The sequence below is a fragment of the Sus scrofa genome, chromosome 17 (assembly GCF_000003025.6).
Source record: "Sus scrofa isolate TJ Tabasco breed Duroc chromosome 17, Sscrofa11.1, whole genome shotgun sequence".
Classification (NCBI taxonomy): domain Eukaryota; kingdom Metazoa; phylum Chordata; class Mammalia; order Artiodactyla; family Suidae; genus Sus; species Sus scrofa.
The window spans coordinates 34,801,989-34,872,127 of record NC_010459.5 but is presented as its reverse complement, the minus strand read 5'-3'; the positions used below and the strand labels follow the sequence as shown (position 1 = coordinate 34,872,127).

General features: G+C 50.1%; 3 protein-coding genes and 1 long non-coding RNA gene across 5 annotated transcripts; all 4 read left to right on the top strand.

The window, feature by feature from the left end:
• SOX12 (SRY-box 12) lies at nucleotides 13,694-16,979 on the top strand. Its single transcript, XM_021077779.1, has one exon. It carries the CDS (start codon nucleotides 14,168-14,170, stop codon nucleotides 15,104-15,106), a length of 939 nt encoding a protein of 312 aa, XP_020933438.1. The 5' UTR covers nucleotides 13,694-14,167; the 3' UTR covers nucleotides 15,107-16,979.
• On the top strand, nucleotides 27,623-34,052 carry NRSN2 (neurensin 2). Of its 2 annotated transcripts, none has more exons than XM_001928104.4 (3): nucleotides 27,623-27,700; nucleotides 30,560-30,773; nucleotides 32,363-34,052. In XM_001928104.4, the coding sequence occupies exons 2-3, from the start codon at nucleotides 30,588-30,590 to the stop codon at nucleotides 32,786-32,788; spliced, it is 612 nt and encodes a 203-aa protein (XP_001928139.1). In that variant the 5' UTR covers nucleotides 27,623-27,700; nucleotides 30,560-30,587; the 3' UTR covers nucleotides 32,789-34,052. The 2 variants fall into 2 exon arrangements, with proteins under 2 accessions (XP_001928139.1, XP_001928131.1); XM_001928096.4 differs by having other exon boundaries at nucleotides 27,638-27,700; nucleotides 30,579-30,773.
• LOC106505983 lies at nucleotides 44,042-47,054 on the top strand. The gene is made up of 3 exons (XR_001300933.2): nucleotides 44,042-44,214; nucleotides 44,980-45,076; nucleotides 46,558-47,054. It is a non-coding gene; the product is annotated as an uncharacterized LOC106505983 (long non-coding RNA).
• TRIB3 (tribbles pseudokinase 3) lies at nucleotides 52,536-63,855 on the top strand. Its single transcript, XM_013983169.2, has 4 exons — nucleotides 52,536-52,830; nucleotides 56,141-56,431; nucleotides 59,028-59,320; nucleotides 61,559-63,855. The coding sequence occupies exons 2-4, from the start codon at nucleotides 56,141-56,143 to the stop codon at nucleotides 62,052-62,054; spliced, it is 1,080 nt and encodes a 359-aa protein (XP_013838623.2). The 5' UTR covers nucleotides 52,536-52,830; the 3' UTR covers nucleotides 62,055-63,855.

Below are 70,139 nucleotides of genomic sequence, written 5' to 3'. Positions count from 1 at the left end.
TCGAACCTGGCCTTTCCAGATTGTTGGAAAAATAGATCCATCAAGGAGGAGAACAGAATTAGAATGTATTTCATGGAGTTCCCGTCGTGGCGCAGTGGTTAACGAATCCGACTAGGAACCATGATGTTGCGGGTTCGGTCCCTGCCCCTGCTCAGTGGGTTAACGATCCGGCGTTGCCGTGAGCTGCGATGTAGGTTGCAGACGCGGCTCGGATCCCGCGTTGCTGTGGCTCTGGCATAGGCTGGTGGCTACAGCTCCGATTCAACCCCTAGCCTGGGAACCTCCATATGCCGTGGGAGCGGCCCAAGAAATAGCAACAACAACAAAAGACAAAAGACAAAAAAAAAAAGAATGTATTTCATTTAACATGGTAGATTGATATGTCCCTATTTTTTTTTGGTTTTTAGGGCCACACTCGAGGCATATGGAGGCTCCCAGGCTAGGTGTGGAATAGGAGCTATAGACGCTGGCCTACGCCACAGCAACGCCAGATCCAAGCCGGTCTTCGACCTACAGGTCATGGCAATGCCAGATCCTTAACCTGCTGAGCAAGGCCAGGGATCAAGCCTTCGTCCTCATGGATGCTAGTCAGATTCCTTTCCACTGAGCCAGGACAGGGAACTCCTGTATCACTTCTAACTATAGAAACACATGCTATATGGACCTCCAATTTCATTCTTGTCCTGGGTACTACAAAAGTCCCCCACTGTTTGTGTCATTTCTTAGCTCAGACAAGCCACGTCATCTTTCTGTCATCTTAACCAGAAAAATTGGTTTAGTGGTAACTGCCTTATCAGGGCTGATGAGAAAATGAAATAAAAATTCATGTAACGGGCTTGGCCAAGTGCCAGGACGTCAGGAAACACTAGTTTATCATTGTTATTTTTTCCTTTTTGCCCTCTGGCTAGCATCTCTTGATTTTCTGTATGACATCCAAACTGGTCTCTTTTGTAAGATTTCCACACTGCTCCTGCCTCCTTACCCACACACCCATAACCCCCTATTCTCTCCACCTAGTCAACAACCGCTTCTTCAGTTATGGTAATAGCCGCTGGTGACTGCAGTTTACTGTTTCAGGCATTGTATTAAGAGCTTGACAAGCATTATCTCAACTCAGTTCTGACATCAACTCAACCAAGTGGGTACTATTTATCACTCCCCAAACACAAAGACCCTGGGATCTGGAGAGTTGAAGCACTGGCATCTGGTGAGTGGCAGAGCCAGCGAGAATGCGAAGCTGGAGGTCTTACGCAGAAACAAGTCTCCCAAATGCCTATTCAGGATCCTTTTGCCGCCCACCTCATCTTTCCAGTGCGCCTGGCGAGCCCTCTCTCCGTCTAACTCCCAGACTCAAGGCTGTCATACCCCATCGGGTCTGTCTGTGGACTTTCAGCCCCAAAGGGCGGGCACTCTTTCTCACGCCACGTTGCCTACAGCGGGGATCCTCCCTCTCTCTCTCTTCTTCTCTTCTTTCCTCCCTTTCTCCCTCCCACTCAATACCGCTTTCCTACTCAGTGCCAGGCTTTATGTTTGTTCACATGCAAAAGTTACCCATGGAGAAATCAAGGGAGGATGGATTATATGTCATTTTTTCTCCTTCGTCTTTATGGCCTTCTGTTTGGCTGATTTTTTTTTTTTTTTCTTTTTTTTCCCCCCCAGTGAGTACGCAGGCCGGGTTCCTCGAACCCAGTTCAAACTTTGCTTTGCTAGGTTGGTGTGGTCGAGGAAAGCCCTGTCCCCTTAATTCCCAGCCCCCATGTCTCCTTCATCAGCCTTCAAATCCAGGCCGCCCAGCCCCCGCCGGAAGGGGGGAGTTGGGAACGATCGCCGAAATCTGAGTGGCTCTTTCAAGCCTCGGTTGCCGTAGAAACTAGCTGCACAGGCTTTGGCGGTCCTTTACACCAGCCTCCAACGACGCAGCCAATGGGGGGCGACCTCCATCCCGGGCGTCCCCGCCCCATTGCTGCCGGCAGCCCACCAATGGGCAGGTCCCTTGGCTTAGAATCCTGCCCCCGCCCAGGCACACCGCCAATGAGCTTCGACCTTGCTCTCCCTCCAGCTTCAATGTAGCAACGACTCGATTTAAAAAAAAAAAAAAAAAAAAAAAGGAATTCTCCAAATTAGAAGGAACTAGCAGTAACGCCTCTGTCCGTTGTTGCAGCCTGAATAATCTTTGGCTGGTATTTTATTTAAGGAGAACAAAACTGTTCCAATTACACAATATATGTCGTTCTCTACTAAAATAATTTTAGGCAATGGGGTTGATAGCTGCTCTCTGTGGATTATTTCATTATAGGCAATTTTCTTTTAATTTAAAATGATCAAGAAGCTAGTCATCTTTCCTTGCTTGTTTTTCAAATACATACAAATTAAAGACGCTGAGGTTTTGATGCTGAATTCATGAGATTGATCTAGTAATTGGTAGCTGACTTTTACTGGACAATTTAACTCCCAGAGTCAAAGCATATTAACAATATAGGACAAATGAATATTTTTCTTAATCCCTTGAGGAAGAAATTCCTTTTTTTTTGCTTTTTACGGCTGCTCAATTGGCATATGGAGCTTCCCAGGTCGAATTGGAGCTGCAGCTGCAGTCCTAAGCCAGAGCCACAGCAACAGTGGATCACATCTGTGGCCTACACCACAAGGCCAGGTCCTTAACTCACTCAGCAAAGCCAGGGATCAAGCCCGCATCCTCATGGGTACTCTTGGGGTTCCTTAACACTGAGCCACAACAGGAACTCCCAAGAAATTCCATTTTTAAGGCAGACTATGTAATTGCTTTAACACTCTAAAACCTAAATAAACTAAACGTGTTTTTAAAGCCTTGTGCCATCTTTTTTAAAATAAAGTTTATTTTTTAGAGCAGTTTTAGATTTATGGAAAAATTGCAAAGATGATACAAATTCCTATATTCATCCACCATCCCTTTCCTCTGGTATCAACAGTTTACATTAATATGGTGCATTTGTTACAATTAATAAACCAATATTGATACATTATTATTAACTAAAGTTCATAGTTTATTCTGATTTCCTTAGTTTTTACTTAATGTCCTTTTTCTATCTCAGGATCCCATCCAGGATGCCACATTGCATTTATCTCATGTCTCCTTAGATTCCTCTTGGCTGTGGCAGTTTCTCAGACATCAACAGAACTTACCACCATCGGTGTTGACCTCCATCACCTGAGAGTGTCTGTCATATTTCTCCACTGTAAAGTTCCTGCTCTCCTGTTTGGAGGGACATGACTTGGCTATGCTGAGCCTACACTTGAGGAGTGGGGAGTAGTGTTCTACCCCTTGAGGGTGGAGTATCTGCTTAAAGTATTTGGAATTTTTCTAAACTGAAGATGTGTTTCTTTTCCTCCGTTTGTTTATTCAGTCATTTATTTACAGCAGTGGAGTCATAGATATTTATTTCATACCTTAGGTTATGATCAGTACTACTTAATTTTGATGCTGAAATTGGTCCAGGTTTGGCCTTTGGGAGCTCTTTTAGTTGGCTCCGGTGTCCCTGTGACATATTCCCATCTTTATGTGTCTTTTTGTTGTTCTTGACACTTTCTTACTTTCTGACACTATACGATGCCCCAGACTTTTCTTTTATATTCCCTGTCCCAGTTCTGGAATCAGCTGTTTTTCAAAAGCCCACATCCCTCCTACTGGAGAAGAACATTAGCAACCACGATCTGGCTCCTAGGTGTGCTCATTGCTACTGGGATGCTGTTTCGTTTAAGTTTTCTCAACTAAGAGAACAAAGAAATATGTGTGTATGAGGTACCCTGTGTAGAAACACATATCTATGAATATTTCCGTATGTAACCATGTATATCTATATTAAGCTAAACATGAGATCCTATTTATATTTCCAACTCTAATCCACGTGATCATTCTAGCCTCCTCCCCTTGTGTATCTGCAAATTCCCACTCCAAGAGTGAGGAACCTGGCTTCCACCTTTCACCATCCGTTCCAGTACACATGTATAGCGGCATCAGCACTAAGCCATACCCCTGTGGGAAACTTTATCGCCTAGAGTTCAGTATTTCTGTACCCTTTCTTTTGCTTTTAGTTTTACAGACTCCACTTATTTCTAAAGTTACTTAAGTCAGGATCCTTTCCCCCATTCCCTTCAGCGGGGTTGTTTCTTACTTTTGTAATACAGTTTGATTGTTTTGTTCTATTCGGAATTCTACTTTGGAATTCTCTCTATGTCCTAGATGATTTTTTTTCATGCATTAAAGTTCGCTCTTTCTGTTGTAGAGGTCTATGGGTTTTGACAAATGCATAAAGTCTTGTATCCATCAATATAGTATCTTACAGAAGAGTTTCACTGCCCTAAAAATCCCCTGTGCTTCACCTAATCAACCCTCTTCCCACCAAACACTGACAACTATTAGATCTTTTTTGCTGCCGCCATAGTTTTGCCTTTTTGTACATTTTTTAAAGAGAAGATACACACTAGAGTACTTTTTTTTTGTTGCTCTTGTTAAAACTCATTGAATCTTTACCATGTTCCATGTCCTGAACTATTATGGCTGTCCCATTTTGCAGATTAGAAAACTGGGGCAAATGAGTTGAAGTAAATCCCTAAAGACTCATAACATTGTACAAAGTTTGACTTCAAATCCTGGATGCTTTGATTGTTAAAAGCCCCAGTATTTCCATGCTTGACTTCTGAGTCATCTATGGGAGTCTGCTATATTTAGCCAATGGATAAGAATTACTTACTTCCCAGTTTGCCCAGGCAGTCTAAGTTTATTTCTGTTGTTCTAGCATAATTATTACTAGTGCTTCCTTTTGTGATAAAGAATGTAGTCAAGGAGCTACCGTCATGGTGCAGCGGAAATGAATCTGACCAGGAACCATGCATGAGGTTGCGGGTTCAATCCCTGGCCTTGCTCAGTGGGTTAAGGATCTGGAGTTGTGGTGAGCTGTGATGTAGGTGGCAGACGTGGCTTGAATCTGGCGTTGCTGTGGCTGTGGTGTAGGCTGGCGGCTATAGCTCTGATTCAACCCCTAGCCTGGGAACCTCCACATGTCCCAGGTGTGGCCCTAAAAAGAAAAAAAAAAAAAAAAGAAAAAAAGAATGCAGTCAACCCCCTTCCAAAAAAAGTGTAATGACTTTCTGAGTTCGGCTGTGGGAGTAAGAATTAGTCTAGGAAATATGGGGAGGTACCAATGTGGTGTGATTTGAGTCACCAGATGGGACCCACTATCCAGATAAAGTTAGCTTCTCTATCTAGTCATCTTCTTTTTTCTCCCAATAATCATTGCTGAGTTCCATCAGTCCTGCTGGTGCTGCTAAAATGCCTCTGATGCTGTCCTCTTCTCCCTGTGATACATGTCCCCAGTTCTGGTCTCTCCTACTTTGTGCTTCTCTGAGTCTCGAACTGCATCTTATGGACTGGCAACCCAGAATTCCATCAGGATCTTTGAGACTGGGATTTCACAGGGAGGTTAAAAAAAAAAAATCCCCCTCCCCTAAAAAAAAAAAAACCAACACATTTTAAAATTTGGAGACAGACAAAAGATTGCCAACGTTTTATTTTGCCAAGTAAAGATAAGAAAAACCTCCCTCTCTGTATTAGCACTGTTTATGAGAAATATAATGCAAGCCATAAGTGTTTTTTGTTTTTTGTCTTTTTGCCTTTTCTAGGGCCGCTCCTGTGGCACATGGAGATTCCCATGCTACGGGTCTAATCGGAGCTGTAGCCACCAGCCTAAGCCAGAGACACAGCAATGCGGGATCCGAGCCTCACCTCGACCTCATGGTTCCTAGTCGGATTCGTTAACCACTGCGCCACGATGGGAACTCCCCTAAGTGTTATTTAAAATTTTCCAGGAGTTCCTGTTATGGCTCAGTGGGTTAAGAACCCCACAGAGTATTAAGAACCCCACATAGGACCCAAGAGGATGCCGGTTCAAACCCTAGCCTTACTCATTGGGTTAAGGAGCTGAGTGGGTTATGTTCCGGGCATTGCTGGGAACTTCCATAGCTGCAGGTGTGGCCATAACAATAGAAATAAAAGGAATTTCCATTGTGGCTCAGTGGTTAACGAGCCCAACTAGTATCCATGAGGTTGCAGGTTCAATCCCTGGCCTTGCTCAGTGAGTTAAGGACCTGGCATTGCCGTGAGCTATGGTGTAAGTCACAGATGCAGCTCGGATCCCGCGTTGCTGTGGCAAAGGGCCAGCACCTACAACTCTGATTCCACCCCTAGCCTGGGAACCTCCAGGTGCCGCACCCTAAAGAGACAAAAAAAAAAAAGGAAATAAAATAAAGCATGCCAAAAGCCACACTTTATTTTTTTTTTTATTTTTTAGCTATTTCTTGGGCCGCTCCTGCAGCATATGGAGGTTCCCAGGCTAGGGGTCTAATCAGAGCTGTAGCCACCAGCCTGCGCCAGGGCCACAGCAACTCGGAATCCGAGCCACGTCTGCAACCTACACCACAGCTCACGGCAATGCCGGATCGTCAACCCACTGAGCAAGGGCAGGGACCGAACCCGCAACCTCATGGTTCCTAGTCGGATTTGTTAACCACTGCGCCACGATGGGAACTCCCAAAAGCCGCACTTTAAAAGGTAGATAAGGGAGTTGCTGTCGTGGCGCAGTGTTTAACGAATCCAACTAGGAACCTTGAGGTTGCAGGTTCAATCCCGGCCCTTGCTCAGTGGGTTGACGATCTGGCGTTGCTGTGGCTGTGGTGTAGGCTAGAGCTCGGATTCGGCCCCTAACCTGGGAACCTCCATATGCCGAGGGAGTGGCCTGAAGAAATAGCAAAAAAAAAAAAAAAGACAAAACAAAAACAAAAAAGGTAAATAAAAGATACAGGTGAAATTAATTTTGACGTGTTTTATTTAACCCAATATATCCAAAATGTTATAATCCCAACATATAATCAACAGAAAAATATTAATGCAATATTTTATATTTTTTAAGCTAAGTATTTGAAAACCAGTGAGAATTTTGCATTATAGCACATTTCAATTTGCACTAGCAAAATCTAAGTGCTCATGAGTCACATGTGCCGTTGTATGCCATTATTCAGAAAGAGAGCCCTGTAATGTACACACACAATGTACACGCTCACATTCACATATGATCATCTCTGAATTTTTTAAAGACATTTAGATGAATCAAAAAAATGAAATTGCTTGTTTTTATTATTCTCTATTATGAATGTCTCTGAGGACCGTGCCAGCTCAAAGACTGATGTCTCAGAGCGAGACACAGTTGGGGTGGATGAAGCTGCACGGTGGTGTCTGGGACAGCCCCACCGCACCCGAGTTGGCTCCTTCCTCCCCTGACTGAATGGATACGGAGTCTCTGTTGTGCCCCGATCTGCTGGGTGCTGTGGAGAGTGGAAAGCAGGTGGGTCCTCTGACCTGATGGAGCTCCTGCTCGGCTCGGCAGGGCTTTGCAGGCCATGAGAGGGTGTACTGTCTGCAGAGAATGTGAAAACAGTAAGATGGATTGAATATCAGTCTGTATTTTATTACCATGTGCCCACAATTCTAACCAGGTCAGTGATAAGACACTCCTCCCTGAAAATCAAGTTACTGGTCTAACTCGAGGCCTAATGATATATTTGTATGCTTCGAATCAGTGTATTTGAATCACTTGTACCCTAGAAGACAATATCGCCCACAAGGAAGTGAATTCAGAGCACTCCCAGTTATACATTCAGCCCCTAACACACACCAAGTCAGACACAGCTACACGTGTCAGTTTTGAGAATTAGTTCACAACAGTCTGGAATTGTTCAAGCTTGCTTCCTGAGTACTTGTGTCTCCAGCCCCTTTGGTACAACATATGGCTGTGTTTAAACAATAGATTCAAAATAAACAATGATAGCACAGTGATTAGGAAACTGAAGAACCAGAACTTGAGTTGCTTCAATTCTGTTATTCTGTGTGACCACTTGAAGCTTTTGTATTTAAAATTCAAAACAGTGAAACAAAGAGTGAACTGCAGACTGTGGCAACTACAAATTTTATTATTTAGTTAAATAGTATTATATATATAATATTATTATTTGGTAAAATTATCTTTTACTGAATTTGAGACATATATTTAATATTAAATTTGATATTTTAATTTCTATTTCTCTCTCTTTTTTTTTTTTTTTGCTTTTTAGGGCCACACCTGCGGCATATGCCAGTTCCCAGGCTAGGGGTCTAATCAGAGCTGTAGCTGCCGGCCTACACCACAGCCACAGCAACTCCAGATCCAAGCTGCATCTGCAACCTACACCATAGCTCACAGCAACGCCAGATCCTTAACCCACTGAGTGAGGCCAAGGATCGAACTGGCAACCTCATGGTTCCTAGTCGGATTCATTTCCACTGTGCCATGGATTCTTTATTTCTAAAGTGTTCTTATTTGATTTTAAACCATAACATAATTAATGTAACCTAATTATTACTGCAAGAGACCCCTGTGTTTTTACCCTTTTTTTCAAAGAAATGTATTTATGTAGTTGAAAAATATTGACCCAATATCCTTTCCCTTTTTTTGTACTTTAGTATTTATTTTGACTGACTTTATTACATATACAAAGTTCAATAAAAGAATATTTTCATCATCTATGTTTCTTTTCTGCCCATAGTCATTAGTACTATTCATTGTATTTCATGCCTGTTATTAAAAATGTCATTTAAAGAAGGCGAGTGTTTAAAAATCTGTTCCAAGTGTCAAATGAGCTGGGCAGGTCACTGATGCCCTGAAGAAAAGGAACATGGAGTTGGTAGAGCTCTAGGGCCGATAGAGGGCTGGAAAAGGTGAGGGGGCGGACTTCACAACACCCTGTGTGGCCAGGCAGCTTGGCTTGTTCCACTAACTGAAAAGAGACATTGTGTGACTAGAAAGTGGCTCATGGAGTTCCCATCGTGGTGCAGTGGTTAATGAATCCAACTAGGAACCATGAAGTTGCAAGTTCGATCCCTGGCCTTGCTCAGTGGGTTAAGGATCCGGTGTTGCCATGAGCTGTGGTGTAGGTCTCGGATTTGGCTCGGATCCCACGTTGCTGTGTCTCTGGCGTAGGCCGGCGTCTGCAGCTCCGATCAGACCCCTAGCCTGGGTACCTCCATATGCCTCGGGAGTGGCCCTTAAAAAGGCAAAAAGACAAAAAAAAAAAAAAAAAAAAAAGAAAGTGGCTCAAGACTGAGAAATCAGGAGAGGAGGTCAGTTTAGGTGAGCAGGGGTCTAACCAAGCTTGGCCTGGTGAGTCAGGTGAAAATCCGATGTTTATCTTGAGAGTAAAGGGATAACTACCGAAGGGTTTTATTTATTTATTTTCTCATTTATTTATTCTTTTTACAGCCGCACTGCAGCATATGGAGGTTCCCAGGCTAGGGGATGAATCGGAGCCGCAGTTGCTGCCTACACCACAGCCACGGCAATGTGGGATCCCAACAGCATCTGCAACCTATGCTGCAGCTCGTGACAACACCGGATCCTTCATCCACTGAAGGAGGCCAGGGATCCAACCTGCTTCCTCGTGGGTACTATATCGGGTTCTCAACCCACTGAGCCACAAGGGGAACTCCGGAAAACCACCAAGGAGTTTTACGAAGGAAAGACCCACAATCAGATTTGTGACTGAAAAACACCATCACATTGGCTTCAGTGAGGAGAATGGAATGGAAGGAGACCTCCTGGGTACAGGGACCAGAAAGGAGGCGGGGCAGGTATCCAGATTAGATTCTTTTTACAGCCGCACTCTGGGGCACCCATTTGAAAGGACACAGGGTCGTCTGTGGGCCACTGATAAATGCCAAATCTCAGTAGCAAACCAGAGTTTTGGATCTTGTATTCCAAAGTTCAACTCCCTTTCTCTGGGCTCCCATAGGAATTGGAGCACAGTCGTGACAGAGCACCGACTTTGCATTTAGTATATATTGACCGAGCACATTGAGCGCTAGGCACTCTCCTAGGAACAGAGCAGTAGACAGACAAAAATCTCTGCTGGCATCCCGTGGAGGAGAGGCAGGCAAAAAACAAGTGAATAAATAAAATACTTCCAGAATGCGGTAAGTGCTATGAAACAAACAAACAAAAAAAAAGGCGATGACTTAAAACAATGCAAGCAAAAATTAGGATGTCTAACAATACCAAACTTTGGAAAGGATGTGGATGAAGAGGCTCCCTTCTATGTTGCTGCTGGAAAAGTAAATTGATACAACTTGGAAGTTTGGTATCACTTGCAAGAGCATTCGTGAAGTAGCACTGTGGCTCAATTGGTTAAGAACCTGACATAGTGTCTCTGAGGACATAGGTTGGATCCCTGGCTTTGCTCAGTGGATAAGGATCTGGCGTTGCTAGCTGCAGTATAGGTTGCAGATGTGGCCTGGATCCAGCATAGCTGTGGCTGGGGTGTAGGCCAGCAGCTGCAGCTCCAACTCAACTCCAGCCTGGAAATTTCCATATGCCTCAGGTAAGGCCCTAAAAAGAAAGAAAGAAAGAAAGAAAGAAAAAAAGGAGTTAGTGTTCGCATATCCTCAGATGCAGCCACCACACTGTCCATAAAATACCTGGAAGACCTTCCTGCATTTGAGCACCAGGAACACATCAGGATTGTAAATAAGAACACTGTCCAGAGCAAAAACACAACATAGCCCAAATGCCAATGGACAGGACACTAGATAGAAAAATCGTGTACATTCCTGCAGAGAAAAATGAACAAATCCCATACAGGTGCAAAAATATAGACGAATCTTAGCACTATAATGTTGAGAAATACCAGAGTATTACATGCAGCATGATACCCTTTTGATAAAGCTAAAGGCAAGAGAATGTATTTTTGAAGAAAATAAAATTTTAAAAATAAGACAAAGGAGAAACTGGAACCCTCATACACTGCTGATAGGGATATAAACAGTGCAGCAAATCCACTGAGATGGAAAGTAAATTTATGGTTGTCTAGAGCTGGGGGTTAAGAGCAGAGGTAGAGGATGTGAAGGTAGAGGGGATGGAGGAATTAAGTATAGAGTATATATACTTATACATCTCTGTATATATACATCCTCCCTTTGCGGGATGATGAAAATATTCTAAAATTGACTGTGGTGACGGCTGCACAAGTTATATATCATTGAATCATATAGTTTAAACGGGCGAATAGTATGGCACATGGATTATATCTTAATAAAGTTGCTAGCCTTTCTTTAGGTGTAAAGGAAGACTCAGGTTAGCTATTAATTACATCGGGTGAGGAAAAGCAAGGAATGGGGATGGGCAAGACGTTCACAAGGGAAGCGAGGTCATTGTCACTGTTCCAGTTCTTGGGCTGGGTTGCTGATTTCGCTGGTGTTTACCATATTACATATAATCAAATACATACAAACATAAAGTGAGCCAATCATGGACAATGATGTCAGCAAACTGACCAGCAATTCTGTGTACCTGGGATGTAGGGGGATGGGTGGGCAACAGCAAAGTGGTCAGGGCAGGTGTCTCTGGAGAGTTCATGTGAACTGAGGTTAGAACGAAATGGACCAGCAATGTGGGGAGACAGCATGTACAAAGGCCCCGGGGTGGGTTCAAGACTTGTGGTTGAGGGCTATCCAGGAGGTCAGCACTAACACTCTAATGATGGTTATTAGCAGCAGCTACAGCGCCAGAGTTAAGATCTTTGAAAGGCTGTAAACACTGAAAAGATGGCAGTGCCCATCCTATGTCATTGAGAATAAAACAAGTATTAAATGGGAAAAGTGTAAATTCAAAAAAGCTTTTATTTTACCCAGGCTTGCTACTTTGATACCTTTTTTGAAATGTTAAATCCATCCCACCCTGCCTAATTTTTTTTTTTTTATCATATTGGTGTCTCTAGGTTGGTGGTACCCTGAGTCCCTGATAACTATTTTGTTTTGGTTTGGTTGTTTGTCTTTTTAGGGCCACACTCACAGCAAATGGAGGTTCCCCAACTAGGGGTCGAACTGGAGCTGTGGCGGCAGGCCTATACCACAGCCACGCGGGATCTGAGCCCTGTGCGGATCCTTAATCCACTGAACAAGGCCAGGGGTTGAACCTGTGTCCTCATGGATACTAGTTAGATTCGTTTCTGCTGAGCCTTGATGGGAACTCCCCTGATAACTAATATTTATCCAGCATTTACTAGATGTCAGGGATGTGTCTACATTCATTACCTCCATTTAATGTGCAAGATAACCATATGTGGAAGAAAGTGCTTTTTTCCCTATTTTCAGGCCAAGCAAAAAAGACACCTGCATATGATTACAGGAACTCGGACTTCAGGGAGCACTGAACCATCCAGGCTACCGTCATGAAGCTTCAAACTCGGGGATCTCCAGATCTCAGCATTCAGTAAGTCGCCAGAGGTACCATTTAGTCGCCCGCAGGGCCTTCTCCTCTGGGTGCCCTGTGCCTTTAAGAGTCGCCCCCTCCCACCCGCGAAGCTACATTTCCCTCCCGGGCACCCAGAGCACCACCCCGCCCCCATCGTCTGTGGAGCCGCACCTCGTCCTTCCTCCCCGCCCCACACCCGCAAGCTCTCAGACCCCGCCCGCCCAGAGGTGGGTGAGGTCTACCGCGTGAGACACGCATCCTCCGACCCGGACATTGCCCCGCTGTGCCCCAGCAAATTGCTACCTTAGATACCCTCAACCCAACCTCTCCCAGTTTCTTATTCCGCGGAGCGATGCTTCAGCACCTCTCCCACCGCCTAGGCCCACGGCACGATGAAGGTGACCTACCCCAGGGGTAGCGCACGCCCCGCAGTGCCCGAGCGAGCACACACACGTGGTGAACAGGGAGCGCGCAGCCCCTCCCCGCCACGCGCCCAGAGCGTGCGTCCCGGGCACGCCCCCTGGCCTGACTCCGCCCCTGTGCCCGCGCACGCTTCTTCAGACCCGGGAGGGGCATCGCGCCCCAGTCTGGCACCCGGCTGGTCGCGGTGTGGGGTGGGGCCTAGGAATGGGGCACCCATACATTTTCGAACCTCGCCTGAGAACAGAAAAAGCGAGAAGTCCTCCCTATTCGGGTGCTTGGCTGGTTGGCGAGGTGCCTCGGCCCCTTCGTGCGCTGCGGAGAAAGCTGGGACTGCGAACCTAGGATTCGAGCTCTCATCTGCAAATCTTTGGTGTTTCTGCCTGGAAAGTGGGAGTCATGTGGCCTTCTTTCCCAGGACTCTTACGGCGTTTCAATCGAGAAAAAAAAAAATTTGAAAGGGACTCGGTTATTTGGGCCCCAAAGCATTTGTTGACTCGTGCTTGGCTAGACCTTGTGTGTAGTAGGCAGGGGCTACATCACTGACACGATGAGTCCCTTAAGGAGATTTCCTGAGCCTAGGTTCCCCCACCTTTGTTCTGGGACGATTCAAAAAGACGCCACCGAAAGAGGAGAGAGCAGAGGTCCTACCTGGCGGCAGGTGTCATTGAGCAAGCTAAACTTCAAAGGCAACGTGGGGGCGGGGACAGGCTTTCGGAAGCCTGAAGAGAAGCACGCTCGGCGTCCCGCCACCCTCCCACTAGTCCCAAGCCTAAGAAAAGAAACCTACTTCATCCGACACCCCCGATCCCAGTCGGGAGACCGCCCAGCCCCGCAGCCCCGCAGCCCCGCCCCGCTTTGGCAGACAGCGATTGGGAGATGCAAATACCAGGTTCTCTGCCCAGCAACGGGTGACGCGCCGCCCGAGCGCGAGGCGTGGCCCGGCCGCAGCCCAAGCGGGCACCTCGGTGTTTACACGGGGCGGCCCCGCGCGCGCCGCAGCGGCCCGCAGACGGCGAGGGGGAGGGGTGGCGCGCGCGCCGGCGGGGCCGCGCGGGGAGAAAGACACTGGAAGGCAGCCGGGCGGGGAGCAGCGCGCGCGGGCCGCGGCTTAGCAGGCGGCTGCGAGGAGAGCCCGCGGGGGCCTGGGGGTGCAATTCCTCCACCCCCGCAAAACAATGTGTGGCGTGCTGCAGGGCGCAACTTGCCGGAGGCGGCGGGGGCGCGCCGAGCCCGCCTGAGACCGCGCCGCTGACCTTCTCCCCCCGCCGTCCGTTGGGCCGGTGCGCCCAGCTCCTAGCTCCCCAGCTCGCGGGGGCCGGGCCGAGCTGCGGGGCGGGGCCGCCCCTCCATCGCTGCTGCCTCCTCCCCCACCCCCAGCCGCGGAGGATGCGGACGGCCCCCGGCGGCGTCTAGCGGCCCCGGGCCCAGGCGCGATGGTGCAGCAGCGGGGCGCGAGGGCCAAGCGGGACGGCGGGCCGCCGCCCCCGGGGCCCGGGCCGGCCGAGGAGGGGGCGCGTGAGCCCGGCTGGTGCAAGACCCCGAGCGGCCACATTAAGAGACCAATGAACGCGTTCATGGTGTGGTCGCAGCACGAACGGCGGAAGATCATGGACCAGTGGCCCGACATGCACAACGCCGAGATCTCCAAGCGCCTTGGCCGCCGCTGGCAGCTGCTGCAGGACTCGGAGAAGATCCCGTTCGTGCGGGAGGCGGAGCGGCTGCGCCTCAAGCACATGGCGGATTACCCGGACTACAAGTACCGGCCGCGCAAAAAGAGCAAGGGGGCGCCCGCCAAGGCGCGGCCCCGCCCCCCCGGCGGCGGTGGCGGCAGCCGGCTCAAGCCCGGGCCGCAGCTGCCTGGCCGCGGGGGCCGCCGAGCGGCAGGAGGGCCGTTGGGGGGCGGCGCGGCGGCGCCCGAGGACGACGAGGACGACGACGAGGAGCTGCTGGAAGTGCGCCTGGTCGAGACCCCCGGGCGGGAGCTGTGGAGGATGGTCCCGGCAGGGCGGGCCGCCCGGGGACCCGCGGAGCGTGCCCAAGGGCCGTCGGGCGAGGGGGCGGCTGTCACAGCCGCCTCCCCGACTCCGTCGGAGGACGAGGAGCCGGAGGAAGAGGAGGAGGAGGCGGCGGCAGCGGAGGAAGGCGAAGAGGAGACGGTGGCGTCGGGGGAGGAGCCGCTGGGCTTTCTATCCAGACTGCCCCCCGGCCCCGCCGGCCTGGACTGCAGCGCCCTGGACCGCGACCCGGACCTGCCGCCCCCCTCGGGCACGTCGCACTTCGAGTTCCCGGACTACTGCACCCCCGAGGTTACCGAGATGATCGCAGGGGACTGGCGCCCGTCTAGCATCGCCGACTTGGTTTTCACCTACTGAGCCCACCGTCAGCGGGGCGCGCACGCCCCCAAACCAGCTGTTTACATACAGGAATCAGGTATTGGGGCCCCTCGGAGGCCGAGGCTGGCACCCCATTTCCCGCACAGCCTCCCCCCTCCTAGACGTGCCCATCCCCCCTCAAATCCAGACATGCCCCTCCCCCCGCAGACACACCCCAAGGCAGCCCAACCCCCACCCTTTCCCCGACATCCAAGCCCCTCCCCATCTTGCCCTCTCCCTCGCAACCACCAGCAGCCGCCCCCCCATACACCTCGTATCCTCCCCTAGAGACCTGTACCCCTCCCCCACGTTGCATACGCCCCTCCTCAAGGCCGGAGGACACGCCCCTGCCCTTGCTCCGGACTCCCTCCGCGGTCGCCTAGCCCGCCTCCTGTCTTGTTGGGGGGGGGCGCTGCAGCTCGGCCGCCCTGCGCCCTCCTCCCTTACCCCCCCCGCCCCGTCCCAGGGAGGGGGAGGGGCACACGCCTTTCCCCTCCGGGAGCGCTGGGGCCCGCCCCCTTCTCGCGCATGCCTAATGCTTCTTGGGAGGAGGGGGCTGGTCCCTGTCGAACTGCACGGCTCTGTCAGCGGCTCCGGGAGGAAGGGGGGGCGGATATAGAGCGATCCTGATGAGAAACCTTTAGATCCAGGAGCCACGGCTTCCGTTCAACCCGACGGGGCGTCACTGCCTTAAATGGGAGGAGCACTCGGAAGGGGGAGAAAGACCAGCCGGCCCTGAAGGGTTGGTTTGGGGCTTGGAACTCTCCCAAGTGGCACGGCCCCTTTTCCCTTACGGGGTCGCCGAGACCCACGTGCACCCCCCACTACACACACGGACTGCCTGACTGCCTCTACAGCCTAAACTGGTTCTCAGAAACCTCCCTTTCCCCCACCGGGAGCTGGGGGCAGGGTCTGTCTTTGAAAATCCTTCAGGAGAGAAAACTAAGAACAAAGACACGTAGCAGTTGTTTGGGGACCGGGCCTTTCTACTCCCAGCCCTCCCCAGTTGTCCTATCACCTCAGGGCACCCTCCCATCCTGGGCTCCTTCCTAAGCCCACCGCTCCTTCCTATCATCAAGGTCCCTCTGCCTCCAGTGACAGTATTCAGTGGAAGAAACTGAGACACGTTGGTACTAGGGGGGGTGAGACTGAGGCGTGGTGGCAGACGAAGTGGCCAGAAGAGCCCCACTTGTCAGCAGCTGAGAGAGACCATCAGCTGAGCTAGTGAGACTGAGGGGAGGGTCAGCGTAGCGGTGGGCCTTTTGCGCCCAGCGCTGCTGCAGGAGGAAGCTGTGTCCAGTTCGGTGTGCCCTCGGGAACCGTGCCCATGACGCCGTTACCCCCTCTTACCCCCACTCCCGGCTCAAGCCCCGCCCCTCCGGCCTCCCCACGCCCCCTTTGCCCTCACTACCTGTATCTCACCGGCGTGTGTTCACCCTCTCCGGGTGTGCACACACTCTCATTCACACACACACACAGATCTCAGGAACAAACGGTCCCAGAGTCCTCCGGGACCCCTGCCCAGGGTCTCTGCAGGTCTCTGCCCCACGCGTTCCCGTCGCTGACAAAGCCACCAGCTGCCTCCTTTAAGCTTGGTGCTCCGGCTCTGGGCCTTTTCGCGCGCGCGCTCTTTTTTTCTCTCTCTTTCTCTCTCTCTCTCTCTCTTTTTTTTTTTTTTTTTTTAAGAAAAACAACAACAAAAAAAAAAGACAATGAAAAACCCCAGAAAACGTCATGTGAGTGAAGAGATGTCACTGTCTGTGGTCTTGGAGAACTAGTCTCGTAGCTGAGGGGAGGGCTCCCTCTGGTCTGGGGCACTGGCACCCACAGCAGGACTTCTGCCAGGACTGAATAAAGTGTATTTGCCCCATCTCGCCCTGTGGTTCTACATGTCTTTGCCTCACCTCAACCCTCCCCGAACAGTTTGGCAGATTCAGGTCCACAAGACTTATTAGCATCATGGAGGAAGAGCTGGGGGTTCCAGGGCAAGGAAGGACCTGGCCCCTCAAAGCCTCTCTGCTCCCTCTGTCTCAGGACTCCTGGTCTTCATTAAGGATGATAGACTCATCCCTGCAGAGCCCAGGCAGGTAACATGAATGAATGAGAGAGTCTGGGTGGATACTGGCTTCATGACCCACTTCAAGGGAAGCAACTGCTCACCTGCTAGTTGCGACCCTGTGGGAATGCAGCCCACTCTGAGCAGGGGACTAGATTTTTCAAGAGGAGGTGGAAATTGGATGTTTCTATGAACATCTCAGTTTCAGAATGAAAGCTGACTCAGATATTTTTAAATCCTTGTGGACCTGGTGAAACAAGTGTGCAGGCACACTTGGTCCGAGGGGGCCAGTTTGACCCTGTTCTTAATGACAGGCAGGGTTGGGCCACAAAGAACTCAAAGCTTGGCACCGCCACTGAGCACTCGCATGACCTTGAGCAGCTTAACTTTACCCTGACTCTTTTTCTGTATGTGTAATATGGAGATGATGATAATACCTGCTTCACGGAGTAGAGTGAAGTTTGATGCGAGAAGCATTTAACATGGTGCTCCATAAACTGTATGATTCTGTTGTTCAGAGCGGTACAGAAGCAATTTGTAAAGGGCCTGCAAGCAGCCAAGTTCCGAGACAGGGCCCCAGATTTTGGTTTCTGTCTCCTGGGGAAGTGTTGCTTCAGGGTGCTGCTTCTCCCTCCCTGTTTGAATCTGCAGATGGTGTTAGGCTGGTGGGGCTCAGGGTCTGGAGTAGTCGCCTTTGTCCCTGTACTTGGTACAGAGCTGGCCCCTCAGTTTAGATGTATTGACTGACTGGAGAGGAACAGCAGAAGCCACAATGATTCCTGTCCTTGAGATTCTCCTTACCAGTGTGTTTTGGGAATTGAGACCAAGGCTTATGAAGACTTTTGGCCCCCTGACACCCTGTGCCCCCAATTCTTCCTCTCCCAGATCCAATGAATTCCTAAGGTTGGACAAGGCCAAGATTCCCCAATAAGAACCCAGGCCAAGAGCGCAGACCTCATTCAGAGAGGGTATTTGGGACTGGGATACACGTAGATGCTTTAAAAGAGGACTGAAGCAGGTTTGGGAGGGCTGGGCACCTACAGAGGGGGTGTGGGGGTGCAGGAATTGCAGTGAGTGCTTCATCTTAGCCTCTTGGATTAGACGCAAGAGGGCCACAAACAAAACCTAAGAAAAAGAAGGTGTGGAAGAGAGCCACTTCACCCAGGGCAGACTGCATCTGGTGCCTGGGTGACAGCAAGTATAAACACCTGCCACTTCAATTCAAGGTGGGACAGACACAAGGCAGTGCTGGCACTGCCCTGTACCCTCAGGTACTAACCCCAGGGCCCCACCAGGGTGGCTGAGGCTTTGCCAGGCCAGCAGTGCAGTTTGACTTCCTGTACCCAATCCTACCTCCCTCTTTTTTTTCACAGGTGTTTATCCCTAATAAATATCTTGCACCCCAAACTCAGTCTGTGTCTGTTTCTGGAGAATCCAGTCTGCAAGGGAGGGTGGTAGGGGCTGAGCAAAGGGAGTGGGTCAGTGGCCAAGCACCTGCAGCTGGGCCGCTCTGATACACCAGCGGCCCCCAACCTCGAGGGTGTCCGTTTTCCACCCTTTCCGGTCGGCACCAATTAGAAACTCCAGCCTCAGCCCGCAAGTCGCTCCAGAACCCTCTGCGGAAGTCATTCTCCTTCGCAGCCCCTCTCCCTGCCTAAGCTGGAGAGACAGAGGCTAAAGGTCTGCGTTTGACTTTCACAGGGCCCTGCGAGGGGGTAGGGTCGGGGGAGTGTAAAACGCCGTGCCAGAGACGTGCCAGAGACGTGCCAGAGCACCGTAGGCCTCGGGCGAGGTCCTCCGCTGCGCAGGCCTTGGTTTCCCCCAGGTGAAGTGGGGAGGGGGAGACAGAACGGGAAGAGGCACCATTTATTGTTACTTTGGTTCCTTCCAATGCTGGAGGAAATGGATTCTGACCTGTGAAAGGTGGGGGCGAGACCGGCTTATGTGGACTCTGGGGACACCTAGTGGCTGAAAGGAGTATGAAGCCCCGGGGGCTGCGGGAGAAAGGCCGCAGAGGGCCCGAGCTGGGCGTGTCCCACTCCAATCCCCTTCCATTCATGCTCCCTGAATCGCGTCGGATCAGGTTCCTGGCCTCGGCTGTTGGAGTCATCTTGGTTCCAGGGCTTTAAAAACGCCTATCTGCTGATATATTGGTTACCTCTTCCTCTGTAACAAAAATGCCACAAACCCAACGGCTTAATACAACGTGCATTTATTATTTCATGGTCTCTGTGGGCCCGGAGTCCAGGCATACCTTGCTGGGTTCTCTGCTCAGGATCTCTCAAGACTGCAGTCCTCTCTGGAAACTGTGTTCCAGGGCAGAACTCAGTTCTTTGTGGTTAAAGGACCGAGGCCCGTTTTCTTCCTGGCTGTCACCTGGTGCCACTCTAGACTCCTAAAAGCCCTCACACTGCCTTTCCTCACAGGTCCTCTCTCAGCATGGCAGCTTATTTTGTCAAGGCCAGAAGGAGACTTTGCGCAGCGTCAAGTGACTTGGCTCAAGGAAGGCTCTCTTTTAAAGGACACAAGGGGAGTTCCCGTCGTGGCTCAGCGGAAAGGAATCTGATTAGCATCCATGAGGACGCAGGTTCGATCCGTGGGGCTCCGTGAGGCTCCGTGGGTTAAGGATCGGCATTGCTTTGAACTGTGGTGTAGGTCACAGACTCGGCTCAAAACTCACGTTGCTGTGGCTGTGGTGTAGGCCAGCAGATTCGACCCCTAGCCTGGGAAATTCCATATGCCATGGGTGCAGCCCTAAAAAAACAAAAGACAAAAAAAATAAATAAAGGACTGAAGGAAATCTCCCTTTTCTTCTTTCCTTCCATCCTTCCTTTCACCCTCCCTTCTTTCCTGCCTTCCTCCCTTTTTTAATTTTACAACTACACCTGCAGCATATGGAAGTTCCCAGGCTAGGGGTGGAATCAGCACTGCATCTGCTGGCCTGCACCACAGCCACAGCCATACCAGATCCCAGTTGAGTCTGTGACCTGCTCCACAGCTTGCAGCAAAGCCTGATCCTTAACCCACCAAGAGCTGAACCCGCATCCTCATGGATACCAGTTGGATTCTTAACCCACTGAGCCATAATGGGAACTCCTGGCCTTGCCTTTTGAGGCCCCAGTTTTCCCATCTATACAGTTAGATGGCTGGACTAGAAGTCTAAGAGCATATCTGGCCTGGCATTCCCGGAGCCTATGAAACCTGCCTGGCTGGCTTCTTCCAGGTTGCCTAGCAATGGATGTCAACCCTCGCCCCCTTCCTCAGGGGTTTCTTAGCAACCTAATTCCTCACCCTCCTGTTGCTTTCAGGGTTTCCTGTTAACTAAATGAATGTCAAGTTCTGCTTTTTCTCCTCAAAAAAAAAAAAAAAAAAAAAAAAACCCTAAGCCCAAGGATCTCTTTGGAGACCTGGATACAAACCCAAAATGGAAAGAAGCCTGGGTTTGAGTCAATGAAGGGTTTGCTGTGAGACTTAAAAGAAGCTACCTGACCTCTCTGGCTTTCATTTCAGATTATGAATACTTGGCAGGTGCTCATTAGGTCTTTCCTTATTCTCTTGTGTGTGTTTGGTTTGGCTGCTAAAAATTTTCACTCTTTCAAATGGTTACTGAGTGCTTTCTTTGTGCCAGGCTCAGTCCTAAGAACCGTGAATTTTTTTTTTCCACGGTCACACTTGCAGCATATGGAGGTTCCCAGGCTAGGGGTCGAAACGGGGCTGCAGCTGCCAGCCTGTGCCACAGCCGCAGCAACACAGGATCCTAGCCGCATCGGCCACCTACGCCACAGCTCGTGGCAATGCCAGATCCTTAACCCACTGAGCAAGGCCAGGGATCGAACCTGCATCTTCATGGATACTAGTCGGATTCTTAAACCCACTGAACCACAACAGGAATTCCAGAACTGGGAACACTTCAACGAGCAAAATAGGCATAATTCTTTCCTTCATAGAGCTTACACTCCAGGGGATGGAACACACAATCAATAAACTGAGAAGTATATACGATGATGTCATGTAATGAAGGCGGTAAACTGTGAGGAGAAGCTACTATTTCAGATGAGGTGATTTTATCAGTCAAGAGGCGAGGGAAGGCGTTCTTGTTGTGACTCAGTGGGTTAAGAATCCAACTAGTATCCATGAAGATGTGGGTTTGCTCCCTGGCCTCGCTCCGTGGGTTAAGGATCTGGCATTGCCGCAAGCTGCAGCATAGGTGGCCCATGCGGCTAGGATCCAGTGTTGCTGTGGCTGTGGTGTAGGCCGGCAGCTGCAGCTCCAATTTGACCCCTGGGGAACTTCCATATGCCGCAGCTGTGGCCCTAAAATGAAAAAAAGAGAGAGAGAGGCGAGGGAAGCCAGAAGAGGAAGGGGAGAAAAACAGTGGCTTCTCCCTTTCTCCCACCCACCTCTGAGGCCTCCCGTTGGCTGAGGCCTGCTAACAAGGGAGGCTACAGCCTCAGGGTAGCTCTCCAGAGCAGGGAAAGCAAGGAATGGATCAGGAGGCAACAAGGTCCAGAGCTGCCTCATGACCTTTGGGAGGTCTTCAGCTTTTTCAGTTCACTTCCTGCCTATAAACTGTTGGGACCCTAGGATCCCTTTTTTTCTTCTTTCTTTTCTTCTTTTCTTTTGTTTGGCTGTGCCCACACCGTGCAAATGTTCCTGGTCCAGGAATAGAAGCTGTGCCACAGCAGCGACTTGAATTGCTGCAGTGATAATGCCAGATCCTTAACCCACTAAGCCACCGGGGAACTCCTTTAACATTTTGATACTTAAAAAAATTATATATGATACACATAACATAAAATGTGCCATACGAATCATTTTCAGGTGTACAGCTCTGTGGCATTAAGTAGCCATATTGTTGGGTAACCACCACCACCATTAAATTAAAACCCTTTACCCATGAATCCAATAACTCCCCATTTCCCTCACTCTCCAGACCCTGGCAACCACTATTCGCCTTCCCAAATCTATGAATTTGACTACTCTAGGTGCCTTGTATAAGTAGACTCATACAGTATATATCTTTTTGTGACTGGTTTACTTCACTTAACAAAATTTCCTCAAGGTTCATCCATGTTGCAGCGTGTCAGAACTTTCTTCCTTTTCAACACTGAAATATTCCATTGTATGTATGGACCACATTTTGTTTATCCATTCATCTGTGGACAGGCCCTTGGATTGCTTCCTGCTTTTGGCTATTGTGAGCAAGACTGCTATGAATGGGTGTGTAAATACCCATTTAAGACAGCTGCTCTCAGTTCTTTTAAGCATATACCCAGAAGCATATACTGGATCATGTGGTAATTCTATTGTTTGTTTGCTTTTGGCGGTGCCCCCAGCATGCGGAAATTCCCTGGGCCAGGAATCAAACCCAAGCCATAGGAGCAACCCCAGTCACAGCAGTGACAACCCCGGATCTTTAACCCACTGAGCCACCAGGGAACTCCTGGTAATTCTATTTTTAATTTTCAAGTTATTGCCCTACTGTTTCCATAGCAGCTAAGCCATTTTACATTTGCACCAACACAAGGATTCCAATTTCTCCACATCTTCACCAACTCTTGTTATTTTCCGATTTTGCTTTTGTTTTTGTTTTTTTGATAGGAGCCATGCTAACGAATGTAGGTTCCCAGGATTATTTCGAGATTCAAACAATCATAGGCTTTTTAAACTCAGGCTTGTGATTTTTTTTTTTTTTTTTTTTTTTTTTTTTTGGCAGACAGTTCTCACAAAAACTTAGGCTTCTTGGAGTTCCCATCATGGTTCAGTGGTTAACGAACCCAACTAGTATCCACGAGGATGCGGGTTCGATCCCTGGCCCTGCTCTGTGGGTTAAGGATCTGGCTTTGCTGTGAGCTGTGGTGTAGATTGCAGACATGGCTCAGATCCCGTATTGCTGTGCCTGTGGTGTAGGCCGGCAGCTACAGCTCTGATTGGACCCCTAGCCTGGGAACCTCCATATGCCTCAGGTGTGGCCCTAAAAAGACAAAAGACAAAAAAAAAAAAAAAAAAAAACAAAAAAAGCCTACTTAGGCTTCTTATCCATTTGACTATAGCCAGTTTCATGTACAAAACCATATCCACGATATGTTTCAATATATAGTCCTTAGATTTGCTTTGTTTATTTGCTTTCTTGTCCCAGAGAGCTCTCTTGATTTAATGGCAGCTATCAGGAATAATTAGGTGGTAAACCCACACCCCTTATATGATCTTGGCCCTCAATCATTTTATCCATCTGAGAAGTTTTACGGAGTATTTTTCATCCAAAGCCTTTTTTTTTTATCCACACCACATCTTAACATTTCTTTATCTTTCCTTTTCTTTCTTTTTTTTCTCTTTTCTTTTTCTTTCTTTCTTTTTTTTTTTTTTTTTTGGCTGCCCCAAGGCATACAGAGTTCCCAGGCCAAGAATCAGATCCAAGCCACAGTTGCGACCTATGCCACAGTTGCAGCTACACCAGATCCTTAACCTGCTATGCTGGGCTGAGGATTGAACCTGTGTCCCAGCCCTGCAAAGATGCTGCCGATCCATTGCCTACAACGGGAACTCCGTCATCCAAATTCCTTTGAAATCTGATCTCTTACTTTAATTGACTTTAGCCCAAGATATTTTAATCAATAGAAAAGTTCTTTAAATGGGTGTGAAGGCCCTTAACCTAATCTATGCCTTGGAACATTTTAATGAATTAATAGCTTCTACTGTGCTCAGCACCTCTTTCAGCTCATTTATTTCTCTTTGGGGTCAGGAAACATTACAATTTTCCACTTCAGCAGAGACCTATATATTTTTTTCTTTTGTTGTCTTTCTACTATTCCTGCACTTCATTTTATCCTCTAACAACTCTTTCTCTCTCTCTCTCTTTTTTTTTCTTTAAGGCTGCATCCTTGGCATATGGAGGTGCCCAGGCTAGGGGTCCAATCAGAGCTGTAGCTGCCGGCCTACACCACAGTCAAGGCAAAGCCAGATCCAAGCCGCATCTGTGACCCACACCACAACTCAGGACAACGCTGGATCCTTAACGCACCGAATGAGGCCAGGGATCGAACCCATATCCTCACGGATACTAGTTGTGTTCATGTTCATAACCTGCTGAGCCACAATGGGAATTCCTGATGTCTCCTCCTCTTGAATCTGGTCTCCGTGACCAACAGAAGAGGGTAAAAGTGACACTGAGTCACTTTCTAGACTCTGGCCTTGAGAAATTCGCAAGTTTCACTTCTTCTTTCCTGGGATATTCATTCTTGCGATCCAGCCGCTAGGTTGTGAGGAAGCTTGAGCACCCATGGAGAGTCCCACATGGAGAAGAACTGAGGCCCCTGGTCCTCAGCTCCAGCTCCCGCCTGAAAGCCATTACCATCTTCCAGCTGTGGGAGCAAGCCATCTTGGATCTTTCCAGCCCCCGGTGAAGCCACCCCAGCTGTTGCTACAGTAGAGCAGATTCCAGCCTTCCTGCTGAGGCTTGCCCAAGTTGCAGATTAGTTGCTTCGAGTCACTAAGTTTTGGGTTGGTTTGTTGTCTAGCAATAGCAACCAGAACAAATGCATTGACCCAGAAGTGACATGCATCACTCTGCTCATACCTCACTGGCCAGAAAGAATCACATGGCTTTGTTGAACTTCAAGGGCGAAGCTCATGGAAATTTGGTGAGCAGTGTATACTCTATCACCATGATGAAATAAAACTTCTTTGATAAGGTGACAGATGAGCAGAGATCTGAATAAAGCCGGAAACTAGCTACTCAGGTATCTGCAGAAAAACAAGAAAGGCAGAGAAGCAAACGCATGCAAAGGCTCTGAAGATTTGTGGTAGGAGTTTGTCGATTGTGCTGGGTCCAGTCAAAGAAGAGCGAGGAGGCCACTGTGGCTGGAGTCCAGTGAATGAAGGAATGGAAGAGATGAGATTAAGGAGGCAGGCAAGGATGTGGTGGAGGGCAGTTAGAGGCCAGACTAAAGACTGGTTTGAGGTATCTCATGCTGCATAGCAAACCATCTCACAACTTAGAGCTTAGCACAACACCATTTTATTATCTTTCACGATTCTGTGGGTTTGGAGTTCCCGTCGTGGCATAGCGGAAACAAATCCAACTCAGAACCATGAGGTTTCGGGTTTCATCCCTGGCCTCGCTAAGTGGGTCAAGGATCCAGCATTGCCATGAGCTGTGGTGTAGGTCACAGACGCGGCTCAGATCCCACGTTGCTGTGGCTGTGGCGTAGGCCGGTGGCTGCAGCTCCGATCAGACCCCTAGCCTGGGAACCTCCATATGCCACGGGTGCGGCTCTAAAAAGCAAAAAATAAATAAATAAATAAATAATAATTAAAAAAAGACTCTGTGGGTTTATTTATTTATTTATTTATTTTGTCTTTTTGCCTTTTCTAAGGTCGATCCCTCAGCATATGGAGATTCCCAGGCTAGGGGTCTAATCAGAGCCGTAGCCACCGGCCCATGCCAGTGCCACAGCAAGGTGGGATCTGAGCCGCATCTGCAACCTACATCACAGCTCCATGGCAAAACCGGACCCTTAACCCAATGAGCAAGGCCAGGGATCAAACTCGAAACCTCATGGTTCCTAGTCCAATTCTTTAACCACTGTGCCACGACGGGAACTCGAGATTCTGTGGGTTTATGAGATCCAGTGGGATGGTTTTTCTGCTCATGTGATGTCATCTGGCAGCTCAAGTAGGCTGGCACATCCAAGATGACGCCCTCACATGATGCTGTCCAGTACCATATTTGGTGCCAGCCGTGGGCTGGAGGTTTGGCTGGGGCCGTTTACATGTTGCTTGGGTATTTTCAGCATGTGGACTGTGGTCCAAGAAGGGGAATTCCACAGTGAGTGTTCCACGAGGAGGGAAAAGGAAGCTGGTCCCCTTGAAAGCTAAGACCAGAGCTGGCACAGCATTACTTTCACCACATTCTATCGTTTAAAGTTTCTATGACTCTTTCTGCTGTCAAATGCTCTACCCAGAGCTATAACCCCTCCAGACCTTCCTCTTAATAAATGCCTTTTGGTTTTCTCAAGAGCATTTACTTTAACAGGTTTCCTTCATTGGACTTCTTACTGTCCTCACCCATAAACTAATATAACAATAATGGTAATAACAATGATAATAATTTATTGAGTTCTTCTTCTGTTCCAGGAGATTTGCTAAGTGTCTTGTATGCACATCTCATTTCATTGTTTTGTTTTTGGCCACACCCAAGGCATGCAGAAGTTCCCTGGCTAGGGATCGTACCAATACCACATCAACAACCTGAGCCCAAGCAGTGACAATGCCAGATCCTTAATCTGCTAGGCCATCAGGGAACTCCTCATTTCACTCTTTTTTTTTTTTTTTTTTTTTGTCTTTTTAGGGCTGCACCTGCAGTATATGGAGGTTCCCAGGCTAGGGGTCCAATCAGAGCTGCAACTGCTGGCGCACGCCACAGCCACAGCAATGCAGGATCTGAGCGGTGTCTGAGACCTACACCACAGCTCACGGCAACACCTGATCCTTAACCCAATCAATGAGGCCAGAGATCAAACCTTCGTTCTCATGGATGTGTTCGTTTCCACTGAGCCATGAAGGGAACTCCTCATTTCACTATTATAACCCCTTTGAGAGGCAGTCGATAATATTATCTTGATTTTACTGAGGCTCAGAGCATTTAAAACACGTAAGCCGAAAGTGGCAGGACCAGGGATACACACACTGATCTGTCTGACTCCAGACTTCAACTCACAAGCACCATGTTGGTTTTTTGTTTTTTGATTTTGGTTTTGACTTTTTGCCTTTTCTAGGGCTGCACCCGTGGCATATGGAGATTCCCAGGCTAGGGGTCGAATCAGAGCTGTAGCCACTGGCCTATGCCAGAGCCACAGCAACGAGGGATCCGAACCGAGTCTTCGACCTACACCGCAGCTCACAGCAATGCCGGATCCTTAACCCACTGAGCAAGGCCAGGGATCGAACCCACAACTTCATGGTTCCTAGTTGGATTCGTTAACCACTGAGCCACGACGGGATCTCCAGGAAGGCACTTCTGATGGGGACCCATTGGGAGAGAGATGGGTCTCAACCATGGGTGGGGGCCCAGATTGAGAGATGGGAGTCTGTTAAGAGGACGAGGGCTCAGGCAGGAGCTGAGCCCTTGTGTACTTGGGTGAGGGCTCCATGCAGAGGCCCAGAGAGGGGACTGAAGATACAGTGGAGACATAAAGCTCAGCGAAGCCAAGGATCTTCAGTCGGCGGGTTGGGAGATGGAGGGAGAGATAGGACAGTCAGGTGAGATGTTTGAGGGGCTGCATAAGGGGGTGGGGTCCCGGCGAGAGGCCTGGGGTCTCAGAGAAAGAAGGGAATTCCCAGAAAAGGACAGGGCTCGGGGTCCTTCAAGGGTCCGAAATCTGCAGGGCCAGCCCTTGGGGCCGATTGCCCGCCCCCCACCCCCACCTCACCCCCACCTCACCACCCCCGCCCCCCGACTGCGGCGCACGCGCCGACCCAAACCGCTTCTGCTGCGCAGGAGCCCCGGCTCCCGCTCGGCGGAGACCGCAGACCGAGAGGTGAGCTCAGCCCTGCTCCACTCGCGGCGCGACCCCCACCCTGCCTCCTCCCGGGATTCGAAGAATCCCCCACTCCCGCTGCGTCCCCAGCCCCTGCCTTGTCCCGCCTCAGGCCGGACGGCGGCCCCAGCCCTGATGTGCCTCGAGCTTTGGGAGGCGGGGGTCCCAGGGACGTAGCAGGAGGCAGACATCTCTTCAGCCCCAACGCCCCGAGGCACCTCAGGGTTGATAGGCTGGGTGAGGCTTCAAAGGACAAGACCCCCTCTCCCTCCCTGCTGAAAACCCATTGGCACCCCTCTATGCCTCAGTTTCCCTCCTGGGGAAAGGATGCACTTGAAGTCTCGAACCGGCGACCGGGTCAGAAACCGTATGCGGTGGTGGTGGTGGTGAGGGGACCTGGCCTCGCTCCCCAGGACGGCGCCCCTCTTCCTGCTTGAGCGATGCCGAACGCTAAGGGGGCGGGTCTGGGGGGGTCTGAGAAGGAGAACTGAGCGTGGCCCCATTAAGGCGACAGATTACAGCCATCTTCTGTCCTCGCGCCTGTCACCTTCCGGTGCGCCTCCCTCCGCTCGCCTCCGCGCGGCAGCCTCCACCCCACGGATCCCGGAGCCCCCTCCTCTTCCCGCTCCCTGCTTTCTGAGCTCCTTCTGCATCCAGCCTAAGGAGAGCGCCCCAGCGGTTCCTATGGCAACCCTGGTCCCGGGTTCTCAGCATCCTCCCGCTCCCTTACCCCCGACCGCCAGTCAGCCTCCTGGCAACCTGAAAAGGAGAGGGAGGGGCCAGGCCGAGGCGGGGGGTGGGGAGGTTGGCAGTGTCAAGGTCACCTTCCTTCTCCTACGCCAGCGAGATCGGGTGACAGTGTGTATTTGGAGGAGAGGAACTGGGAGTTACAGGGGAGGAGCTAAGCCGGGCCTACCATCCCCGAGCTCCCTCCCCGCCCCCTCCCCTAGGAGTGTCGTGGCACTGACGCCCGCCGCCCCACCAGCTGCGTTGTAGTCTCCTGATCCCGGCCTCCCCGAAGCAAAGGTTCCCAATGTGGCCACACCCTCTGCAGAGCCCAGCTCCCCCCAGCCCCCACTCCCGGGGAGCGCTCCGCCCGGACCGATTGCCCTGTTCTTTCCCTGTCTTTCGCTTTGGTCTTTTCCCATTGTCTGTCAATTTGAGGGGGCGGGTGTGGGGGGGTGTCTTTTACCCCTTTTCCCTTTTTTATCCCTGAGTTTTGGGTGAGAACTGTGGCGAACTGCAATTTATAGACAGGCTTTAATGACAGCACTTCTGTGCGCTCATGCAGGTCCATAAAATCACCTTCATCACGCTGTGGCTGTGTGTGTGTGTGTGTGTGTGCGCGTGTGCGTGTGTGCGTGTGCGTGTGTGTGTGTGTCTTTGTGTGATGTGTCCGAATGTCTTTTTCTTTGTGCTGTGTGTCTAGCTGTATGTGTCTCTAGGTGGTGTATGTATGCCAGTCTTTGTGTCTCTCTGTGGTGTTTGTGTGTCTGTGTTGGTGTGTGTGTGTGGGTGCGTCTATCTGTGAATGTGTCTGTTTGGTTTGTATGTGTGTCTGTGTGGTTCCCTGTGCTGTGTTGGAAGTGAGAGGGGGCTAGACATTTGTCTTATCCTTCAGTATAAGCACATTGCTTCATTTTGTTGGAAGCTGCTCAGAGGCACTGGGGGCCGTCATGGGGTGGGGGGAGCCCAGTCCTTCTCCGGCATCCCCAGCTGGGGTGTTGGGCCCAAGGATGTGGGGATACCCAGGTGCCTTCCATTACCTAGGCCTCGGTGTCTCCATTTGGGAAAAGAAATGTCCTTAGAAAGGTTTCTCTAGAAATCCTACAGAACTTGAACCTAAAAGCCCTAGGCCTGAGGGCCCCTGACTTTCACCTTCTGTGGAGTCAGGATTCCTTGGGATGTGGAGATTGTTTCCTTCTGAGGGGCAGCCCTGGGGAGGGATCTTTTAGGACTGTGCATCTAAGGTTCCCTTGGGGAACAAATGGTGGCCTTGACAGTTACCCCAAAAAGTACCTTGAAAGGGGGGAGGTTAAGGGGAAGAGATTTGAAGAGAAGGTGGAGAGGAGAAATTCTCACTCTAGACATCTAGACGCAGGGCTCAAAGATTTCAGGTTAAAAATAATAATGAAAAAGAGTTCCCATTGTGACTTAACAGGTTAAGGACCTGACTTGTCTCTGTGAGGATGCAGGTTCCCTGACCTCGCTTAGTGGATTAAGGACCTGGGGTTGCCGCAGCGTGCAGTGTAGGTTGCAGATGCATCTCAGATCTGATGTTGCCGTGGCTGTGGTATAGGCCAGCAGCTGCAGCTCCAATTTGACCTCTTGGCTTGGAAACTTCCATATGCCGCAGGTGCAGCCGTTAAAAGAAGAAGAAAAATGAAGAAATTACCACAATAATAATCACAGAAGCTACCATGTCTCGGCACCAGACCCAATAACTGTCTGAAGTAGATGTGATTATCAGTTTTGTTTTACAGATAAGGAGTCTGCAGCTTAGAGAGACAAAAGTATTTTCTTAATAGCCACCACTTCCATAGCCAGGGAGTAGTGGAGCCTGGATTGCAATTCAGGCAGTCAGGCTTCAGAACTCACAGTTCCAGCCACTGTGTGGCCTCCAGAGTCATCAGATACACTTATTGCCACCAACAAATTGCCAGGCTCTGGGCAAAGCACTCAGTGCATTGGCTCACGCACAGTGTACTTAGGAAAAGCAGGCCAGGATTCCAGAAGGCCGGGCTCTGCTGTGAGTGTGAGATGACTAAAATGGGTGGAGAAGTGAATGCAGCACAAGGATTCAGGGGCATGGGAGAGTCACCATGGGCAACCCTCACTGACCCTTCCCTCGGTCCACAGCACCTTGCCTGCCCCACAGGGACCCAGGATGCTGAGCTGCGACCATCACTGCGGCTGTAGCCGAGGCCCCAACGTGGAAGATGGCAAGTGGTATGGGGTCCGTTCCTATCTGCACCTCTTCTATGAGGACTGTGCAGGTACTGCCCTCAGCGATGACCCTGAGGGCCATCCTGTCTTGTGCCCTCGCCATACTTGGCCCTCACTGTGCTGGAAGGTAAGGTGGGAAGAAGAACAACCCCTGTGATTTTTTGTGGTTTCAGGAAGGGGATGGGTCAGTGGATAGAAGGAAAAAGTTCTGTGTAGCAGATAAGAGTTTTGCATGTTCAAACAACAGGAGACTCCACTCAAATGAGTTTCAACAGTAAAGGGAAAATATTGCTCATTTCATAGAAGAAACCAGAGGTTTGATACCTTCAGGCAAAGTTCGATCCAGCAGTTCACACCAGCACACTGAAGACTCAAGGTCTCCTTCGGACTCACCATGGTACCCTCACCCATGCAGCCCATTAGCTTCAGGCTCTCCCCACATATTCTCCAGATTGACTGCTCCCCTGCCAAACTTGTCTCTTACTTCACACCATCCAAAGGAAATCAGAATTTCCCCTGATATTTCCTTCAGAAAAGAAACAATGCTTTTCACTTCCAGAAGTCCTGGCAAGTATTGCATCGCCTCTGATTGGGTCACTTGCCCAGCTTTGAACTAATTACAGTGGCCAGAGGGATGGCATATGCTGATTGGCCAGAAGAAGGGTTCATCCCATTTAAATCTTCCTCCAGCTTCCCAGTGGTATATTGGGGCACTGTTGCCAGGGCAGTGGAAGACATGAGACCACCTTTTTGTTGCCAGGCAGTGTGCTAGGCTCTTGGGGACACTGAATTAAAGAGGATGTGGTCCTTGAGGAGCTCCTAGCTGTGGTTTGTTTAGTCCTTCTGCAAACATTCACTCAGCTACTGCTCTGTACCAACAACATGCTAGGCATGGGAGACACCTCGTGAGCCCAAACAGACATAGTCTCTGTTCATGGCTTTCCCAGCTCTTAGTCCAGTGTAGCAGACAGGCATCATCTACATAGTAACCAAAGTACATGTCCAAGTGTAAGCCAAGGTGAGTCCACTGAAGAACAAGTGAGGATGCATTTGCATGAGTGCAGAGCAGGACACTTGACCTGTTATGGGACATCCTGGAAGGCTTCCCAGAGGAGGTGAGGTTTGAGATTCCATCTGGGGAATGCGTAGCAGTTAACTTGACAGAGGAATAGAGGTAGAAGGCCAATCAGACTGGAGATAAGATGGGACCCAAATAATGACAGAGAGGCAATCAGTGTTGGCAGAAGAAACCCACTGCTGGGGGGAGCTGAAGGGGAAATTAAGCCAGAGGCCTCAAGATTCCAAATTGAGGCGTTCCTATTGTGGCTCATGAGTTAAGAACCCGATTAGTATTCCTGAGGATGCGGGTTTGGTCTCTGGCCTCACTCAGGGGGTTAAGGGTCTGGCATCGCTGCAAGCTGTAGCACAGGTCGCAGATGCAGCTTGAATCTGGTGTTGCTGTGGCTGCGGCATAGGCCTAGCCTGGGAACTTCCGTATGCCGTGGGTGTGGCCCTAAAACAAACAAAAAGATTCCAAATAGAACAGGAGAGTTTGTGCCCCTTATCAGTTAGGTCCTAGCAGGTGTGTCTGTGATCTCATCTCTTTAAGGTTGGGCCAAGGGGTTACCTTTAGGTCCAATTGGGAGCCGAGGTGATCCCTTGGCCTGGGGACCAAGCTGACCCTGACTTCCTCCCAATCTGTCTGCCTCTCTCCAGATCAGCTTATCCTCTGGGACCCTGCTTCTGGTGCTGGGTGTGGCAGCCCTGACCACTGGCTATGCGGTACCCCCCAAGCTGGAGGGCATCGGAGAGGGCGAGTTCCTGGTTTTGGATCAGCGGGCAGCTGACTACAACCGGGCTCTGAGCATCTGCCGCCTGGCAGGCACGGCGCTCTGCATGGCGGCTGGGATCCTGCTGGCCGTCTGCCTGTTCTGGGCCATGACTGGCTGGCTGGGCCAGGACACCAAGGCAGAACCTTTGGACACTGAAGGCGACAGCCATGTGGAGGTCTTTGGGGATGAGCTGGAACAGCAGCTGTCCCCCATCTTCCGAGATGCCAGTGGCACGTCTTGGTTCTCACCACCTGCCAGCCACTTTGGGCAGTCCTCTGTGCAGACCATCCAGCCCAAGCGGGACTTTTGAGATGCCCAGAGGAGGAGCCAGACTGGCGTCTGGACCCTTCTTCCTCCCCCACCACCCCATGCCCCCCCCCGGTCCCCTTAACTTCTCCCTTTCAGTGGGGCCCTTCTGTCTAAGGCCCCAGAAGTCCCAACTCTAGGTTAGAAAAGTCTGGAGCTCTCATTTCCGTGTCCCTTTCCAGGGAGAGGGCCCTACCTCATCCAAAATGCCAACCTTCCCCAAGTCCTCCTAAAACGTCCCACCCACCCCTCCTTTCCAGGGCCATTCAGGGGCAGAAAGCTTCCCCCTCAGCCCCACTCTTTCCTCTCTATGACCTTAGGCGAGGCTTACCCTTGCAGACCATCAGTTCCTGCCTCTGTATAATGCAAGGTTTGGTCCAGAGTCTAGAGTTCCAAGATGCTCTTTTTCTCCCCGGAATATAAGTATTACCCTCCATAGGCAAATATAGGGGGAGGGGTAGCAGGGTCATTCTCAGCCACTGACCCCCTCCCTCTGTCAGCTGCACCAGGATGCCTCAGGATGGGCCAGAGATGTCATCTGGACAAGGATGGTGTGAAACCATTTGCTCCCTACAGTATGTTTTCTACATGCATTTGGGCATCAGATCCCCTCTGTCCACCCCACCGTGAGCTATTATTAGCCCCAGTTAACAGATGAGCTGGTTGAGGGAGACGGGGCAGTCTGCAGGAACTCGGAACCACATCTTTAGACTCCCGGGACAGATCTTGTTCTACAGCTGGAACAGGACCCCACACCTTCCTGGCTTCTAGGGGACACCCTCCCCCAAGGGTGGCACAGGTCCAGCCCAGAGAGACTTGCTGGTGACTCAGGAGATACTTTGGACATGCATTTAAATGGCTTCTGAGAGGCAGGGGCAAGAGAACTGGGATGTTTTTGCCCATTAGAGCCCAGAAATTATCACCCACGGCTCCTGACCTCATCCTGTAACCAATGTGCTCTCCGGGAGGCCTCAGCCCCTTCATCCTGCAGGCTCCCCAGCCATATGCATCATGTCTGTTCTCTACCACTAGGGGGAGCTCCAAGCCAGCGGGAGAGGGGTGCGCAGGGCCCCAGCCTCTACCATCCCCCGCCTTCAGTCTGGGGAGGAGGGAAGAGGGGAGGGGGCGGGGAGGCGGGCGTGTTCCTGGAAGGGTCCTCCGTCTTCTCCACCAGGCGGCCCTTGCTGTCCTTGTGCCAGAGCCCACTCCCCATCGTGCACCCTTCCACCCCACCTTCCCTTTCAATAAACAGCTAGGATGGATACTGACTTTGCTTCTCTTTTCCCTGATCACTGGGGCCTGAGGAGGGAGGAAAGAGACTGTTAGGAGCACCTACTGTATGCTAGGCACACAAATCCATTATTTCTCATTTGCTTCTCATGATAATCCTTTAAGAAAGAAGATGATTACTTTCATCTTACAGATGAGATGAGAAGTTCCTCAGCCGCCTTGACAATTCCTGTCTCCATCCTTGAGAAGGATGTGAGGAGGGGGCTTCTGGAGCTGGAGCCAAAGGTGGCATTTTTTCCAGGAAGATAAGAACAGCTAAACGCCACTGGCACAGGGGGTCAGGCCCTGTTCTCCGGGCTTTGCAGACATGAGTTCATTTCACCTTCACCGCAACCTAGGAGGTGGGGGCTGGTATCCCCAAATCTCACTCTCAGACTCCAGGTGAGGATTTCCACCCTAATTCACCTAAGCTTGAATTCCCCCCCCCCCAAACTGTTCTCTTCCCACGCCTCCCCCTCCAGACCTGCCCCTCCTAGGATGCCCACACCCGACAGAGTGGCAGCTCCAGCCGAAGCCTTGGAAGCATCCTGACTCCTCCCTTTCCTCACAGCCTGAATCCTGTCCACCAGCAAGTCCCGTCAGCTCAACCTGGGAGATGCATCCTGCCCCTACGTGCTTCTTGCCATCCTTGAGGCTAGCTCATGGGCACCTCTCATCTGGATTATCCCTCCAGCCTCTCCCTGGGCTCCCGGCTTCCCACATCTACACAAATACTACCAGTCTAATCTTTACAGAGCAGCCAGACAGATCCTGGATGACATGGGTTAGCCTATGCCACAACCACAGCAACACAGGATCCGAGCCACATCTGTGACCTACACTGAAGCTTGCAGCAAAGCCAGATCCTTAACCCACAGAGCAAGGCCAGGAATCAAACCTGCATCCTCAGAGAGACAATGTCTGGTTCTTAAACTTCTGAGCCACAACAGGAACTCCAAGTAGCCTATTTTAAAATGTTGGAATGCCTGATTTCCCATTGTGGCACAGTGGAAATGAATCCGACTAGGAACCATGAGGTTGCAGTTCAATCCCTGGCTTCACTCACTCAGTTGAGGATCCGGCGTTGCGGTGAGCTGTGGTGTAGGTTGCAGATGAAGCTCAGATCTGGCATTGCTGTGGCTGTGGCGCAGGCTGGCAGCTGTAGCTCCTATTAGACCCATAGCCTGGGAACCTCCATGTGCCGCTGTTGCAGCCCTAAAAGGACAAAAGACAAAAAATAAAAAAATAAAATGTGATGATGCTTCCATTCCCTGTGCACTCTGGATTTGGGTTTTTGCTTTCCTAAGGCATTTGTCACTTTTCAAATACCACCCAATTTACCTACATGTTCCACCATCATTTGTTACCTGTCTCCCCTTAGCACATAAATGAGGAAGATGGGGCAAATCTTCCTTGCAGAAGAATTTTTTAAATGATTTTTATTTTTTCCTTCGTAGCTGGTTTACAGTGTTCTGTCAATTTTCTACTGTACAGCAGGGTGACCCAGTCACACATACATACAACATCCTTTTTCTCACATTGTCATGCTCCATCATAAGTCACTAGGTATGGTTCCCAGTGCTATACAGCAGAATAATTTTTAATGCATAAATACAGAAGGAGTGAGAGAAACAGGACAACTGCTCCGAGCACACTACAGTAATCCCTGCCGCAGGCAAAACCCACTGTGACAGCTCAAGCGAGTGGGTGAGGATGTAGATATATGTGAATCGCTTTGCTGTACAGCGGAGATTAACTTAACACTGTAAATCAACAGTATTTCAATTAAAAATAATAAATGAAAAGTTTTGGAGTTCCCTTGGTGGTGCAGTGGTTAACAAATCCGACTAGGAACCATGAAGTTGCGGGTTCAATCCCTGGCCTCGCTCAGTGGGTTAAGGATCAGGTGTTGCCATGAGCTGTGGTATAGGTCGCAGATGCGGCTTGGATCCTGAGTTGCTGTTGCTGGGGCTGTGGCCTAGGACGGCGGCTACAGCTCTGAATAGACCCCTAGCCTGGGAACCTCCATATGCTGCGGGAGTGGCCCCAGAAAAAAACAATAAATAAATAAATAAATAAATAAATAATTTTTTAAATGAGTGGGTGAAACTTTAAGGTGAAACAGTAGATTGACATGGTGTCAACGTATCTCCCTTCCAAATATTTACTAACTTCTGTGGGGGGTGTTAACATGGGTCCCCAAGTACTTTGAGGTCTCTCCCTCCAGGTGGTGAAACGTAGTTCCCATGTTCTTGAGTGTGAGCTGGACTTGGCAACCTGCTTTCTGAATGTGGAAAGGGGAAAACAGTGACTTCATGGTAGAGAAACCAGTCAGGCACGACCTTAAGCAAATGATCAAGGGTCGACTGGCCAGTAACAACTTTTGTGGATTTTCCGATCCCCCCACCCCCGAAATGATGTGCTGAGAGGCACCCTTCACCAGTGTGGTATTCTTTCTCCCAGCGCCGTGACTTCAGCCCAATCCCAAAAAATCCAAGCTGAAGAACGTTCTGCAAAACATCTGACAAGCACTCTTCATAAGTATCAAGGTCACGGAGTTCCCGTCGTGGCGCAGTGGTTAACGAATCCGACTAGGAACCATGAGGTTGCGGGTTCGGTCCCTGCCCTCGCTCAGTGGGTTAAGGATCCGGCGTTGCCGTGAGCTGTGGTGTAGGTTGCAGACGCGGCTCGGATCCCGCGTTGCTGTGGCTCTGGTGTAGGCCGGCGGCTACAGCTCCGATTGGACCCCTAGCCTGGGAACCTCCATATGCCGCGCGGGAGTGGCGCTAGAAATAGCAAAAAGACAAAAAAAAAAAAAAAGTATCAAGGTCACAAAAGCAAAGGCCAAGGAACTGTCACCGACTGCAGAAGAGGAATGAGACATGGCCGAGGGGTGTACAGAAAACTTTCCTTACTGTCTTTGCAACTCTTCTATAAATCTAAAATGATTTCCAGAAAAAAAAAGTTAAAAAAATAATACAATTGTCTGCTCAAGACAGAGTGACAGGAGTCAGGTTCACCCTTCCGCCTGGAAGGTATAGACCAGCAAACAAATATAGACAAGGTATAGACCAGGGAACAAATGCATGAGAGGAGCCCTGCGGTGGCTCCAGGTGACCTCCCTGAGAGAGTCCCCAGGCCAAGGCATAGATTTCCGTACTCTGCTCCAATAAGCGATGAAACAAGGAGACAGAAAATCTGGAAGGGTGTGGAAGACTTGAAAACACCGTCAGCCAACTTGACCTCACTGACATTTGTAGGGGGTGCCATCCAACAGCCCCAGAATACACAAGGCTTTCGACCCAAGGGGCACATGGGGGCACTAAATAGGTCCAGAGCTCATAGTTGCCTCATGGGTGCCCTCTGGTGTTCCTCTAAGGTAGTAGCAGCTCTGCAGCCTGCCAGCTTTCCTCCACCGGAGGGAAGCGGTTTCCACCAGCCTGCATTCCCCTTCCTCTCCGAAGTGGGGAGACCTGGGAGGGGGAGGGAGGCCGCTGGGCAGGGCTCACCGTCTTTTATCCCAGAGCCTGAGCACCCAACGTATCACCACGCAGAGGCTGCCCCTCCTTCCTGCTGGTTTGCATCCCATGCCCCATCCCTGCTGGGGTGGGAAGTTGGGGGCGGGGGGAAGAGACGCGAGAAGGGGGAGGGGGGAGAGGAGAGGGAAGGGAGGGGGATCGAAGTCGTTTCTCAAGCCCAGGCTCAAGCGAGCTTCTCCACCTCACCCGCAACTGGATCAAAGAAGGGGTGACGTGGGGACACAGCCTACCTGGGGCGCTGTGCCAGGGCAGGGAGCTGAGATGCCCCAAGGTGAGAGAGAGAAACAAAGAGATATTCATATGGGCTGGGCGGGAAGGTGTTGGGGGGAGCTTGCCTTGGGGAGTCCAGGAGGCTGGCATTTGGCAACATTCATGCCCCAAACTCTTCATCCCAAAAGGAGAGCGGCCTGAGTGTGAGGCCAGTGTGAGGCCAGTTTGAGGCCATCCCCTAGGGTTCAGGTCTCTGTGTGAGGCTGGGTATTATTTTTTTTAACTCAATGTGTTTTATTATATTTATAGTTGTATAACCATCATCACAACCTAATGTTATAACATTTCCATCCCAAACCCCCAGCCCATCCCGCGTCCCCCAACCTGTCTCCTTTGGTAAACATAAGCTTTTCAAACTCTGTGAGTCAGCTTCTGTTCTGCAAATAAGTTCATTATATCCTTTTTTTAGATTCCACATATAAGTAATGGCATATGACATTTGTGTCTCACTGTCTGACTTGTGGGTATTACTTTTTTTAAAAATTTTTATTGAAATGTAGTTGATGTACAATGTTGTGTTCATTTCTGCTGAACAGCTAAATGATTCAATTGTGCATATATGTTCTTTTTCATACTCTTTTCCATTATGGTTTATCACAGGATATTGAATATAATTCCATGTACGACCTTGGTTATACATCCTGTATATACTGGTTTGTCTCTGCTAATCCCCAGACCCCCAAATCCCCAATCCTTCCCTCCCCCATCCCTCCTCCCCCCATAAACCACAAGTGTCTTCTCTATGTCTGTGAGTCTGATTCTGTTTCATAGATATGTTCATTTGTGTTGTATTTTAGATCCCACACATAAGTGATATTATATATTTGTCTTTCTCTCTCTGACTTACTTCGCTTAGTAAGACCATCTCCAGATCCATCCACGTTGCTACAGATGAGTCTGGGCATTTCTTAACCTCTCAGTTTCTCTGTCTCTAAAATAGGAACAGGGAGTTCCCATTGTGGTGCCTTGGTAACAAAGCTTAGTGGTATCCATGAGGACATGGGTTTGGTCCCTGTCCTCCCTCAGTAGGTCAAGGATCTGGTGTTGCTGTGAGCTGTGGTGTAAGTCACAGATGTGGCTCAGATCCCACGTTGCTGTGACTGTGGGTCAGACTGGCAGCTGCAGCTCTGATTCAACCCCTACCCTGGGAACTTCCATATGCCCAAAGTGCAGCCCTACAAAGCAAAAGAAAGAAAGAAAGAAAGCAAGGAAGGAAGGAAGGAGAAGGGAGGGAAGGGAAGGGAAGGAAAGAGAAAAGAAAAGAAAAAAAAAAATAGCTGGGATTCAAACCCTTGTCCTGTAACACTAGGAAGCAAAGTTTCTCTCCGCTCCTGTGCAGATGTGTTTGTGAGTGAACAGACGTGCGTGGTGAGATTTCCACACTGATGTTCCCTTTGACCTTGGAGACATCACATTCTGTTCCAGGCCACAACCTCACATGTCTGTTCACAGATATGCTTCATGGGACTGTGTGGTGATGGGACCAGTCCCGCTCCAAGTCTCAGCCTGGCTTGGCATCAACCCAACTGAGGGCTGTGAACTTCCTGTCTCAGCCTCACTGAGTCCCAGAGCACATGACTCACAGCCAAGTCCTAGGCATCAGGCCACCAGGAGCCTGGTGATGGAAAAACTCAAAGAGTTTCATAAGCATCTGGCCCAGGACACGTGGTCAGGGCAGGGAGGAGGAGGGAGGAAAACGAAGTCCACAGGGTGGGCAGCTGGACGGGGTCCAGGACCAGGTTTGGTAGGAGAAGAGCTGCCAGGACTTGGCATCTAAGAGGGCATCACAGATGCAGGCTGTGTGTGGTGGGGGTTGGGGGGCAGCCCTGCAGCACTGCCCCATCCTGGAGGTCTGAGTGAATGAGTGAAGGGGTAATAAATTAATGATGGAAAGAGAAAGGGAGTAAATTTATCATCTCCACAAGTCTGCTCCCTCTGGGCTGGCCCTGGGCTGGTCCTGGGCATGCTTGGTGAACAGGGTGGGTACAGTCCTGCCTTGCCCAGCTGAGAGCACGAATGGGGATTGGAGGACCCTTGACCCGCAGAGTGGCTCAGCCAGTGTGAGCAGTCAGCGTGCTGGGGGAACAAGAGTGTGCCAGGGTACGTGGCTGGAGTGGAAGGAGTGAGATGGGGGGAGGAGATGACTGAGAGGGGGTTGGGGGGCGTGTCTGCTCCTGAGAACCCGCCCTCACAGAGAGCGAGTGATTGGCTGATTAGAGGCTGAGCGGGGATGATTCCAGCCCAGGTCTGTCTGGGCTGCCACGGAGACCCCTCCGTGCGATACGCACCAACTCTGCACCCTGACCCACAACGAGGGGTATAGGCTTGACTGAAGTAGCCTAAACGTTTTCCCTGGTTTCCTTCCTTCCTCTCTCTCTCTCTATCCCTCCCTTCCTTTTTTCCTCTTTCTTTCTTCTTTTTGGCCATGCCCATGGCACGTGGAAGTTCCCAAGCCAGGGATAGAACCCATGCCACAGCAGTCACCAGAGCCACAGCAGTGACAAAGCCAGGCCCTTAACCACGGAGCCACTAGGGAACTCCTCCCTGGTTTCTTGAGGGGCCAGGTAGCAGGGTTGGCCTTCCAGAAGCTCTGGGCTTGGGGAAGGTTAAACAGCAGGAAGAGGAAAAAGGTTTCCTGAGGAAGGGGGTGGGAGCTCTGGGGTGGCCCATGGGGGGGCTGAGATGGGGGAGATAATGGAGACAACCCACGGGTTCATCAGGGAGGAGGTGGGGAGCTGAGAACAGGGGAGGCAGAGGGAGTTGAATCTGTTCTTAGAGGCGCAGCCCCTGCCAGGCCAACCACCTGGCCTCCTTTCACCTTCTCCGGGTCACCTCCCCAAATGGGGGGCTCACGGTCCACCAAGGCAGCCTGGGCAGCGCCAACCGTGAGAAGTTCCTCTTCCACATCTCAGTAGCCGTAAAATGTGAAAAGATGCATCTGTCAGGACAAGAGAAACATACAAAAGCTTCAAGAAGGCACTTTTCATTTTGGCCAAGTCAGATGGGTAAAGATCAAAAATCTCGATAATACACTGTGCTGTCAAAGTTGTGGGGAAACAGGCTCTCCCATGCTCAGCAGCAGGAGGTTGACTGGCACAATCTTGATGCAGCATCATTCAGAAATCACCACTAAAAGTGAAAATGTACAGACTCTTTTTTTTTTTTTTTTTTTTTTTTGTCTTTTGTAGGGCTGCACCCGTGACATGTGGAGGTTCCCAGGCTAAGGGGTCTAATCGGAGCTGTAGCCACCGGCCTACGCCAGAGCCACAGCAACGCGGGATCTGAGCTGAGTCTGTGACTTACACCACAGCTCACGGCAACACCGGATCCTGAACCCACCGAGCAAGGCCAGGGATCGAACCCGAAACCTCATGGTTCCTAGTCGGATTCATTAACCACTGAGCCACGACGGGAACTCCAAAAAACTTTTTTAAAATATATTTTAAAATCTCTCCTCTTGAGGACTTCCTGTTCTGGCACAGTGGAAACGAATCCTACTAGGAACCGTGAGGGCCTCCCTCAGCGGTTTAAGGATCTGGCGTTGCCATGAGCTGTGGTGTAGGTCGCAGATGTGGCTCGTATCCAGTGTTGCTATGTCTGTGGTGTAGGCCGGCAGCTGCAGCTCTGATTCAACCCCTAGCCTGGGAACCTCCGTATGCCATGGGTGTGGCCCTAAAAGCAAATAAATAAATAAATAAAATCTCTCCTTTTGAAAGTGCCATGTTCCCACACATTTTCTGCTCCCAGTTAAATTCCGTTCCTCTAGACAGAACATCCTGGAAGAGGAAAAAAACAAACAAATCCTGTTTGCTAAGACAGGAGGCCCAGGTGTAAATCCTGGCTCCATTGCTAACTTATCCTGTGACCTCAGGCAAGACCCTTGCCCTCTCTGCTTTGCACTAGATGACACCCAGACACCAAGGCAATGTCCCCAGCCCTTGCATTCTGTGTCCTCCTGCTTAGACCAGGCACCTGGAGGTCAGGCACCCTGTCTTCTTGCTCTTTAATTCATTAAATTCACTAAAACTCAGTACCTACCATGGGCCGGATTCTGGGTTCTCCATTACTTTCCCTCCAGCCCTCCCACCCCAGGACCTGGCATGGGAATTGGTACCCTGCAGGGGTTCAGGACAGACTTCTTAGCTTACGGGTGAGGAATGGATGTTAGGCAGATGCGTGGTGAATGGTGGATGGCCAGGGAGATGGGAGATGCTGGTTGAATGGATTGGTGTATGGATGATGGATGGATGGATCTTTAAGACAAGAGCCTTCCCTTGATCCAGCAGCCTCCCCACAACTACCATATCATCCTTTTTTTTCTTCTAACTCCCCTTTGTAGCAAAGGTCTTAGAAAAAAAATCATCTATATTCACTGTCTCTGACTTCTCTTCTCTCTTAAATCTATTCCAATCATACTTCTACTGCCCCCCTCCCTCCCCATTGAAACTGCTCTTATCAAGGTCATCAAGTTGCTAAATCCAATGCTCAGTTCTCAGTCTTCATCTTCTTCTTCTTCTTTTTTCTTTTTAGGGCTGCACCTGCAGCATATGGAAGTTCCAAGGTTAGGGGTCAAAATGGACCTGCAGCTGCAAGCCTACACCACAGCCACAGCAACATGGGATCCGGGCCACATCTGCCACAGCTCACACCAATGCTGGATCCTTAACCCACCAAGCGAGGCCAGGGATCGAACCGGCATCATCATGGACACTAGTCAGATTCATTACCGCTGAGCTACAACAGGAATTCCTCCCCAGTCTCTTCAAAAGCCTCCAGATCTCCAGATAGTCTGAATCCCCATTTACCTCTCTAATCTCCCACCTCTTCCCCTCACTTGCTCCACTCCAGCCACGCCAGTCAGGCTTCCCCTTGGAGCCTTTGCATGAGCCATCTCCCCCCCGCCTGAACCGTGCACCCTCCAGACAGTCTCATGGTATCCACTGGACCACCCTACTCATGGCCTGCCTCCCCCGCCGCCCCACCCTCCTGATCCTCTCTCCCCATTCTTTCACTTTTGTTTCTTCTTTTTCCCCCTAGCACCTATCACCTTCTAATGTGTCCCACAATAAGTATTTCCAATGTTGATTATTTCTTGTGTATTTTCTTTCTACTGGGAAGTGAGCACCATTTTTGTTATTTCATCATCTGTTACATCAGATATACGCATGTTATTGTCACTGCAGTGTCCCCAGCCTTCAGAACAGTGCCTGGCAAGTCCGAGGTACTCAGTAAATATTTGTAGAATAGATGAAGGCATATAGAAATGGTTTGATTGATGCTGGAAAGATGTAGAGTTGGTCGGTGGTTGGATGGATGATGGTTGAATGGAAGGTAGATGGAAGAACGGAGAGATGGTAAGAGGAAGTTGAATGGATAGATGGCAGGGAATGGGTTACAGGTGAATGGTAAATGGATGGATAAGGGGTGAATAAATACGTGGAGGGATTGAATTCGTTCAGCTTCTACTTCCTGAGTACCTACTGTGTGCCAGGTACTATATCGGGTGCTGGAGACATACTGGTGGGTTAAACCCTAAGGATCTGGTGCTTGCCCTAAGGGAGCGTACAGCTTAGTGGGGGAGGCAGAGAGATATACTTAAGTGCATACGTAATTCCAAAGCAGAACACATTCTATGAAGGGAAAGAATAGGATGTTCTGAGAGAGAATAATATGGATGAACGATAGAAAAATGGGCAATAAATGGGAAGACGGAGGTAGATAGGACTGGGACTTAGCTACTTTATTTTTTAAATTTATTTTCTTGCCTTTTTTTTTTTTTTTTTTTTTTGCCCTGCACTGTGGCATATGGAGGTTCCCAGGCTAGGGGTAAAATCAGAGCTGTGGCCACTGACCTATGCCACAGCCACAGCAACGGGGGATCCTTAACCCACTGAGAGAGACCAGGGACCGAACCTGCGCCCTCATATATACTAGTCAGATTCATTTCTGCTGAGCCAGGATGCGAACTCCTAAGCTGCTTTATTTTACTGGTCCCAACCCACGTACACCATCTGTTTCCAGACCCAGGGCGTGCCCCACCCCCACCCCACCCGTATCTCTAACCTCAAAGACACTGTCCTCCCTCTCCCCACACTGACTCAGCACCTGCCCCAGCCCATCCCCAGTGGCCCTGTCTGACTCCACATCCAGCCCCCACCCTGCTGAGTCACCATCTTGGACTAGTCAGAGGACAGCTCCTCAGGGGGCCCCCAGTTCAATCCAATCCCATGGCCAACCCCAACCTGGAAGGGGGTAGGACCACCAGAAGGAGGCCAGAGGGGCCATGTTTTTGATGCCTGTGCCTGAGCACAGCCCTCTGGATTCTCAGGAGAGCATCTTGCCCAGACCTGAGGTGAGAGCTGGGGCTGATCTGGACACTGGGGTCAAGGGGAATGATTAGAGTTAAGTCTGTCTGCAGGACCTCAACTCAGTCAGGAGCTGGAATTGGGATTTAGGTCAGGGGTCAGGATGGGAGAAGGTGGGGGCCCAGTCTGTGACCAGGTCAGCACTCAGTCTGGGATGAAGGTCAGGATTTAGCCATGGCTGGGGGTGGTGATCAGGACTCAGACTACATCCAAGCTTTCAGATCAGGGTTCAGTCAGAGTTCACAGTCAGGGAAGAGGGCTCAGTCTGTGACCAGAAAGGATCAGAGCTCAGTCAGTCTCCAGGGCACCAGCCCAGCCTCCTCTTTCTCCAGGGAAGATCTGAGGGGCGCGGTGGGTGGGCTGGACTAACGGAGAAGCATCTTCCAGCCTAACTTCCATCGCCCAGGTGGCGGAGCAGCACCTGCCTCACAGCCTCCCCTCCATCCTCTGGCCCTGCCCAGGTCATGCCCCCGGGGGCCAGCCTGGCTCAGTGTCCCCAGCAAAGCCTAACCAGCCTCATTCTGGCACCCCAGGGCATGGGGTGGTGGGGGGGTGGGGGTAGGGCTGAGGGGCAGGGCTCCAAGCCGACCCAGGAGGGTGCCTTGCGCAAGGCTTTCTGATGCAACTCGATGCTGGCCGAACACCTCGGCACCCCCACCCCGCACCCCGCCAGCTTTTCTCAGAAAGGGCCGGCCAGTGGCCTGGATTCAACACACATAATCCCTTTCTTTCCCTGGCCCTGGTGGCTTCAGGACTGGCAGGAGGCAGGCCAGAAGGACAATTTAGATGACTCAGCAACTCAACTCAGCAGCCACTCCAGGACTGGGTCCCTCTCCCCGCAACTGGAAGGTAAAGGAGGGAATCTAAATCCCTGGCAGTTCAGGGACTTCCAGACGTGGCGCCGGGGAAAAGAATCCTACTAGGAACCATGAAATTGTGGGTTTGATCCCTGGCCTTGCTCAGTGGGTTAAAGATCCAGCGTTGTGGTTTAGGTCACAGAGGTGACTTGGATCCTGCGTGGCTGTGGCTGTGGCTGGCAGCTGTAGCTCCAATTTGACCCCTACCTAGCCTGGGAATCTCCATATGCCTTGGGTGTGGCCCTAAAAAGAAAAAAGAACCCTGGCAGTTCGGAGAGCTCCACCCCAACACACGCAAAAAACAGTAATTATGTGACTGAGCTCAGAGGAGCGGAACCGGAGGCTGCCCAAGGTCACCCAAACTGTCAGAGGCAAAGTTAGAACCAGAAACCAGCTTTTTTCCTGGGTTTCCAGCTCCTTCCACCACAGGTTGGGATCAGGACCTCTTACACTTGAGGAGGAAGGGCCTGGGACTTCATCAGGAACTTTCAGTCATTCTTTTTTTTTTTTTTTTTTTTTTTTTTTTTTGGTCCTTTTAGCGCCACACCTGTGGCATATGGAGGTTCCCAGGCTAGGGGTCTATTTGGAGCTGTAGCCACCGGCCTACACCACAGCCACAGCAACGGCAGATCCGAGCCGCATCTGCAACCTACACCACAGCTCATGGCAACGCCAGATCCTCAACCCACTGAGCGAGGCCAAGGATTGAACCCGCAACCTCATGGTCCTTAGATTCATTTCCACTGTGCCATGCGGGAACACCATCATTCTTCTTGAGGCTCCTCAAATAGTGGACCGACATGCGCTTTGCGACCACACAGACCTGGGTTCAACACCCTCCCTGCTCCCCACCCCCAGCTCGGCTTACTGTGCGATCCTGGGCACATCACTTCCCTCTCTGACACCTGGTTTCCTCACTTATAAAATGGGCATAAAGTCCCTCTTTGGTCAGGATTACCAGAGAAAGCAGAGGAGGGCACAGGCCAGGCACACCACACGCGGGCCATCATCTCTCAAGGGCTGTGTGCTTGGGGCAGGGGTGGTAGCCAGGGCCCCATGGAAATAATCCTTGTCACTTATCATCATGCGCTGACCATGCACCTGGAACTCTTCTAAGCTCTTTACCTGTAATGAACTCCTGGAACTCTCCATTTAATCCAATAATAGTTCCCCACAACAATAGGCAGTTCAGTAGGAGGGTGCTCTCCTCGTTCCATTTATAGATGAGGTCGTTGATAGCATAGTGGTGAGCAGAGCTGCCTTCCATTTATAGATGAGGACTCTTGGTCTCAGAGAAGCTAAGTGACTTGCCCCTCAACTAGGACAGGCCGAGGAGGTGGTGCAAGGCTGTGGGCAAAGACCCCCCCAGGTTTTCAGCCAGACCTGGCTGCTCCAAATTCCACTGCCCTCCTCTCCCCAAGCCTTACCCAGTGATATCACCTCTCTGAGCCCCAGTTTCTTCATTGTCTCTAGGGATGAAAAGAGCCACTTGCTGGGGACGTTTGTGGAGGCAGGAAGATGATGTAAGGGAAGCACCTGCACAGGACCATGCTGGAGCCACGGGCACCACAATCACGTCCTTCATGAAGAAAACCCAGGCCCACGGGGCAGAGCTGGGCACCTAGCACGGCCGTGGCTGCCACTGGGCCACCACTGAGTGGATGCTGTGCCCGGGCACTGGCCTCCCTGCCTTTGCTGGGGCCCAGCTTGAGCCAGATTCAGATGCTGAGGGATTTCTGGAGAACCCCTGGGAAACTCCAGAGAAAGGGGAGGTGCCAAGATGCCCGACAGATGCTCCCCAGGAGGACCACAGGCCTGGAGCTGCAACTCTTGAATCACCCATCTTTTTCCCCAGAATTGATTGGCCTGAATTTATCTACCCATCTGTATTTTTAGTTCCGTAATGCTTTTCTTTTTTTCTTTTTTTTTTTTGCTTTTCAGGGTCACACCTGCGGCATATAGAGGTTCCCAAGCTAGGGGTCTATTCTGAGCTGTAGCCACCGGCCTACACCACAGCCACAGCAATGCCAGATCCAAGCTGAATCTACGAACTATACCTCAGCTCATGGCAACACCGGGTCCTTAACCCACTGAGTGAGGCCAGGGATCGAACCCGCAACCTCATGGATCCTAGTCAGGATCATTAACTGTGTGAGCCACAAAGGGAATTTCCATAATGTTTTTCTTTCAATGGGCTCATTAAAAAAACAAAACAAAACAAAAAACTGGACTTCCCGTCATGGCGCAGTGGTTAACGAATTCAACTAGGAAACACGAGGTTGAGGGTTCAATCCCTGGCCTTGCTCAGTGGGTTAAGGATCCCACGTTGCTGTGAGTTGTAGTGTAGGTCAAAGACTCAGCTTGGACCCCGAGTTGCTGTGGCTCTGGCGTAGGCCAGCAGCAACAGCTCCAATTAGACCCCTTATCTAGGAGCCTCCATATGCTGCGGGAAATTAAAAAATAAAAATAAATAAATAAATAAACTTTAGATAAGTTCATCTACAAGGAAAATTTATATCACTGACCTCAAATGAAAAGCCACCATCTTTTGCCATAGAGAGGAAGTAACTGTAAAATCAAATGCAAAGAAAGCAAAGCAACATTCTTAAATCCCCATCTGAATCCCGTTTCTTGCTGAAGGCTCTGAGGGGAGCTCCGCTCTCCCTTCCTGGACAAGCAGCGCGTTAAAAACATAGACGCTGTTATATGAGACTTTCTCCTCCAGTAATTGCAGGAACTGGAAGAAAATCAAAAGGAAATGCGTGTATCGTGATATGATTCAATGTTATTTAATAGCCTTGAGACCTGAAACCATCTGGCATCCTACCACTGCTGTACGTAACATACTTGGGAAAACCCTGAGCCAGTCCCAGTCTCTTCTTATTTTACACATAAGAAAACTAAGGCCCCCAAAGAGGACATGACTTGCCTATGATCTCACAGGTCCGTGGCTTCAGCCAGATCTGGAATCCAACCGGAATTCTCTTGAAGGCATTGTTTCACTCTTGTGGGGAAAATCTATAAAGACAAGGGTTTTAAGGACACCAGCGGTGGAATTTCAGGCATACAGCAGGCAACAGCAGCCCCTGGGTGGAGAGGACGGACACAGGCAGGGCTGCCATCACAGCAGTCCTCGGACCCCACCTCCCTCCTCCCTCTGAGCAGGGCCCTCTGAGTTAGTTCCTTCCACTGTGCCAAGGGTCCTCAGAACGACAGCAAGGAGAAAGGCAGCTTGCCCGGCTCAGGCACCTGGGTAGAATGATGTCTTGAGCCTGGAGAGAGGAAAATTCATAAAGCCAGACTCTCCAGAAAAGTGCACATTTTTGCATTTAATTTGAGGACGGAGTGTGGGTCGCCATTTGTTTTCTCACTTTTAAACAAATGCTTATACAGCATGTATGTTCCAGGCACTTCACAAATACTGTCATTTAATTCTCAGGACAAACTGACGACGTTGATACTGTTATTATGTCCATTTTACTGATGAGAAAACTGAGGCACAGAGAGTTTAAGTAACTTATCCCAAATCCCCCACTTGGAAGCGGTAAGACTTCAACCCAAGAAATGTGGTTTGACTATGACGTGAGGATGTTTCAGTGCATTTAATTCTCCAAACTACAATGCAAGGGAGGTATAATTAATCCCATTTTATAGATGCAGAAACTGGAGTTCCCGTCATGGCTCAGTGGAAATGAAACCGACTAGTAATCATGAGGTTGTGGGTTTGATCCCTGGCTTCGCTCAGTGGGTTAAGGATCTGGTGTTGCCGTGAGTTGTGGTGTAGGTTGCAGACTCAGCTTGGATCTAGCGGGCAGCTGCAGCTCCAATTAGACCCCTAGCCTGGTAACCTACATATGCTGCAGGTGGGGCCCTCAAAAGACAAAAGAGAAAATACAATAAAATAAAAATATAGATGCAGAAACTGAGGCTATTTGACATCTGTGTTGTTGATCCAACAGGCTCTTCACTTCTTTGCTATACTCCCCAGACCTTGTGCCAGGGATTCTTGGTCTAGGGTATACTACCAATGTGGTAGCCATTTGCTGCAAGTGGTTTATTGATTATTGAAACTGGCTAGTGTCACTAAGAAATTGAATTTTTCACTTTTTGGAACTTTAATTTTAAAACAGTTGAAACATTTTCTCCATTAAACACAACTTAATTGTTTTGATAGGACATTTTACTTGAGCCACTGACAATGTAGCTTCCATGCTGATTTTTAGCCAGCCATGCCAACAATTTTGAAGACATGTGTATGAGAAAAAATTTAGGTTATCTCATCAACAATTTTTTTTTTTTTGTCTTTTTGTCCTTCTGCCATTTCTTGGGCTGCTCCCTCAGCATATGGAGATTCCCAGGCTAGGGGTCTAATCAGAGCTCTAGCAGCCGGCCTACGCCAGAGCCACAGCAACATAGGATCCGAGCTGAGTCTGCGACCTACACCACAGCTCACAGCAATGCCGGATCCTTAACCCACTGAGCAAGGCCAGGGATGGAACCCGCAACCTCATGGTTCCTAGTCGGATTCGTTAACCACTGAGCCACGACAGGAACTCCCTCATCAACAATTTTTATCATCTGTTGAAATGATAATATGCTATATATACTGGGTTAAATAGAATATATTATTTTTTTTTTAGATTTTTTTTTTTTTTTTTTTTTTGTCTTTTTGTCTTTTGTTGTTGTTGTTGTTGTTGCTATTTCTTGGGCCGCTCCCGAGGCATATGGAGGTTCCCAGGCTAGGGGTCGAATCAGAGCTGTAGCCACCGGCCTATGCCAGAGCCACAGCAACGCGGGATCCGAGCCGCGTCTGCAACCTACACCACAGCTCACGGCAACGCCGGGTCCTTAACCCACTGAGCAAGGGCAGGGACCGAACCCGCAACCTCATGGTTCCTAGTCGGAGTCGTTAACCACTGCGCCACAACAGGAACTCCAGAATATATTATTAAAATTAATGACATTTGTTTCTTTTTCTTCCTCTTTATTTATTTATTTATTTATTTATTTTTGTCTTTTTGTTGTTGTTGTTGTTGCTATTTCTTGGGCCGCTCCCGTGGCACATGGAGGTTCCCAGGCCAGGGGTTGAATTGGAGCTGTAGCCACCGGCCTCCACCAGAGCCACAGCAACTTGGGATCCGAGCCGCGTCTGCAACCTACACCACAGCTCACGGCAACGCCGGATCGTTAACCCACTGAGCAAGGGCAGGGACCGAACCCACAACCTCATGGTTCCTAGTCGGATTCGTTAACCACTGCGCCACAACGGGAACTCCCTTTCTTCCTCTTTAATGTGTAACTAGAAACTTTTAAATTGCGTATTTAGGGAGTTCCCTAGTGGTCTAATGGTTAAGGATCCAGTAATGTCACTGCTGTGGCTCAGGTCACTGCTGTGGTGTGAGTTTAATCCCTGGCCTGGGAACTTTGGCAGGCCATGGGCATGGCCAAAAAACAAACAAACGATGCCCCCCCCAGAACATAATATTTGGCTCATCCTATGTTCTATTGAAAAGCACTGGTCTAGAGAATTGGAATTTGATACCTTTAACTGTGATAAGGTCCCCAAACCTGGGGTCCATGCCCAAGGTGCAGTTGCAGTGACCACACCCACAGGTCTCAGAGGAGGCTGCTGGGTTGAAAAGACTGTGAAATGTCCTTGGACATTGTGGGCACTGGAGTCAGCTGCCCCAGGTTCAGATCTCAAATCTGCCTCATCTAATAAGCTGGGTGGTCTTGGGTAAGCCTTTCGCTTTGACTCTTTCATAGAATAGAAGCGACATGGCCCATCTCACAGTTCCTTAAGTGCCCCAGGACCCTTTCACTTACTTTTTCCTCTGTATCCCTTCAAATCTTTTCTTTTTTTTTTTTTTCTTTGTAGGGCCACACCCACAGCAGAGGGAGGTTCCCAGGCTAAGGGTCGAATCGGAGCAGCAGCTGCCAGCCTACACCACAGCCACAGCAACACCAGATCTGCGCTGTGTCAGCGATCTATACCACAGCGCATGGCAACGCTGGATTCTTAACCCACTGAGTGAGGCCAGGGATCAAACCCAGGTCCTCATGGATACTAGTCATGTTCATTACTGCTGAGCCACAACAGGAACTCCTCCCTTCATGTCTTTGCACTCCTCACTCCTCTTCCTTAAGATCTTAGTTTAAACATCACCTTCCTGATAAGCCCTGCTGAAAATAGCTACTTCCCAGCCATATCTTATAGAGAATAAATCTATGCTATTTATTCAAGAAAATATATGACACATCATCTATTTGAAATTATCTGGGCCTACTGATTTTATTTTCTTGAGAGTGCTCTGTCTCCCCACTGATTTATAAGATCCCTGAGGATGGGGGTGAGTCAAGCTTGTCACCACTGTCATCCAGCAATTAGAACAGGGTCTGACACAACATGAAGCAGTTAAGAATGCATAAGTCAACCCAGCACAGTCTTGCTTCAGTGAGGCCCTGGAGAGACAACATCCTGCCTTTCTTTGCCTCTTATGGCTGTAGGAGAGCCCAGTCAGTCTAGCTCCTGGTGTAGAAAATGAGTTCATTCATCGCTCCAGGCTGGGGGAGTCTCCAGGGTTAAATCAAATCCCAGAACCTCCTGGTATGCTCTAGGGCTCTGACACACACACACACACACACTCAGAGGAGCTGATCCCTAAGGTTCTGCAACCGGGGAAACAAAGCTAACTCCACCCACCTTCCCTTAACCTCTGTCTGGTGGAGTTATTTTTTGACACTGGTGAACTCAGACATCAAGGCCTAAAGGGAATTGGACCCTTGGGGCTGCACAGGGATGCTTCTCCAAACAGCTAGTGGCACCAGGGCTTCCCAGGCCAAGCGTGCAATTCCTGTTATAGGTGCCGGCTCTCCTTGAGCCTCCAGTTTCCACTCCTTTAGTATCTACCAGGTGCCGGGCGGCACAGCTCTAAGCGTTTAACATGTGTTAATTTATTCAATCTATTTCCTCAGGTAACACAGTGGGCACGCTTTGGCCCACTTTTCTTAACTACACGGCTGAAGTGCCTCTATTATATGCATGCTGTGAAGGCTACCCCACCCTAGTTCTCCCCGGGGCACAACAATTGTTCTATTGAGCTCCTAAATCCACGGCCTTTGCAGAGCTACCCCCCCACCCTGTAGCTGGGCCTCAGGCTGCTCCTTAGTAGAATGGGGAGAATGGAGCTTTCTGCCCGCCCAAGGTTCTCCTATACTGCAATGAAACAATGGCGGGAAAGTGCTTTATAACCCGGGAAGCACGCAGGAAACTATCACTGTTCTTTTTCTCTTCAGGCCCATCCTGAGAAGGTAGGATGTTCTTCCGTTTCACAGGTGGGAAAACTGAGGCCCAGAAAGGCAAAATGCTGTTTCCAAGGTGAAAGGGAAAGTCGGTGGCTCGCCTGCGGACCACACACGAGGAGCGGGGCGGGGCGCGCTCTAGCGGGGACCTCAGGGGGCGGGGCGCAGGGGATGGTGCAATCCCCCGCCGGAGGGCATCAGGCGGCGGCTGATTAGCTCAGGTTTACATCACCCGGGCCGGAGTTGAAGCCCGGCTCCCTGCGCTCCCGAGACACTCGCGGCGGAAGCGGCGGCGACTCGGCACACATTCCGGCTGCTGGGGACCCGGGCCAGAGCCCCATCCGGAGCCGACCTCAGCCGGGGCCGAGCGGCCTGGGCCATCGTGGGTGCCTGGCGACTCTTGAGCTTGGCCGGCACCAGGACCCCGCCGCTGGCGAGGGCAAGGTACCTGGCGGGAGCGGGAGGTGGTGGATAGAGGGGCGACCCGGAGCCTCCGTCCGGTCCGGGGGGCGATCTGGGCTGAGTGTTCCCGCTCGGACCCGGTGACGCGGCCCCGCGGGGCGTAGGGTCGCCGAGTGCAGCCGACGCGGGCGGGCGCGAGGGTGCGCCCCAGCGGGGCGTGGCAGCGTGTCGCCGGGACGGAGGGAGTGGGGACTGTGTTGGCCCCACGCCGCCCCCGCAGGGGTGTGTAGTGTCTGCGTTTGCTGGAGTGTGGGGCGGGCTGGGGAGCTGTGTGGTTGGGTGCGGGGAAGTCTGTGGGGTCCCTGGCGGCCAGGGGGCCTCTGTAACTGTGGGGTGTGCCGGTGCGGATCTGAGTCCGCGTGGGCCAGTGGGGTCCTGATGAGGCCGTGTCTCCTGGGCGCCCGCGGCAGGTGCTGGCGGAGTTGTGCGGAGACCGGCCGGGGTGCTCGCCAGCGGGGCAGGCGCAGGGTCAAGGGCTGCCGGCGCGCGGCGTGCGGGCGTGGCTCGCAGGTACGCTCCGCCTGGAGGCCCTGGTTCACACGCTGTACGGTGCGTGCGTATTCCGTTCCTGCCGACTGTGTGTGTTGTACCTGGATTCTGGGGTGAGGGTGGAGCGAGGCCTCTTACCCCAGACCCGGGGCCCAGTCGCCTTCCCTTTGCCCGGTCCCTGCCCCGCCGCCGACCCTCGGCTCCCGCTGAACCTTCTGCCCCGGGACGCTCGCCGCTTCCGCTCCCACGAGACTAGCCCAGCTGCCCAGGCCGGGGCGAGGCCACCTACTTCTTTCGCGCTGGGGTCGTGGCGGGGAGGGAGGGTCAGACGAAGCGTGTGGCCTTGGTAACTGTCCCGCAGTCGTGAGTACATAGTTATGAGAGCTTTGCTGGCTTGTGTATGCACATCTGCCCTTGGAGGGCGAGATGTGTGTCACTTAATGATGTGTGCACCCCTCTCTGACCTGCATGTGTGCCTTGACTGGCTGGATTGGACAGTGTTTCTGAGGGGCGTGTGTACACCTGTCTGCCCTGAGTCATGTGAGTTATATGCGGTTGGTATGACCCGCCCTTGTTCTCCAGAGAGCGTCAGAGAACAGCAAGAGATTGATACTAGCGGATGCCTGCATCCTGCTGCAGAGATTCTAGTCTTGCCTCATGACCTGCAAATTTCCCTTGCTTATCTATAGACTCAGTTACCCCACCTGTCCAGTGGAGCTTCTCCCAGGTGGTACCAGACTCTGAGCCCCGGATAAATCCAAAGCAGCCTAGGGTGCTGAGGTGGCCACAGGAGGAGGTGGGGTGCGTAGGGGTGGGTTGCAGGGCACAAAGCATCCACACAGCCAGGAATCATTTTACTTTCCAAAGAGCCATTGCAGTGAGAAGTGTCATCCTAGCCTTATCCCTGGAGAGATTTCTGAGACTCCCAAGGGTGGCACGTCAGCATATTCAGCTATTAATAATAACAATAATAATAATACTGAAATTCAAAATTCCCTTGCCTCCCTACCAAATCCCTTCCTCTCCTGGGATCTCCCAGGAGGCCAGAAGCTACTGTGGCCAATTTAGTCTGAGTCCTTCCAGACCTTTTCCTGTGCATTTCTACACCTATATATACAAATATGGAGATACATCCTCTTATATGATGGTGGGTTTTTATATGTAAAAGAGATCTCAGGTATATCGTTCAGCAGCTTGCTTTATTCACTTGACAGTGCATATATTCATTCCAGAACATTCATATGTACATTCAGTGTACACTTCATTCATCATCCTTTGTCATCCATACTCCTCCTCTCCACCTTCCATCCTTCTCCCCCTTTCATAGGAGGGATAGACACGGTACTCAACAGACATAGTGTAACGTCTCTTTTTTTCTTTTTTGTCTTTTTAGGGCTGCACCTGCAGCATGTGGAAGTTCCCAGGCTAAGATTCAAATAGAAGCTGCAGCTGCTGCTCTAAGCCACAGCCACAGCAACGCTAGATCCAAGCCATGTCTGCAACCTATGCCGAGGCTTGTGGCAGCACCGGATCCTCAACCCACTGATCAAGGCCATCGATCAAACCCAGGGATCGAACCCCCCTCCTCATGAATACTAGCTGGGTTCTTAACCCACTGAACCACAATGGAAACTCCCTGTAAAGTCTCTTTTCTTCCCTCTCACCAACCATCAAGTCTATCTCTCCACTTTACTTTTTTTTTTTTCCACTTAAAAGTTCACTCTGGAGATTTTCTAATTAGCACAGAAAGAATTTCCTCAGTCTTTTAAATGGCTACAGCTTTTCCACATATGGAAGAAATAGAATGTATTTAAACAGTCCCCTAATGATTGACATTCAGTTGTTTCTATCATATGGGCTGCAGGAATAACCTTGTACTTGCATCATTCCATCAGTATGTAGAGAGCTTCCTGGTCTTTTTTCAGAGCTGTATCGTATTCCACGGTGCCACTGTACCATGATATTTTAACCAGCTTTCTACTGTTGAACATTTGGGCGTGTTTTCTGCTTTTTGCTGTTAGACACAAGGCTCTGATGAACAGCCTTTCACATAATTAATTTTTTTTCTTTTTTCCTTTTTTCTTTTTCATTTTAGGGCCGCACCTGCAGCATAGGGAAGTTCCTGGGCTAGGGTCGAATTGGAGCTGCAGCTGCTGGCTTATACCACAGCCACAGAATGCCAGAGCCAAGCCATGCCTGCAACCTACACCACAGTTCATGGCAACACCAGCTCCTTAACCCACTAATGAGGCCAGGGATCGAAGCTCATCTTCATGGATACTAAGTGGGTTCTTAACCCACTGAGCCACAACAGGAACTTCTCACATGTTTAATTTTTTTTTTTTTTTTTTTTTTTTTTTTTGTCTTTTTAGGGCCTCACCCAAGGCATATGGAGGTTCCCAGGCTAGGGGTCTAATTGGAGCTGTAGCTGCCAGCCTACGCCACAGCCATAGCAACTTGGGATCCCAGCCACATCTTCAACCTACACCGCAACTCCCAGCGACGCCGGATTCTTAACCAATCCACTGAGCAAGGCCAGGGATCGAACCTGCATCCTCATGGATCCTAGTCAGAATTGTTTCTGCTGAGCCATGACGGGAACTCCATTTTTCGATGAGTCTTTTAATTGGAGGGTAAGTTCCCAGAAGTGGGCCACCCAGGCAAATGGGTATGTGCACTTGTCGGTTTCATGCACACTGCCAAGTCGCCCTCCATAAGGGAGTGCCAGCATCCTCCCACTGGCAGAGGAAGAGAGGGGCCACCACACAGCCTTGCCTCAGGGCCTTTTTCCTCTTCTTTCTAGATGCGAGCCACACCTCTGGCTGTTTCCACTGGAGCCCCTTCCAGGAAGAAGCGGTTGGAGTTGGATGATGACCTAGACCCTGAGTGCCCCACCCGGAAACAAGCTCGAAGTGAGCCCCAGCCCAGGCCGACCCCCTGTCCACTGCTTCTGAGCCCACCTCCTGCTCCAACCCACACCCCTGCTGTGACCGCCACCTCCAGGCTTGGACCCTATGTGCTCCTAGAGCCCGAGGAAGGCAGCCGGACCTACCGGGCCCTGCACTGCCCCACAGGCACCGAGTACATCTGCAAGGTACATGTCCCAGGGGGCACTCTGGTACATGCATCACAGGGGGCCGGGCAAGGGCCTTGGTTCTAAAGGATTGCCTGGGCTGAGGGGGTCCTGATATTAATTTAGTTCTGTGTTTATTAAGGAAGGAACCAGTGAGTCCTCAACTCTCTGTCAAGCCCCAGGCTAGATTGAAACTAGAGAAGTTAACCAGATGGGTCCAGCCCTGGGGCATTCTCAGCTTAGGCCCCACAGTGTGATAAATGTTGCCAGGGTGGAGCTTGTGGGCCAAGAGAGCACGGAGAAGCCTCTAGTATATTCAAAGGCAGAGTTAGAAAAGGCTGAGTGGGAGTTAGCCAGAGAGAGGCAGGAGAAGGGAGTTCCGGGCAGGGGAAACAGCTGTGCAGAGGCCTAGGGGAGTGAGGGCGTGGCACCTCATCGAATTAAAAGAACTTCATAAAAAAAAAAATTAAAAAACAAAACAAGGAGTTCCCATCGTGGCTCAGTGGTTAACGAATCCGACTAGGAACCATGAGGTTGCAGGTTCCATCCCTGGCCTTGCTCAATGGGTTAAGGATCCGGCGTTGCCGTGAGCTGTGGTGTAGGTTGCAGACGCGGCTCAGATCTGGCATTGCTGTGGCTGTTAAGCTCCGATTGGACCCCTAGCCTGGGAACCTCCATATGCCATGGGTGCAGCCCTAGAAAAGACAAAAAAAATAAAAATAAAAATAGTAATAATAATAAAAGGAGTTTCCTTTGTGGCTCAGTGGTAATGAACCCGACTAGTATCTATGAGGATGTGGGTTCCATCCCTGGCCTGGCTCAGTGGGTTACGGATCCGGTGTTGCTGTGGCTGTGGCATAGGCTGGTAGCTGCAGCTCCAATTCAACTCCTACATATGCTGTGGGTGCGGCCCTAAAAAGCAAAAAAAAAAACTTCATGGAGTTCCCTGGTGGCTCAAAGGATTAAGGATCTGGCCTTGTCACTGCTGTGGCTTGGGTCACAGCTCTGGCACAAGTTCAGTCCCTGGCCCAGGAACATCCACATGCCACAGGCATAGCCAAAAAAAAAAGAAGAACTTCATTATGGTTGGGGGTGGAGGGTGGTTTCAGAACAGACCGGGAGATGACAGTTAGCAGTCACTGGCTGTAAAAGCCTTGGGAAGGAGCCCTCACTAGGCTGTGGGGAGCCACTGAAAGTATTTACATAGGGAAGGGCAAGATATGGTAGAACTCTTGGGACCCCAGAGGTCATTGGGCCTACTCGGGACCATTTTACAGATGGAGAGACTGAGGTCAAGAGAGGAGACAGGCCGTGAAGCCACATGGCATCGGACCTGGATCCTAGGGCAAGGTCCAGGGTTCCTGACAGAAATCAGGGTTCTTGGAAGAATCCAGGAAACGGGCAGGGGCAAGTGAGTCATGCAGGACATTGCCAGGCCAGAGCCTGCAAGGACAGGGATGAGAACGCATAATAGTAGGTACTTACTGTGCCCCTGGGAACTGTGTTGCTTGTGTAGTCTGCATCATCTCCTCTAATCTTCACACAGTCATAAGGTGGTTCCTCTTATTGGGCCCATTTGATGGCTAAGGGACAGGCTCTGAGGCACAGAAAGCTGTGGTTACTGGCCACGTCACAGAGCCAAGAGGTGTCATGGCTGAGAGCAGATCCTGCCTTAGGGCCTTTTTACTGCTATGCCTCCTGCCTGAAAAGGTGATTCCTCAGGTACCTCAATCATTCAGGTCCCCTCCCCAGAGTCCCTTCTAGACTACACTTTCTCAAATAGGTGCTCCTTCCAAAATATTCTGTCATCTAGCATTCCTTTGCACTGCTTACCAGAATTTGTAAATATCTAGTTTTGTGGCTCGTTTGCCGTCTCATGTATTGGACTGTGGGCACCAGGAAGACAGGGACCACTGCTGTCAGTCAGGTGAGCCAGTGCCCGGTGGCTGGCACAGGTTGGCATTCAATTGCCTGCTTGTGGAATGAAGGAAAGGGTGGGTGGGCAGTGGATTCTAGAGAATGGTAACTATGGTGGTGATCAGCATTCCCCCTGCTTTGGGGGTTATTTTTCTTTGGGTTACCTGTTATTTTGAATTATCTGAAGTTGAAGGCCATCTAAGGTCACAGTTAAGAGCACAGATGACAGGAGTTCCCGTCTCGGCTCAGTGGTTGACGAATCCATCTATGAACCATGAGGTTGTGGGTTCGATCCCTGGCCTTGCTCAGTGGGTTAAGGATCCAGCATTGCCGTGAGCTGTGGTGTAGGTCGCAGACGCGGCTTGGATCCCCTGTTGCTGTGGCTCTGGCGAAGGCCGGTGGCTACAGCTCCGATTCGACCCCTAGCCTGGGAACCTCCATGTGCCACCGGAGCAGCCCTAGAAAAGGCAAAAAAAAAGAAAAAGAAAAAAAAAAAAGAAAGAAAGAAGGCACAGATGACAGAGGATATAGATTCAAATCCCAGCTCTGCCCTTTGCGGGCTGCTTGGCCCTCCTTGGTCAGAGTTGAGTGAAGTGAGGCTGCAGCGCTCAGCACAGGGCACCGTGGTGTCCCCAAGGCTGGCCTGCCCCCCACCCACCCCGTTGTCCCCACCTGTGTTCACGCCTTGCTCGGTCCACAGGTATACCCGGCCTGCGAGGCCCTGGCGGTGCTGGAGCCCTATTCGCGACTGCCCCGCCACCCGCACGTGGCCCGGCCGTCGGAGGTCCTGGCGGGCACGCGGCAGCTCTACGCCTTCTTCCCGCGGCCACACGGGGACATGCACAGCCTGGTGCGCCTCCGGCGTCGCCTGCCCGAGCCGGAGGCCGCCGCGCTCTTCCGCCAGATGGCCTCCGCCCTGGCGCACTGCCACCAGCACGGGCTCGTCCTGCGGGACCTCAAGCTGCGGCGCTTCGTCTTTAGCGACCGGGACAGGTGAGTGTGGCCACAGAGAAAGCCTCTCAGTGTGGACTTGACTGATGTTCTGGTCATGGTTAGACGGAGGTGATGCACTTGGGGCAAGAACATGGCAGAAGCCATAAGGCCTCCTCGGCCCACTGCACCTGGAGATACAAGAAGCTGATACCCATCTCTGTGACAGAACCTCAATCTCTAGTTAAGGTGTGGAGTTTCTCCCCTTGGAAGTTTCCTCATTTACTTCCTAATTACAAGCAATGAATTACTGGCTTGAGGTACATGGAGGCTTTGCTTGTGGATGGATATTCTATTTCTCCTCAAACTTTCACTCACTCATTTCAGTGCCGTCCATTCTGTCTGTAGCAGTTATTCACATGATGTCTAAGGGTGGTTTTCTATTTCCTTCTACATTTCATACAGAAATGAACATGTTTTTAGTAAGAAGTAAAATGTAAATTTTATAACGATGTTTAAGCTAATAATACTCAGCTTCAGGTAATTTTGAGTTTAGGGTAAGTTCAATGCCCCAGACTTCCCAGAAGTGAGCGAAGTGCTTTCTGGAGTTCTTGTTGTGGCTGCGGTAACAAATCTGACTCATGTCCATAAGGATGTGGGTTCGATCCCTTGGCCTCACTCAATGGGTTAAGGATCTGGCGTTGCTGTGAGCTGTGGTACCAGATGCAGCTGGGCCCCTCATTGCTGTGACTGTGGGTAGACCAGCAGCTGTAGCTCCTATTAGACCCCTAGCCTTGGAAACTGCATATGCTGCGGGTGTGGCCCTTAAAAAAAGTGCTTTCTTCTCTTTTCAAGGCAATAGTTTGAGAAGCACCATTGGTAAATGAGGGACAGTGGAGTCAGACAGACCTGGGTTCAAATTCTGTTTCTCCCTTTTTTTTTTTTTTTTTTTTTTTGGCCAAGCCTGCTGCATGTGCAAGTTCTGGGACCAGAGACAGAACAGAATTGAGCCACAGCCGTGACAACTGCCGGATCTTTACCCACTGCACCACCAGAAAACTCCTGGTTCTATTTTTTAACTTGCTCTTTGGCCTTGAGCAATGGCTTCACTGGCCTGAGCCTTGATCTCTTTATCTGTAAAATGAGCCAATAATACTGACACCTCAGCCCACCCTCTGTGCGGTGAGTCACAGGACTGGTCAGCGTTTTCAGACAGGCACCCAGGAAGTGGTGTCATAGGAATAAGATTAATAGCAGTGGTAATAGAATGCTGACTCTTAAAGTAGTCTAGAGTGCTCTGTGGGAGCTGTTTTAAGTAGAAGTTGCAAATGGGGACTATACACACTTTTTTTTTTTCACCTACATTTTTGTTTGTGTTTTTAATTGAAGTTGGTTGCCCACTTTTTAAAAACTGAGATTTTTGTCATTAAAAATGATTCTGGGCTTCTCTTGAGGCAAAATGGGACCCCAGAGCTACTGTGGGAACCATGTGAGTGGCTCATAGCACTGGCTCTGGGTGGGTGAGAGTGAGGTTCACATCCCAGCCCTGCTTCCTGTGGCTGCAAAATGGCATCGTCTTCAGAGGTTGTATGAGCGTGAAATGAGATGAGCCAGGTACCAGCTTAGCCCAGGGTCAGGTACACAATGGACACTCCAAATATTGGCCGAATGCTGTTAGCAGGGCCTTTTAGGTAGGATTTATGTTGAGGTGTTTGACACAATCTCCATATCCTATTTTTCTCATTTTGTCACCTGCCTTGACCCTAAGTTTGCCTCTGGTTTAAGAAGGGCTTAATGCCCTCAGCCCCCTCAGCGCCCCTGCCCCAGGGACTATTGGGAAATGTGTTCCTCCCAGAGTCCCTGTTCAAATGTAATTGCTCCATGACTTTGAGAAATGACTTAACTTCTCAGAGCTTAGACTTCCTCATCAGTAAAATGGGATCAATGACACAGCCTCACAGGACTGGCTCAATCAATCTGGCAAATGCCAGAAGGCATTTGGGAGGTAGATGCCATTAAGGGTGCCAGGGTAGGGAGTTCCCATAGTGGCTCAGCGGGTTAAGAATCCAACTAGGATCCATGAGGATGCAGGTTCGATCCCTGGCCTGGCTCAGTGGGTTAAGGATCCAGCGTTGCTGTCGCTAGGTCAGCAGCTGCAGCTCCCATTTGACCCTTAGCCTGGCAATTTCCATATGCCATGGGTACAGCCCTAAAAAAGAAAACAATAAGGGGGTGACAGTGTGGGGTGGTGGCATGATGGTCCCTTTAGCGAACCCCTCTGCTTCTCCCCTTGCTTTTTAGGACAAAGCTAATGCTGGAGAACCTGGACGACGCCTGTGTGTTGACGGGGCCTGACGACTCCCTGTGGGACAAGCACGCGTGCCCTGCCTACGTGGGCCCCGAGATCCTCAGTTCCCGGGCATCCTACTCAGGCAAGGCGGCGGACGTCTGGAGCCTGGGTGTGGCGCTCTTCACCATGCTGGCCGGCCACTACCCTTTCCAGGACTCAGAGCCTGTCCTGCTCTTTGGCAAGATCCGCCGTGGGGCCTTCGCCCTGCCTGAGGGCCTCTCAGCTCCTGCCCGCTGCCTGGTCCGCTGCCTCCTCCGTCGGGAGCCCGCTGAACGGCTCACGGCCCCGGGCATCCTGCTGCACCCTTGGCTGCGGCAGAATGCGGTCCCCACGGCTCCCTCAAGCTCTCGCCTCCGGGAGGCTGACCAGGTGGTCCCCGAAGGGCCGGGACTGGAGGAGGCGGAGGAGGCGGAAGAGGCAGAAAGAGATGTGGGTCTCTATGGCTAACTAACGCACAGACTCTCAGCCGCACTCGGCGGGTTGGGTTTGGGGTATCTCCACGCTCTCTCCCGCCTCTTTGAACCGAGCTGAACCTTAAGTGCCTTCTGGGAGGGAGAGAGAGGAGGTGTGCACGGAGCGTGCCAGATGCACAACCCATGGTTCTGCACACCTGTGCCGTTGAGCTCGTGCCTCGCTGGGTCCTCTTTGGGTGCTCACTGTGCCAAGCCGTGATTTGGGTACTGGAAACACAGAGAATGACAGAGACAGAACTCCAGCCTGCAGAGTGGACAACACTTTCCATGTCCAGGGGTCAGTGTCTATACACTGTGGGTGGCTCCCTCAGTGCAGGTGTCAGCATCCACTCGTGCTGGTGCCCAGGCACCTCTGACCTGGGACAGTCCCTTTCACAAACAACCCAGCTGCCTTTGTATCTCGCACCTCCTTAGAGAAAGGGAAGCATCACTGTGCCAAAGGCTCCAGGCCTCTCTCCCATAACTCAGGACCCTAGAGCTCAGACTATGCTAGGAATTGTGCTCCCAGCAGCTCTGTCCTCTTGGTCAAGGGATTCTCCATCCAGACCTGAGCCAAGAGTTTAGGCTGGAAGGTCAAGAGTATAAACTGCGAGGCTGGACCTCATCTAACTTAAAGAATGGTTTGGAATGAGGGGTCAAGCCTGTTCATGTCAGTGGCCCCTGACCTGAGCACCAGAGTTGGGGGGCAGGATTAGGCAAGGTCTTGGAAGTCCCAAGCTCTGCTCTGGGGACGCTTGGGGTCCAGGATCCTAAATCAACACTATGGGATTTGAGATGTCATGAATACGTATTGTTACCATGCGCCTGATAGAGGAATTATGAAATACTGTCATTTCTCCTGGATATTTCACCCATCTTCTCCTCCCCCACCACTTATGAGTTTTCTCTGCCTCCAGAACCAGCCCCAGGGTATAAGCTGGAGGCCTGGTGTCTCAACTTCAGCTGAGTGGTTCATGAGAACAGAAGAGCCAGTGTGCCTTCCCTCATTCCCTCTGTTCCTTCTGGGTGTCTTAGTGTCTCAGGGGACTTTTTGGCTGCAAGTAACTGATATCCTAAGTCGAAGTGGCTTAAAAAAGAAGAAAAGGGGAGTTCCTGTTGTGGCTCAGTCGTAACAAACCCAACTAGTATCCATGAGGATGTGGGTTCAATCCCTGGCCTGGCCCAGTGGGTTAAGGATCTGACATTGCCTCGAGCTGCAGTGTGGTCACAGACACAACTGGGATCTGGTGTTGCTATGGCTGTGGTATAGGCTGGCAGCTCTAGCTCCAATTCGCCCCCTAACCTGAGAACCTCCATATGTCATGGGTCCGGCCCTAAAAAGCAAAGAAAAGAAAAAAGAAAAAAAGGATTTCGTGCGGAGCAAGAAGTCAACAGCCTGGGGTGGGGGGTGGGCTTCAGGTCTGGCGGATTCAACTCTCAGAACTGTTAGCAAGGACCCTGGCTCCCTGGACTCATTCTGTCACTTTGCTCTGTTGTCCCAGGTAACTGCTGGCACAATGGCTAGAGCAGTCCCAGGTGTCACATTAGAGAGATCCATGACCAGAGGAAGAAGGTGGGTGGCATGGCAGTACTTGAGACTCTGTACCCTGGAGTCAAGCTGCCTGGAATTAAATCTTGGCTCCAACTCTCACCAGCTATTTGACAGCAAATTTCTTTACCACCTGTGCCTCAAATGCTTAATCTGTAAAATGAGGGATAATAGTACTTAACTCAAGAGAATTGAATGAGTTATTTTATCTGAAGCACTTAGAATAAACAGTGCCTGACGTAACAAGCCCTCAGTGTTAGTTGTGTTCTTTCTAAAGCTCTTTCCTGGGTTGGGGATACCTTTTCCAAGAGCATTCCTAATAGACTTCCCATATATCTCATTGGCCAGAACTGGGCCACATGCCCTTTCCTGACCAATCATCAGCAAGAGAAATGCATATATGTTAATTATCACACCAATTCTCTAGCTGAGTCTCATGCTACATGTTGGGGGGTGGTGGGAGGATGGGAAGTGATGCCTGAACAAAGTCAAATTCTGAGAGGGAGGATGTAGTGGGAGAAAGCATGAAGAAGAGAGCAGAGGTACCCTGGTCAATAGCCTGCTAGTTGCAGACAGGTGAGGAAGGTCACCCTAGATCACCCAGCCACCAATGGAACCACCAGCTGATAGCAAATGCAGAGTTCAGTCAGGCTGACCCAGATCAGAATTCTCCAGCTAACCCACAGAATCATGTGGTCAGTAAAATTGCTGTTTTAAGACATTAAGTGAGTTCCTGTCGTGGCTCAGTGGTTAACGAATCTGACTAGGAACCATGAGGTTGCAGGTTCGATCCCTGGCCTCGCTCAGTGGGTTAAGGACCCAGCGTTGCCGTGAGCTGTGGTGTAGGTTACAGATGTGGCTCGGATCCCGAGTTGCTGTGGCTCAGGCATAGGCCGGCAGCTATGGCTCTGATTTGACCCCTAGCCTGGGAACCTCCACGAGAGCAGCCCAAGAACTGGCAAAAAAAAAAAAAAAAAAAAAAAAAAAGGCATTAAGTGTTGGGTGTTTTGTTATACAGCAAACACTATCCGATACAGATGGGGACAAGTCAGCCTCATCTCTGTGCACCCAGCATCCCGTAGACAGGGCCCAGTTGAGTCTAGAGTCTCATGGAGCAGCCCCCAACCTTTTCCCTCCCCACACCCAGCCTCCAACAGACTCTGTCCCAGTTCACTGTAAGCTGTGTTTTCCCTGGTGCTCAGGGAACAAGGGCAAGACAGAGGGACAACTCATATAACATGGGGGCTTCCAAGTGGCAGATCTTTATCTGCATCACACAGAGACTCATCTACAACTCCTGACAACCCTATGAGACAGAGGCTCTTGTCATTTCACAAATAAGAAAACTGAGGTTTAGAGAGAGAGCAGAAGACTGGTCCAAGACCACTCACAGAGAGAAAAACTCATCTGGTTTTGCCTTGACACAGCACCTTTTTTTTCTTTTTATAGCCACACCTGTGGCATATGGAAGTTTCCAGTCTAGGGGTTGAATCAGAGCTGCAGCTGATGTCTACACCACAATCACAGCAACACTGGATCTGGGCCATATCTGCAACCTATGCTGCAGCTATGGCAACATCAGAATCCTTAACCCACTGATCGAGGCCACGGATTGAACCTGCATCCTCACAGAGACATCAGGTCCTTAACCTTCTGAGCCACAATAGGAACTCCTGAAGGAGGAAATTTTGACAAGGCCACTCCGAGGCAGGTGCATGAAAACTTTCAAATAATAATACATATCCAGGGAGTTCCCATTATGGCTCAGTGAGTTAAGAACCTGACATAGTGTCTGTGAGACTCAGGTTCAATCTCTGGCCTCACTCAGTGGGTTAAGGATCTGGCATTGCTGCAAGCTACAGCGCAGGTCACAGATGTGGCTCAGATTAAGTGTTCCTGTGGCTGTGACGTAGGCTGGAAGCTGCAGCTCTGATTCAACCCCTGGACAGGGTTTTCTTTCTTAAAAAATAAAGAAAACAAATCCAGAGTTCCCTTGTGGTGCAGCTAATTAAGGATCTGGTGTTGTCACTGCATTGGCTTAGCGGCTTGAGTTGCTGCTGTGGGGTGGGCTTGATTCCTGGCCCTGGAACTTCCATGTGCCTAGGGCACAGCTAAAAAAAAATTTTCAAATCCACTCTCACCAAGTAATGCATGTAATCATACCCCTGAGTGCAATTAATGGGGATTTCATGCTCTGTTTGTATTCATTGATCACCATATAAGTGTTTTACAGCATCAAAGGTAAAACATATGTATTACTGGGAGAGAGGAACTATTAGAAATGTAATTGGGGGAGTTCCCATCCTGGGTCAGAGGAAACTAATCTGATTAGCATCCATAAAGAAGCAGGTTCGGAGTTCCCATCGTGGCTCAGTGGTTAATGAATCCAACTAGGAACCATGAGGTTGAGGGTTCAATCCCTGGCCTTGCTCAGTGTGTTCAGGATCTGGTGTTGCCTTGAGCTGTGGTGTAGGTCGCAGACACAGCTTGGATCCTGCATTTCCGTGGCTGTGGCGTAGACCAGTAGCTACAGCTCCAATTGGCCCCCTAGCCTGGGAGCCTCCATATGCCACAGGAGCAGTCCTTAAAAAAAAAAAAAAAGGAAAAGGAATTGGGTAATTTCTCTGCAACTGGAAGCTAATTGCAAAAGACCACAACGTGGCCTAACAGATCATTTGTTCAATCAGCAATTCAACAAATGTTAAGAACACCTGGGGAGTCCCCTTGTGGTGCAGCAGGTTAAGGTTCCAGCGTTGTCACTGCTGTGGCTCTGGTTACTGCTGTGGCACAGTTTGGATCCTTGGCCTGGGAACTTCCACGCAGTCAAAAGAAGAAAAAGAATGCTTACTGTTGGGCAGGCCCCTTGTGAAACAACACAGTTCCTGCCCTCAAGGATTCAGTCTAACAGAGGAGACAGATGTTACACAGACTGCCACACAAATGAAGAAAGTCATTTTATCTGTGATATGTTTGTAGCTGAAACGTGCGTGGCCTCTGTGCACTGGCACCAATTAAGTCTTGAAGACAGAGGTTTGGGTGAAGCAGAAAGAACAGCTTTATTGCTTTGCCAGGCAAAGGAGGCCATGGCAGGCTAACGCCTCAAAATTGTGTCCTGCCTTGAGAGGGGACGGCAAAGGATTTTATAGGTTTAGCTCAGAAGACAGGGTTATTGATTAAGATGTCTATATTATTCTTCATCCATAGATCATTTCAGAGTTATCAAATTCAGCGTGAGTCGGTCCAGTGATGGTTTCTCATTGTCTTCGGGGCTATCATTTCTTGACCTTTTCTCTGGAAAGAAGATTGCTTTCAGGGAAGGGGTGTTAGGGAGTGTTTCAATTACAAAAAAAAAAAAAAAAAAAAAACAACAACAACAACAAAAAACGAAAAACATGAGGTGCAATATAACTCTAACTAGAAAGTAAATATTAGGGAGTTCCCATTGTGGCTCAGCAGTAATGAACACAACTAGTGTCCATGAGGACTCGGGTTTGATCTCTGTCCTCAATCAGTGGGTTGGGGATCCGGCATTGCCATGCGCTGTGGCGTAGGTGGTAGACCTGGCTTAGATTCTGCATTGCTGGGTCTGTAGCGTAGACCAGCAGCTGCAGCTCCTATTCCACCCCTAGCCTGGGAACTTCCGTATGCTGTGGATGCAGCCCTAAAATGCCTCGGCGTGCCCCCTTCCCCCCTCAACGAAAACAATAACTGATACAGGTCCTCAAAACAGCTCTGAGGGAGGGACAATCATGATTGCCATTGACAAGAGAGAGAAATTGAGGCCCGGGGGAAATCTTTTATCCAAGGTCACAAAATAGTGAACTGTGGAGCTGAACACAGGTTTGAAGGTTTGAATGATTACAGAGTCTACTCACTCAGGTGAAGGATGTGCAAAGTGAATGCCAGCTCTGCCCTCAAAGGGCCAAGGCTAAGACCAGAACACTTGAGAGAATATATCTGCCTCCAGTACAAACTGGTGCAGGTGACCTCAGGGCTGAAAGAAAAATGACCATCATAAACCAACAGGCTCAGCAGAAGAAAACAAGGCCATAGAAGTGAAAACCAGAAGAAATAGACACTCAGTTCAGACAGCGGTACTATCAGACAGGTTATAAAACAAAGGTTTAGCATGTTTCAATAAATACAGAACAAGCTTGAACCTATGGCCAAAGTATAGGAAACTAGCAAGTAATATCATGGATTTGAAAACCTAACAGAATTTCGAAAGCAAAAAACACAGAAGTTCTTGGTGTGGTGCACTGGGTTAAGGATCCAGTGTTGCCATAGCTGTGACGTGGGTTGAGGCTGTGGCTCAGATTCTGTCCCTGGCTTGGAAACTTCCATATGCCTCAGGTGTGGCCATAAAAAAATTTAAAAAAAAAGGAATACAATAACCAAAATAAAAAATTCAACAGATGGGTTAAACCATAGACTAGGTGTGACTAAAAGAGGGAACTAGTGAGATAGAAAGCAAACATCAATCACAGATTCAAGAGACTCCATAAATTTTTACACACATTCGCATCATAATGAAAATGCAAAACATCACAGAAAAAAAAAATCTTAAAAGCCCTTAGGGGAAAAAAAAAAAAAAGCCCAGAGAGATGACTTGCAAAAGAACAGCAGTACAACATGAATGAACCTCAAAAACATTGTGCTAAATGGAAGAAACCAGTCACAAAGAGTCACATATTATAAGATTTAATTAAAATGTCCAGAATAGGGGAGTTCCCACGGTGGTTCAGTAGAAACTAATCTGACTAGTATCCATGAGGACCCAGGTTAAATCCCTGGCCTCCCTCACTGGGTTAATGATCCAACATTGCCACGAGCTGTGGTGTAGTTTGCAGACAAGGCTTTGATCCAGCATTGCTGTGGCTGTGGCATAGGCCAGCAGCTACCGCTCCAATTCAACCCCTAGCCTGGAAACTTCCATATGCTGTAGGCGTGGCCTTAAAAAGACAAAAAAATAAAAAAAAAAACTAAAGTGTCCAGAATAGGAAAATCTATAGAGACCAAAAATAGATTATTCCCAGGGAGTTTGGACAGTAGGAGATAGGGAATGGTATAGGGCTTTTTAGGGGGTGATAAAAATGTTCTAAAATTAGATATTGGTAATAGTTTTACCACTCTGCAACTGTATTAAAAACCATTAAATTGTACACTTTAAATGGGTAGATCTTATAGTATATAAATTATGTCTCAACAAAGCTATTTAAAGAAAGCACAGTGTTTAGATTGACAGATGATGATATCTCAACAGCAATCATGGAAGCAGAAGACAATGGAACTCTATCTTCAAAGTGCTGAAATGCCAACTAGAATTTTATACCCAGGAAAACTATCTATCAAGAATGAGGTCTAAATAAAGACTTTTCAAACAAAAACTGAGAAGGTTTGTCACCAGAAGAGTCACCCTACAGAGAATTCTGAAACAGCAATTCTCAAACTGGGCTTCTCATTACATTCATCCAAGAACATTCAGAAGTCCTGATGCCTGGGCCACCTTAGATACTCTGCATCAACTGACTGCAGATGTGACCTGGGTATAGTATTTTTATAAGTTCCCCATGTAATTCAAACTGTATAGCTCAGGCTGAGAACCTCTGTCCTTTGGAACATATTTCAGGCAAGAGATAAGTGGTCCTAGATGAAAGTCTGAGATTCTTTCATTCATTTAGCATAATCCTTGAGCACCTGTTTTATGTTGGGTCCTGGTCTAGACACCAGGACACAGCAATGAGCAAAACAGGCAAAAGTCTCCACCCTCTAGAGGAGGGAAACAGACAAAAAAAGATAAAGAAGTAAAATATGTTGTTAAAATAGTAACACATGCTTTGGGAAAAAGTGAAGCCTGGAAAGAGACTATAAAATACTGGATGGAGGAGTGGCCATCGTGGCTCAGTGGTTAACGAATCTGACTAGCATTCATGAGGACGCAGGTTCGATCCCTGACCTTAATCAGTGGGTTAAGGATCTGGCATTGCTGTGAGCTGTGGTGCAGGCCAGCAGCTACAGCTCCAATTGGACCCCTAGCCTGGGAACCTCCATATGCCATGGGTGTGGCCCTAACAAGCAAATAATAATAATAAAATAAAATATTGGATGGAGTTCCCGTTATGGCTCAACAATAATGAACCCAAAAAGGATCTATGAAGATTCAGGTTAGATTCCTGGCCTCGCTCAGTGGGTTAAGGGATCAGGTGTTGCCCTGATCTGTGGTGTAGGCCAGCAGCTGCAGCTCCCATTCAACCCCTAGCCTGGGAACTTCCATATGCCGCATGTGCTGCCCTAAAGAGCAAAAAAACCCAAAAAACAAACAAAAAACCAGACTAGATGTGTGTGTGTGTGTGTGTGTGTGTGTGTGTGTGTGTGTGTGTGAAATCTCAGAGTGGATAGGGAAGACTTTTGCGTAAAAAGGTGAATCTGCCATTGTCACTCTGCTGTGGTGTGCATTCTATCCCAGGAACTTCCACATGCCCTTGGGCACCACCACACACACACAATAAAGGGCAAGAAAAAACCATGAAG

What these genes read in the sequence shown, in the direction of transcription:
- SOX12 (XM_021077779.1), top strand. Translation starts at nt 14,168, where the DNA reads ATGGTGCAGCAGCGGGGCGCGAGGGCCAAGCGGGACGGCGGGCCGCCG.
- TRIB3 (XM_013983169.2), top strand. Translation starts at nt 56,141, where the DNA reads ATGCGAGCCACACCTCTGGCTGTTTCCACTGGAGCCCCTTCCAGGAAG. An exon ending in GCACCGAGTACATCTGCAAG is followed by an intron (nt 56,432 to 59,027) that starts GTACATGTCCCA and finishes CTCGGTCCACAG; the next exon opens with GTATACCCGGCCTGCGAGGC. An exon ending in GTCTTTAGCGACCGGGACAG is followed by an intron (nt 59,321 to 61,558) that starts GTGAGTGTGGCC and finishes CTTGCTTTTTAG; the next exon opens with GACAAAGCTAATGCTGGAGA.
- NRSN2 (XM_001928104.4), top strand. Translation starts at nt 30,588, where the DNA reads ATGCTGAGCTGCGACCATCACTGCGGCTGTAGCCGAGGCCCCAACGTG. An exon ending in GGCCCTCACTGTGCTGGAAG is followed by an intron (nt 30,774 to 32,362) that starts GTAAGGTGGGAA and finishes GCCTCTCTCCAG; the next exon opens with ATCAGCTTATCCTCTGGGAC.